Genomic DNA, 72089 nt, shown 5'->3' with positions numbered 1-72089 from the left:
GCCTGATAAACATGCATGCCCTTTGAATCAGCATGACAAAAGGACACACAGATGGATGTACAAGGATGAGGATCAAAGCATTGTTCGTAATAGGAAAAAATGTGAAAAATTTAATACCAAATAAGAAAGGATTTTTCTAAATTAATAGCACATAAAAATGTAATGAAATATGATAAAAATGCAATGGAATATGATGAGGCTACTGCAGATAATGATGTAGATGTAGATTTAAAGATGTTTATAATACATCACTGGGTTATAAAACTGTATTTAGAACATGATCCATTTCTGTACTGTAACCAAACATGCATAAAAAATAACTTGGAAGGATATACATTAAAAATTAACCATGCTTAGCTCTGGAATCATGGGTGGTTTTACTTCATTTGTACTTCTAGTTTTAATGTAATTTTTCTAGTGACCATAGGCTATTTGTGTCATGAAAATTTTTAAGCACAAAAAGTTTATATAGTTACAGTTTTAAGTATAGTCAACAGCTAAAAACCCAACAGACTTTTATGGTTTACATCCAAATTTGTCAAACTGAATGTATTAAAATGCAGTTTTATATATTAATTATCTTTAATAAAACTATTAAAAATTAATGTAACTTACCATATTAATAAAATAAAGGAAAACTTTTTAAAAGTAATGATCATTAAACTCTTTAGTCAGGAGTGAGTCAATGCTTCTAATGAAGAAGATGCTGTAGACCATCCATGACTTGACCAGAGACAGGCTATTTCAGATCATTAGCACATATGCCTTGATTGTTATGAAATATGAGGTAGGCTTTGAAATTTTAGCATATTTATAAACTCATTTCCATTAGTTCTCCAGATATTAACAAAGTTCATGAAGGACTCTCAAAAGTAATAGATGATAAGCACATTTATTTTAAAAATACACAATTTTTGCAATTGCCAACTAGTGTTCCTAAAGTGAACACTCGTCTACATCTTCAAGATATCAAGTTTCACTGACTGGAAAAACTATATAAAAGCAGTTACCCACACATTTCTCTGAGAATTAAAAGAAGAGAGCAAAAGCTTTCCTTGTAGGTGAGCTGGCAAGTACCCATCAGGCACCATTGCTGTCTGCAATCTGTTCCTTGGCCCAGCCCTGGGCCCAGGAACAAGCCTATTATCAGCCAAGTGGGTTTTAAAGAGCTCTGTATTAATGGACATGCAGACAATAAAAGAAAACAGATATTTGCTGAGTGGCAGCTCTAGCCAGACATGATTTTATTAGTTTATATCTGCTATTTCATTTAGTCCTTCTATATCCATGGAGTAAGTGGCCATTCCCTCATTCCACAGAGATGAAATCGAGTCTAGGATAAATTAAATAATATTCCCAAAGTGTCTCAAGTAATAAGCAGGAGAGGTGACATTCAAACCCATACCTGGCTTCAAGCTAGCATTATTCCAAAAGGCTGTAAAAACACATGATTTTATGTCACCTGTAAATAGTCACAGGTAGGATAGCTTAGAAGTTAAGCACAGAGTCTTTTGAAACACACTGTCTGGGATGAAATGCCCATGCTGCCATTTCTTAGGTCTATGGCTCTGTGCAACCTACTGCAACTCAGTTTTCCTCCCCTGTAAGGTGGGGTGCGAGTAAGTACCAGCCTCACAGGTTGCAAGAATTAATAGAATCGAGGTGTATAAAGGAGTCTGGACTTTCCTGGACTTAGAGTAATCATTAATAAGTGCTGGCTATCTTTGTTATTGTTGTTCATGGCCATTTTCATGGCTCCTTTGTGTTGTTTTCAACAGGTGGACTTTGTCTTATTCCCCTGGCTTCCTTCTCTCCCTGGTTTCTCAGGACTGCAATTCTGATCCCAGCTCAGAGGCTGGGTTCCCTACCTGCTGCCAGGCCTTCACAGAGCCACCTCCACACCTGCTTCCCTGAGTGCCACAGACTGCCCACCCTTGGGCCCTGTCTTGCTTTTCTCTGCCAGACTGTGGGGTGCCACTTGTGAGCCTTTGCAGGACCTTTCATGGTGACAGCTTGCCTAGCTGTGCCATCCACCACTTGTCACCACTCTCTCAATACCCTCTGCTTGCAAACTGGAAAACATCCTTTGTCTCCAGCATGGGGACCTGTCCCTCCTCCCTTGGTGCAGTCCCTGTTTTCACATTCTGGCACCACAACACCAGCCTGACCTGCTGTTTATCCATCAAACTCAAGATGGCATTTGGAGGGATACTAAAGAGAAAGCTCTTAAAGGTAGAGAATGTGGACCCCTCCCATCTCTAGGGTACCCTAAAAACCTAAAAAGGCAATACACGATACTAATCATAAATGCAGTTAATTTTAAAAATTAGATAAACTGCACAGAATTTATGTCACTGAGCTATCTCACCAAAATGTGGTATAAATCAGTCTAAGAAACCACATCCCAAGTATTTCTTCAGACAGTGTTGACCTCTGAATCCTCAGCTGAATTTCTCTGCTTCTTTTCTTTCTGCTAAAATACATTCACTGGCACTTCACCAGTCTCTCCTTGCCAAAAAAGAAGGATTTGCAGCATGATGCCTGATTTGAAATCACCTGAAGATTATTGGTAGTTTTATTTTGCCATCTCTAATCTTATGTTAATAAGTGCTCAACTGCCTCAAAGGTTCAAATCCTTCCGGATTATCTTTGATGCTACAGGCAACCCCCTCATGGAAACAGCAAAGTATCTTCAGTAGCACAGGGATAAACACACACACACACACACACAATATATATATATATATATATTTTTTTTTTTTTTTAAACTTCAAAGAACGTATTTCCCAGTCTTCCCTAAACTGCATTCAAAATGAAACAGTGAATTCTTTGGCCTCATCATACATCCAAAGTTTCTAGTGCTTTGTTCTGAACTTTCTTTCACATTTTTCATTTTGCTTTCTACAGATGAGTACTTTATACATACATACACCTCTCACCTAAAGTTCTCAAAAGTAATTTACACAAATATTTTACAATATGGATGCTGGTATTCAAATTTCAGAAATAACAAAATAGAAGCCAAATCTTCCAGAGACTGTCTGAAAATATGTTTACACACAAGATGCACAGAGACAATATTAGATTGCTGCTGAATAAACCACGTTTTATTTTCTGACATAAAATGATGTCACAGTTTCTAGCAAGGTTTGATAAAATTCAGGATGCAAGGCCAAGAATTTATTGAGCATCTCATATTGATACAACTTCTATGCCAGAAAATATTGTAGGAAGAAAACAAATGTAAGACATAAATGTCTCTAACACAATCTTGTTCAGATCTCAAGACTAATACTAGAAACAGTCACAGAACATACCAGTCTGTGATTAGAGCTTAATAAACTGAATGATAAATTCAAAAGTAATTAAGAAAAAGGAGTGAGGAGGCCAGGAACATGAAAAATAGAGAAAACGTGTAATTTTCAGGTGGTCCTTAAAAAATGGTTAAATGATGGATGGGCAGAAAAGAAAGGGAATGACACTCATTCTTTAAAGAAGCAGCATAAGAGGAATACACGTTAAGTTGCTGAAGCAGGTCAGAGATCAGTAAACAGGTGCATAGTGGGGGAAGGGTAGCAGAGCAGGAGAAGGAAGAGAAGAAAAAGAATAGTCTTCTACACCACAGCAAAGGATTTGTTGCAGGCAGTAGAGAGAAATAACCTAGGATCATTAAGTGGAAAGGAGACTATGTAGCTTTGAGTCCAGTTTTAGGAGCTTGAACTTGATCCAGTAGGAAGCCAATGCAGACACCTAACAGGACATCTGCATGGGCAGCCTCTGCTTTGAGAATACTCAGCCAAAGGAGGGTGAATAAAATGGGAGGTAACCTAATTCTTCAGTTTGTTGTTTTCTTACAGAGGTCTGCATTTCACAGCACAGCCTGGAAAGATCACAATATCCTCTCATTTTTTTTGAAACCTTGGATATTCCAAATGTATTCAGAATTTCTGTTCAAATAGGAATAATAATGTATTTGGTAAATTGTTTTATAGATTTATGTTAAATTGTGTACAGGAATTGACTGACATGTAGAAAGCCCTCAATAAACATCAGTTCTCTCCCCACTAAGCAATTGCAATTCCTACAAATATTCAAAGATGAGCTATAAATATAAGATTCTGAGGTTTAGGCCAATCTGCTGTGTGGAATTTCCAAAAACTTAAAGAACAATCAATTTTTTTTTATTTAATCAATCAATGAGCTGATGTTATTTCAGTGTGATCAATGTAAACCTAAGAGTTCTTGTTCATTTCAAATGATTTCACAAATGCATATACTGAGTTATTGCCCCCAATTTAAATGAAACACTACTTGTAATACTGCCGCTTCGTGTAGAATTAGATTAAGAAGTAAATGTCCCAAGTATGGGGCTCCCATCCACCTTCCTTTATCCTTTCAACAAATACTTACTGAGTACCTGCTAAGTGCTAAGCATTGCTCAATGTTTTGGGAATATAGCAATGAACAAAATGACAAAATCCCTATGCCTATTTACCTTACATGCTAGAGGAGGAAGACAGATACCATATTAATAAGTAAACACTAAACTAATAAGTAAAATAAATTTAATAGTTAATGAGTAAAATTTATGATGTGAGATGGTGATGTGTACAAGGATAAAAATAACAAGTGAGCAAGAGGAGGAACCTAAATTCGTAGTGAATGCAGTGGTCAGGAAGACATTCTCTAAAATGATAAGATGTGAATAAGAGTCTGAAGGAGGTGTGGGAGCCAGGCCTGCCAGGGTGCCCAAGTGCCCAGAGATGTCATGATAAATTTGAAGTACAGCTTGCAGATGGGGCTGAGTGATCAGGGGAGACAGGAGTAAAGAAGAGGTCTGAGAGGTCAGGTGTAACTGGGATCTTGCAAGACATATTTAGACACAGCCCCTTAGTGGAATAGAAACTGACCTTTCAAGGACACAGATGTCATGGGAGAGGCAGGAAGTAGCACCAAGTTCCAACCTGATGACACCCAGTTTTGCTCCCTCTAGAACCCAGACTCAGAACCTCCTCTCAATATATTCTTGCAGCAACAATGAAAATATAATAACGTTAAATATAAATATACATAAATAATGTAATATAATATAAATATGCATTCAACATCACTAATGAATCAAAGTGCAGTCCTCAGACTAACAAAGGTAGCAGGCTATCCTTTGAAAACCACTACCCAAGATGTGCCAGGACACTATCCAGCAGGCAGGAGTTGCCAAGAAGGGCAAGAGGTGCCAGCAAAGGCAGATGGTATCTGCAGGAAGCCTACCTCACTGGGACTGGGCAGCCAATGATTAGCACAAAAGGTGAAGGAAAAGGCAACTCAAAGCTTACAGATTAAAACTGGAAATCTGAGCTCTTCGCCATTTCATCCACAGATTTAATGGTTGGCAGGTTGGAGTTTTATTTTCAGTGATTACCTAGAAGAGAAATCTGTACTGGAAACCTCCACGTAGAGTCCGATAACACAGCCAGCAAGAACTTAGAAAGCCTGCTTCACCCAAAGAAATGATGATGATGATGATGATGATGATGATGATGATGTTGTTGTTGTTGTTGTTGTTAGTGATCTGGTCACCTGGATGGCTCCCTGTTTAGCACTAGGCACTTATATGAATTAATCAGGAAATTCCTGGTGATATATAGCTTCCCACTATCCAGAGGAAACCAAAGATAATCATATTATTGAAACATTAAACACATGGCTGTGCATTGTTTTCTCCCTGGCTAGTCATGGGGATTTAGGAAATGCTTCCTATTAGCAATTCTGGCATTCATCTAAAAACAAAAACAAAAAGCTAAAATTTTGGCAACATTTCAGCCCAATAAACTGCCTACTGTTGCACAGCGTTAACTAACACAGAGGAGAAACCAGGCATAATGTCACAGGATGGTGAAATGTCACCATTATCTTATAGCTATTTTCCCATCTAGTGTGGGATTTTCCCCTTGTTTGGGCATAGCATTCATCTCCTAAGGCACGTTCAGAGGTTACTAGCTTACACACTGGGAGATGAGACAGAGAACTGGGGTCAGGGTGGGGTCGAATCCTAAAGAAGGCATAAACTGCCTGTGTTTTTAATTATCTTGAGCCAAATGAAGTGTTTGCTTTAAGTTGTGAAATTCCCTGCAATAATTATCTTAGTGGAAAATTTAATAAAGCTACCATAACATGATCAGAAGCCTTGGTAAGCATGTAAATTGTTTATTTGTAAGTAATTACTTTCCTTCGGCAGCTCTAAGGTAAAATACACTTCATAGGAAATAAAACGCACAGCAGCTCTGTCTCCCCTAATGTGAATTGCAAAAGCACATTTTGCAGCACATTCCAACTTGGAATCCACCAATGTCAAACTAGTTCCTAAGTTTGGGATAAAAATAATATTGCCAGTTTCCTTTACTACCTAACAATCATGCCCAGTCTCATATTAACAACCACAACAAAAACCCACAGTGTTAGCAAAATTGTGACTGTGGCAATTTATAGTGATTTTCAGGGTTTTTAAAAATCCAGCAATGCTGACAAACAAAAACTGAGAATTAGAAAAAATTAAATATGAACATTCAAGTATGTGTTTCATATCTAAGAAGAGACGTCCCTTTTGTTAAACATACACATACAAACATACACACATATACACAGGCTTTTTAGACCTCATGATTTTAAAAACGAAATACAGCTGCATGAAATTATACAATCAAATTTTAATTTCAAAACAGCAAAGTAATGAAAGGCCTAACAACTACATCAGATTTGTAAAAAGAAACTGGATTTCATTAAGAAGTGAATTAAGCTTTTTTACACCAAATTCTCTATTTAGCACAAAATTTGTGGATTCTAAGTGAAGGCTTTCCCAACAACTAAGTGAAAACACCTCTGAGTTAAAAAGAGGTGTTTTCTTCAAAAAATAAAATAAAAGCGTAAAATAAAAAGAAAGGAAGGAAGGAAGAAAAACTTAATCTGGAAACTATTTGGGTATACAAAAACCTATTTCAAACTTCATGGTTTCTACTAGTCCATCATGGCACAGTACTATTTTTATAGTACTGTGTTTTGTGGTTGCTGTTGTTATTTTCTTTCTTTTATACAAAAACTAGAAGCTGAGTGTGTGCTAATGAGGGACTAGAACATCAGGGAGGTTGACCAGGCAGTCTTGGTGACCAAGACTGGTTTCACTTTGGTGCTTCTCTTTCTAATGGCTTTGTCCCTATCATACTGGCTGACGCTCCCCACAATTGGGAGGCCAGCAGGAGTCTGCAAGCTGTAGGCCAGGCCCTGCAGTGCTTTCCTCCACCTCAGCAGGGAAATCTGTTCCCCTCACTCTGCTAACAAGAAGGACTGCATTCAGGCATGGAAACACAAGGAATGGTAAACCAGTTGTTCCTGAAACACTGCTCCCAAAGCATTTCTCTGCACCCAGGAACCCATGTTGCAAAAGCTCATAGATATCATTTCTCTTCCATAGAAATGGAAGTAATTTGTGTGAACCCTAACCAGTTCTCAGGAGGCAAAGAGAAGATAAGTTAAGCACCTTCCATTATGAAGATAGGGGAGCTAATGACAGAGCACCCCTTCTTAGGGGCAGAGGTAGGTACAGAAGGCATTTCATAAGCCACACTCCCTTAAGCTATCCTCCAGAGAAAGCTACCTCTTTTAGAAATTTTGAAAATAAATACACATAAAATATCATTTCCTCATTTCATCATTTTCAGATTTGATGTCCACGTGTCAGATACATATACTAAAATGTAGAAAATAGAAAAGACAGAATTAGAAAAAGAAAAACTAAAATAACATATTGTGTATTGTATGTGCTTCCCCCAAGCCCATTTACATGGTCATTTTAGTCTAGTTTTTACATTAGCTATATGGGTGTTAGTAGTACCCACTTGTATGGTGAAATATCTACTAGTACTCCATATACTAAATGAAAATAAAACTTGTAACATTCCCTGAGAATTTCTATATTTAGTGATACTTGAAATTGTGCATAGACTACTTTTGAACTCCATGATCAACTTGACTTTAAGACGTGAAATCTGTGTTTTGGAAGTTTTAGAATGATTGAAAGAGGTTCACTAATCTGGAAGCTCCCAAGCATTACTTGTAGAAAAAAAGATATCAATTATGTAAATAATTTTAAAATGTAGTAGGCCGCTATGAATTTAAGAATTCATTTTTGAATGTCAGAATGTCACTAAATTCATAGTGACTCTTGCTGTGTGTGTGTCCACCCACCCCCCATCCCAAGCAACACAATCTAAATATATAACCATTCTCATGTGCAACTATCAAAAACTGATGCAACTATCAAAATTTGCCTTCCTGGCATCTTTTGTTCCTTTTCTGACTACATAAATTCCTATGATCATTATTGAAACTCCTTTCCATGTTTGGGGCATAACCCAATACATATATCCCCTCTCACAAGCAGGGGCAGGCATGTAATGCAGGCCTACCCAATCAGGGTACTCTGTCCTGTGATTGGTGCAGTGAAAGGTATGTGGCTCAAGATAGACCAATCAATCTCTAAGATTTGATTGGGGGGAGGGGTGGTCAGATACAGAAAGAGTTAAAGGGTTTGTTTTCTCTTTGGAGACCACTGGCTATAAATAATATGTAGGCTTAGTTTCCTGAGGCCTTGTTTTGTTTCCTAGCTTCAAAGAAACTGCCTCACATGATGCCAATACAGAGGGCAGGCAAGCAAAGCAAAAAAGGAAAATAAAAGAAAAGAAAAATAGCTCCATAATACCATTTAAGTTCCTGATGCTTAACTATTCCTGCTTGACCTAAAGTTATGTGAGTCAATAAAGTCATTTTTAATTTGGTTTATTTTATGAGAATCTTGACTAATACTAGGCATGAAAAAAACTTGTTTGTTACTAAAAGATTTCAAACTACAAAAATGGATGACCAATGCACTACTCTCTAAACTCTTATCTTTCCTTGGTTGTCACAATGGCACACTCTCCTAGTTCTTCCATTGAACTTGTGATCATTCCTTCTTTGTCTCCCCAGTTGTTCTTTGAAGGCTGATGTACTGTGTTCCTGGTTTCAGCTGCGTGCGTCCCTCTACATATTTCCTCATCTGATTTTATCTACCTACCTTATGTCTAGTACATGTGATGAATTGGTTCTTAGCATTGATTCCATTCTCCTTGTGGAGAGTCCACCTGTACTGTAGAGGCTGGAAAGATAAAAACTACATTTTGCAGGCTATCTTGCAGTAAGAGTTCTGAATACATATTAGGTGCCAAAGCCTGACATGATCCAGTGAAATATTTAGAAGACAGAAGTGGATCAGGGGCTATTTTCTTATAGTGTTTGGTTATTGTTGTTGTCAAATATGGATGTGGAAATGTTGGGTTTGGGGCAGCAGTTTCCCTATGTGGAATCCCTGTATGATGGCATGGTGTCTAGAGGATTATGACAGCCATGGTGGTAGCAGTCCCCTGTTCCCAAGATGCCAGTCATACTGTGTATTCTCAAACTGTAGAGGTTTGGTGGCAACCTTCTGGGACCATCTTCTTGGGACTAATTAGAAGGTCTTGTTCTGAGGGTCATCTCAGGAAGACTACTTCTTCAGCCTTCTGAATGATTTTGCAATTCTGTAAAATGCTGGGAGTGTTTGCCACCCAATTTATCTAGAACTCCACTCTCCACTATTGACAAGAGGATAAAATTTTAAAACTGTTCTATAGTCCATAAGGCCAAGCTTGATGGGCCTACCACTTCCCAGGCTAGCCTTGGCTCCTGCCAGTTTCCTCTACACCTTCACACAATGATAAGCCAAGTCCTCCTTTATGTCTCTGTTAGAGGCACATGTTACCCTATTTTCCTGGACCTTGCTCTCCCTCTTGATTCCCTGATAAATATCTATGCAGCCTTCACAAACTTTTACAGAGAGGTTAGTTGTCTGTAAGATAACAGTTCATATCAAACACTTTTAGAATAATCAGATTCATGTATTATAACTTTTGTTTTCATGGTTATCTTTTTACTATAATTAAAATTCACTGAAGGCATGGTACTGAATTTTTCTCAGTTTCCCCTGAGCCTATTATAGTATACAAAATTTAAGTGGACAGAAAAAAAACCTTCTCAATTTATGAAATGGTACAGAGGTTTAATTTCAATTCCTTTCAGTTCCATCTCCTGGGAGAGATGATAAAATGAGAAATAAAATGTTTCTACTTCGAGAAGACATTACCTACAAATGAAAACTTTATTAGCGTCACTTCTTTCAGAACTTCAAGAAAGTTTTCCATCACCAGGCTCCACTACATAGTCATCTAAAGTCAAGGAAACTTCAACTGTGTCCCTCCAATACACACAACCTCAATTCTTCCCCATAGATGTTCTGCCTTTCCAGTGTCTCCATCAAATTCATAGAAAGGAGATAGGCTACTTTAATAATCTTTCTCTGTTGTTATCCTCAAAGCTTTCTATTATGTGCACTTATAGAATTTATAGAATTTCTCTAAACTTGATTTAAATTAAGGTGTCTCACATTTGTTATCTAGGAATAAAGTGATAGACACTAACAGGAAATTGTTAGTAAACTTAATAAAAAAAAATATGTAGTGTAACTACCAGACCATTTTAGTAATCCTATCCTTCTCAATGCTTGAAGAAGGATTAAAGTTTACTTCTTTAAAAGGTAAAAGCATGAACCAGAAAGTATGAAATAATGATGTTAACAGGGATCCCCATGCATGATGGTGTGTTACGGTGCTCATTCCTTCAGCAACTCAATAGAAAGTAGTAGCCCTTATTGATCCTTCGTTTCTATTAGAAGGGAGAAAATGCCAAAGGCCATTCTAAATAGGAATTGGACGTAAGACATTTAAACCTCAAAGACTTCATGGAAGAAAACAAGCCTCCAAAGTGGGTTTCTAAGTCCCAGAGGGCCTCAGGTCCAGTCAGTACTTAAACTTCCATCCTTTGAGATGTGTCTGGTGGACATCATCATCATCTGGTGCAGTTATTATTGTAGAATCTCTACTTTTCCTTCCCCTCATGCCTCTCTCAACATGATCTCTTGTATGTTGATACCGAACCAACTTTCACACACACACACACACAAAAAATTCTTACTCTCAAATTTTAATTTCTAAGGTAGGCTAACTGAATCTCCTTGGCCATGATTGATGTAAAGGGAGCAATGTGATTCAGTCCTTTGCAGAAGTTCCTATGACTCATCTTCTGACCATGTCTGGAACTGGCTGACTTTAGTATTAGCCCTTTTAATCTGAGTTGGAAATTCTGTTTAGAGACAACCGATTGCTAGTACATGTACAACAAGAACACACAAAGAAAAGAAAAACAAACAAACAAAACAGAAAGTTCTATTAGGCTGGCTGAACATACAGGGGATATTAGAACAAAGATTAAGGTTATTTTCCATGGGAACAGGTAGAAAGCTATCCCAATGGGTTCAATAAGTTATTTACAAGGACATTTTTTTCTCTCATTCTGTAAGTCCTAAGATCTCCAAGAAATTGATTTGATCTGTAGATCTACCCTTCACCCCAACTCTCAAGCAAATCAGAATTGTAAATTCTAACTCAAGACTGCCCACAATCCTTCACTAGGATTATTATATACTGAAGTGAAAGAAACAGAAAGATACTTTCTCCTTCCTTTTGAAATTCTCAATAGCAGTATTGTAAGCCTAGACTTACTAGCTGCGGTATTTTCTTGCCTGATAAACCTATCTGTACTCAATGACAATGAGAACATCACAGAGAAAAGCAGACATAAGAGTGTGATTGGGCCCCTAAGGTCACAGAGGCACAGTAGTTTCTCCAGCTCTTCCTCTGATTTAGGATCTGCCCTTTTCCAGACACCCTTTTCTTACATGGGGTAACTTAGGTTTCTTCCACTTGCAACTGAAAGAGTCCTAACTAATAAATCATATTCTGAATCATCAAAACAATTAAAGAATTAAGTAAATTGCCCCAGTTACACATTTCATAATTGGAAAAGACAGAATACCTAGATCTTCATAGAGTCCAAAATATTTTCCCCAATGCCATAGTTAGTTATCATCTTTCAAAACAAGCTTCAGAAGAAAGGATCCTAGGAAGATGGCAGCGTAGAGAGCAACAAGAATCTCTCCCCGACCCAGACAACAATTTGGGGATAATGGAGTCTAATGAAGGCTTGGAACTTTTGGGAGAAGTCCTGGACAGTCAATTTCAGTTCTTTGTGCAGTAGCAGCTAGGCATCCCTGCCCCCCAGCCCATGGCAGACAGCTGTGCTTCTGTTTCTGGAGCAGCATACACACAGCTTACAGGAGCCAGAGTGGCCAAAAAGCACACTGTCCTCCAATTATTGCAAAACTCTGCTTTGGTTTCTGACTTTTTTTAAAAAAATATTTTTTAGTTGCAGATGGACACAATACCTTTATTTTATTTGTTTATTTTTATGTGATCCTAAGGATCAAACCCAGTGTCTCACACATGCTAAGCAAATAATGCCCTACCACTGAGCCACAACCCCAGCCATCTAACTGCTACTCTGATCACAGAGGTGAAGACAAAGAGGCATAAGGTCACTGTTGTTGCTCCTCCTCTCATTGTTCCACTTCCTCCCCCTCCAACTGAAGTGACTACCAAGAGACTAAAAGGGCAAAGACTTTCCTTTTGCCTTCCTTCATTTTTTGCTTTTTCCTCTTCTGGGAGCCAGACATTAAAGATTAGAACATTCAAAAGCAAGTGCATGTACTGGGAAAATTAGAAGTGACCACAGCTGCCCAGAGGGAGGCTCAGGTGCAGACTCAGAAAAATACCTGAGAAGACTTTGAATTTATGTTCTGATCCTGGGCAGAAAAATCACCTGCAACAATTTTTTTTAATAATAAAAATTCCCAAACCCCAAGGAAGGAAAAAAATCATAATTTCCATAGTTAACACAAAGGTCAACATATTTATACTCAAATGTCAGCTTAAAAATAACAACAAAATCTTAGGCATAAAAGAAACAAGTAAGTATGGCCAAAAGAAAAAAGTAAACCAACAGAAATTGTACCTGAAAAAACATCTGTCAGCATATCTACTAAACAAAGACTCTAAAATAACCATCTGAAAGATGTTCAAGAACTAAAGAAAGATGTGAAAAATGTGAAGAAAATAATGCATGAGCAAAATGAAAATATTAGTAAAGAGAGAAAACCTAACAAAAAAAAAAATCTAGTACTGGGTATTGAATTTAGGGGCACTTGACCACTGAGCCACATTCCCAGTCCTATTTTGTATTTTATTTAGAGAAAAGGTCTCACTGAGTTGCTAGTGCCTGGCAGTTGCGAGACTGGCTTTGAACTCGTGAACCTCCTGCCTCTGCCTCCCAAGCTGCTGGGATTACAGGCATGTGCCACCACACCCAGAAATAATTTTTAATGAAAAAAAATACCAAGAGGAATTCAAGAACAAATTGAGAAGATATAAGAATGAATCAGGAAATTTGAACATAGGAAAATGAAAATTGTCAAGTCTGAGGAAATTAAGACAAAAGATTGAAGAACAAAAGAACAAACAATTAATGAACAGATCTTAGAGGACCTGTAAGATACCATTCAGCCCACCAATATACCCATTGTGGGAGTGCTAGAGGAGAGAGAAGAACAGAGAGAATATTAGATGAAATAATAGTTGAAACCTTCCCATGTTTGATAAAAGACATAAATATGAATGTCTAATTAGCTCAACAAATTCCAAGTAATACAAACACAAATAGAACCACACTGGGACACATTAGAATCAAACTTTCCAAAATCAAAGGGAAAATCTTGAAAGTAACAAGAAAGAAGTGAGTTAACCCATCAAAGGTATATTCTTCAATAAGATTATCAGAGATGTTAGAGGCCAGAAGAGAATAGGCCAATGTAGTTAAAGTGCTAAAAGAGTAAAAAGACCAAAAAATGATCATCTAAGAATCCTGTGTCCAAAGTAAGGAAGAAATTAAGGCATTCCAGAGGTAATCTGGGAGAAAGGAACAAACAAAAAGCAGAGGGAATTTGTGACTACTACACCTACCCTGTACTTTTGTTCAGGCAATCCTGAAGGATGAATTGAAAGGACATTAGACAGTAACTCTAAAGTGGTATGAAGAAGATCTCAATGAAAGTAAATACATGGGCAATAATAAATGCTAGCATTGTTATTGTACATGATTCATGAGACTACTGTACTGTACTGTTGTATTGTTGGTTTGTTTTGTTCCATTTGGGAGGGTTACTAGGGATTGAACTCAAGAGGCTCTCTACCACTGAGCTCCATCCCGAGCCTTTTTAAAATTTTTTATTGTGAGACCAGTTCTCGATTACTTGCTTAGGGTCTTACTAAGTTGCTGTGGCTAGTCTTGAACTTTCGATCCTCTTGCCTCAGCCTCCTGAGTCACTGGGATTTTCAGCATATGCCAAGATGCATGACTAAATTGCTATACTTTTTTTTTTTTTAAAAAAAAGCAATTTGTCTAAAAACTCGTATTATTTTAATATTTTTTGTGACTCCATATTTTGTTTCTATTTAATTCAAGTGACTAACACTTTTTTTTTTAAGTGATTTATGTTTGGGGGCATGTAACATATAAAGATGTAATTTGTAATAACCAGTGAAAAGGGTTGAGATAGAGCTGCAAAGGAGCATACTTTGTATGTTGTTAAAGTTAAGACTGTATAAATTCAAATTAGTGTTTTATAATTAGGATTTTAAATGTAGTACCTATGGTAACCACAAAGAAAATAGCTATGGAATATGTGCCAAAGAAGTTGAGAAAGTGATTTAAATGTTTTACAACAACAAATTAGCTAAACACAAAAGAAGACAGCAGTATGGGAAGTAAGGGAAAAAATGCTATAAAACTAGGAAACAAATAGAATTTTTAAAATCCCCCCTTTTCAAGAACTACTTTAAATGGATTAAACTCTTCAATCAAAAGAGACATTGGCAGAATGGATTTTAAAAACCAAGATCCAATGTTGTCTGTTTAGACATATTCACTCTATGTTACTCAACCACACAAAGAATAAAATTATGGCATTTGCTGATAAATGGATGCAACTGAAATAAGTGAAATAAGCTAGTTCCCCCAAACCAAAAGCCAAATGTTTTCTCTAATATGTGGATGCTAACCCACCATAAGGGAGAGTAGGGAGGAGAATAGAAGTCCACTGGATTAGACAAAGGGAAATGAAAGGAGTGGGGAGGTTGAATAGGAAGGACAGTAGAATTAATCACACATAACTTTCCTAGCCTTGTATTTGAATACATGACCAGGGTTACTCCATATCATATACAACCACAAGAATAGGATCCTAATTGAATAAGTTATATTCCATGTATGTATAATATGTTAAAAAACATTCTACTGTCATATATAACTAAAAAGAACAAATTAAAATAAATTTTTTAAAATGTAGACCAGATAGGGCTGGGGTTGTGGTTCAGTGGTAGAGCGCTTGCTTAGCACGTGCGAGACCCTAGGTTCGATCCTCAGCACCACATAAAAATAAATAAGTGAAATAAAGGTATTGTGTCCAACTACAACTAAAAAAAATCTTGTGTCCACCTATAACTAAAAAATAAATTTTTAAAAAAATGTAGATCAGATAAGTTGAAAATGAAAGGATGGGAGAAGATATGTTACAACAATAGTAACAAAAAGAAAGCAGCGGTGGCTATGCTAACATCAGACAAAGCAGACATTGAATCAAAAATGTTTCCAAAGACAAAGAAGGATAATATATGTTAGTAAGTTTCAAAGAAGAAAGAAGATATAACAGTTTAAATGGGTAGTTATTGATCAATGAGTATAAAGTTTCAGTTTAATAAAATGAAGAGTTCTGGAGATAGGTGGTAGTGGTAGTGCTTGCACACTCTGCATGTCTTTAAAAACACTCAAGTGTACAATTAAAAATTATCTAGATGTAAATTATATGTATATGAATGCTATCACAATAAAAAAATGAGGGAAAAAAACAAGCCTACCATCTTTCAAACTGACTGCATTACAGGTGACCAGGTTTTCAAATCGCATATTAAAGCAGAACACTGAAAGCATGATCTATAGAAGAAAAACATGATATGTCAGATTTCATTAAAATTAAGAACTTTTAAGATGGTCATTAGGGTACACATCTATAATCCCACTATTCAGGGTGCCAAGGCAGGAGGATCACAATTTCAAGGCCAGCATGGGCAAATTCATGAGAGCCTGTCTCAAAAAATATAAAGGACTGACGATTGTAACTCAGTGGTAGAGGATCCCCAACTTTAGTTCCTAGTAACACACACACACACACACACACACACACACACACAGATAGAGACAGACAGACAGACAGACACAGCATTAGGGCTAGGGTTATAGCTCAATGGTAGAGTGGTTGCTTAGCCTGTATGAGGCTATGAGGTCATGGGTTCCATCCCCAGAACTACAAAAGGAATAAAGAAAATTAAAACGCCATTAATAAAGAAAAAGCAAGCCACAGATTGGGAAAAGATATTTGTTCTTTTGATTTGTTAAATTAGAATACATAGAATACAAACCAATAACAAAAGACAATTAGTTAAAGGATTTGAACAGAATTTCATAAATTAGTTTCCCAAAAGGCCAATAAGTATATATAAATGTGTTCAATATCATTATTAATTAGAGAAATAAAAAATCAAAACTGTAATGAGATACTACTACACATTCACTAGACCCACTAAAATTAAAAATACTGACAAACATCACATATGGGCACAAATGCAAAAGAACTAGGGTTTTCATACATCACTAGTAGGAATAAAAATTATTGGAAGACCCTTAGCATTTATTATTGCTAAATCATGTATGTCTGTTCTAGTTCTAGCTAGCTACTAAAATTAAAATGAGATGTATCTATCAAAAATCCCAATAGACATTTGTCATAACCGAAAAATTAAGCATCCATCAAGAGTAGAGAGATATATCCATACAGTGAAATACTCTAACCACAGTTAAAAATAAAGAATATACTATTATTTATCACAGGCAAGAATAAAGATGAATCTCAAAGGCATAACGACAATAATGTTGAGCATAAGAAACCAGATATGGTGCATGATTCCATCCTATAAAATGTAAAACCAAGCTATGATGACAAAAGTAAGGATGGCAGTCACCTCTAAATGGAGGACAAGAGGACAATTTAACTGGGAAGGCAAAATGTGGAAATTTTAAAATATCGTTTCGCATCTTGATTACATAGTTACACATAGGCAAAAATTCACTGATCTGTACACTTAAGATTTACATACTTTTCTGTTATATCTCATTGGAGGAAAATAAGAAAATACCAAAAACATGTCCTAATTTTCCATGTTTTATCATTTTAATGATTTATCTTTCAACATGCAAAAACAGTCACCCAAAGGGAATGAAATTGAGATAATTTTAAACGGAGTGTGTGCAGTACAAGTGTGAAGCCCAGATTTCTGCCTAAGTAAACGGGTGACACTGTTTACAAAGTAAGTATTTGAGAGTAGTTTGGGAACAAGATGTGACAAACCAATGAGCAGAAGTGATTTATCACCTTTCTTGACCCACAAAATCACAACAAGCTGAATTAACATGTTCTTTGCAAGTCGGGGAAAATATAAGTCATATCTCATCTAGCTTTAGAAATCCTCTCTAAGAACTATGTATTGTGCTGAACTCTGCCTTGAGAGTACTGTTATTACATTACTATTTAATTTTATAAATATATCCACCTCTTCCAAAAGCACCCTCAAATAATTATATTTTCTCTTATTTTCAAATTATCTTAGAAAGCCCCATAAATGACAGAGCATTAATAAAACAGAATGTACAACAGTATTATTGTTTCTAGCTAATCATTAAAGTACAATAAACATGACAAAAAGCATGTCTAGGCAAATACACATGCTCACAAATATTATTCAATCTCTTTTCAAGGCTCTTGCATGCTGACCTTATCAACCCAATTAGATGGTTACCCATTTCCAAAGCCAAGTTAAAAACAGGAAACATCATTAAGAAAAATGGGCAAAGGTTAGCTTCCTGGAGAATTATTCTTGCAAGAAGTGTCTGATTTTTGTCAATTTGTTTTGAGAAGTGACAATTGCTACTGGAATCGGCTGTTCTATGCTGTTTTACTGAGGAAATCTAGTGGCTATTGTTGAACACAACATTTTAGAACTGGAAGAGACCTTGGGTATAATATAATGCATCTTTCTTACCCTCATTCAAAGGGTAAGAAAATTGTGGGCCAGAAAGTTTTAATTACTTGCACCTGGTCAAATATTTGGGGCATGCCTAGGTATCCTTACAAATGTACTTTAAAACTAGCCTTGAAGCTATAAAACTTAAAGGAAAATATACATATTTCACAAAGGAAAGTTTAGTTTATAAATTGTGGGGAATCTGCCATTTCTAGTTAATTTCCACTGAAACATTGGCAAGGTCCTGACCTTACATCCAATATGCAGAACAATTGTTCTGAACCTCACAACAAATATGGGCCTAAAACTAAAGCAGAAGCCCTGAAAATGGCAAAAAGAAAAAAAAGGGGGAGGGGGACACTTTTTAAATATGAATAATAGAGGAGGATAAGTCCTGGGTTTCCTGGCTTGTGATATATTGCAATGGTCTTCAATCTTATTTTCTACCTAAATTCAATCTTTTGGGGGGTAATTCTCCAGAATAACCTGTACTATCTTCCTAAACTGCAGATTTTACCCTCCAATATAATCCTCATCACCTCTTTTTGTCAAAATTTTCACCACTGTGACCAGAAGACCTGACAAGAACAACATAGAGGAGGAAAAGTTTATTGGGGGCTCAGCTTCAGAGGTATCAGTCCTTAGGCTGCCAACTTCATTGATCTGGGCCCAAGGTGGGGCAGAACATCAAGGTAGAAGTGTGTGGCAGAGGAAAGCTGCTTAGGACATGGCCACCAGGAAGCAGAGAAAGAGAGAGAGAGCTCTGCTCACTAGGGACAAAATGTATACCCTAAAGTCATGTCCCCAGTGACCTACCTCCTAAGCCTATGACTACCACCCAATTACTCCATTCAAGTGGATTTAAGCACTGATTAGATCAATCACTTCACCACTAAACTGTTTTGCATTGTCTCACACATGAGATTTTTTGGGACACCTCATATCTAAATTATAACACTGCCTATCTTAATAGAGTTTCCTAGAAGCAGGTGCTGACACCAAAATGCATATCAAGGTCATCTATAACAGAATTACCAAGAAAAACAAGGAGCAGGAAGTGGAAAAGGGAAGGAAGAAGACTGGGCAATCATTCATCATTCAAGGTGAAAGTTGAACTCTGACTCACTGCTGCAGGCCACTCTTAACACAGTGTATTATTGTCGCCCCAAGTGCAATATGCAGATCCCTATGGCCTCTGAACCATGTGTTATCTATGGTCCATGGTGAGATACGTGGTTACAGCTAAATCACTGCGCCCACTATTTCCGCTGACATTTCTTTCACAGAACTATTTCTTTGTAAAGAAAGCAGTGTACAGATTTACATTTTGGCCCAAGCTAATCTTGTCCTGGATCTAATGAAATGTTTGCTTGTTGTTTACTTTGAATAACACTAGCAGAGATCAGACTTCTGAATTTTCCTAATCAGGAGAAAGGAAGCTAGATTATTTATATTCTATCATCATCAATTAGTGCTTAAGGATGGTGCCCTGGGGATATGGTATGAAAATTCCTAGATCTCCAGGCTTGGCAGGGTAGGGTTATCTGGTAGACATCCCTAAGGAGATACACATGCTAGCTATTTGTTGGGAATAATATAACATAGTTGTAAAAAAAGGTAAAGGACTCTGAGATGATAATGAAGACACACTACCCTAATGTCATTCACTGAATTCTCTAGAAAGTCCTTCCTTTGTATTGAAGCATGATGCCTTCCTACATCTGGTCTTCATCTGTCCAGTTTTATCTTTAATTATGCCCTACCCTATCCTATCTCAATCTATCCAAGTGGTTTTCAATTTTGCATACACTTTGGAATCACCCAGAGACTTAAAACCTACTGATGCCTGAGTTCTACATCCTATCATCCTGATTTTATTTGTCAGGTAAGGTCTAGACTTTTACATTCTCCCTCAGATAATTCTATTGTGCAGTCAAGATTGAGAAACACTACTATAAATTTTTATATTTAATTACTTACAATTCTATGCCTTTAAAATTCCTTTTATTTCCTCAGGGAAAATATGTCCATATTTACTTTTCTTATTAACTGGAGTTTTTCTTGCCTAGTGCATTAGACACTGTACTAAAATGCTTGCAAGATAGAAGGAGACAGTATTTCTCTTGAGCAGTACAAGGAGGCAACAGTGAAGTGCCTAGGACTAGTGCCTAGGTAATAAATTAGCAAAATCAACATATAATAAATGAAATCTGATATCTGAGGACAGCTTTTAAAGACTTCATGTTATGAAGATAAACAGAGGCCTTGAGTATATATAACAAATTAACAGTGTAATTGTATCTACAGATTAAATGTTTTTTTCCTGATGGAATGGTCATGTTAGAAAGAGTAAACTAATATCCAAGAACCAGACTTTGTTAAATTTACTTAGTATTTTTACCAACTAGATCAGAGTATAGTATAAGAACTCTAATCACTAATGAGCTCTACCCTATTGTAGGGCAGAGGACGTTACAAAAGAAACAATTCCCACTGTGAAAGAATAAGTGGATCCAGGAAGAGATGAGCTATTCAGATAACGCACATATTCTAATTGGCTTAGTTGTATTTCACATATTTCATTAATATGATAAATATTGATTTCACAAGCTATAAACTCAATTGTTTTTAAAAAAATAACTTCTCACTCTTCTATTACTGTACTTAATCCTTATCTCAAATCCCATTCTTCCCCAGTAGCAAATAACCTACTTGGTCACTTCAGGTATTTTTCAGTCAAATCATAGTTTCTTCTGTCATGTGAGATTTTCTAAGAGAAACCAAGGTTTCTCACCCTCCACTCTTTGTGGATAGTATCTAAAGCTTGGGAGGTGGTTGGTTGGCAAGGCCATCATACTGTATAACTCTAAGGACACACCAATCATGGCTTCTCCATCAACATTTGCCCATGCTAATGTTCACTCCTGATGAAAAAAAAAATGCATGTTAAAACATAGAAATAGAGAGTTCTCTCTGGTTCTTTCAAAGGTAAGAATTACATAGTTACAAAGTATAATCAATAGCATTGTTCCCAATTGTTTCCCTGAAAATCATCCTGTAAATTCCCCTCTGAGCAATAGCCTTCTTCTGGTTGAAGTTATACATCTCCTCTACCTACCTCAAGACTCGTGTGGGCATATGAAGAGTTGGGTCCTAGTTGTCTAGTGGTAAAGCAAACCATCAAAAACATAATGTCTTGCAATAATAATAATTTTATTATGTTCATGGCTCATGGGTCCAGTCTTCAAGGATGAAGCTAGGTGATCCTTCTGCTTCCCTTAGGGTCCTTTGGTGGTGAATAGGTTTGAAAGTTCAAGATGGCTCCATTCACATGCCTCCTGTCTTGGTGGGGATGGATGGGATTCTGGGTTTAGCTAGGCCCCTCTCTCTCTTCTCCAAGGAGTCTCAGGTCCTTCCTAAGTAAGCTTATAAAGCAAAGTGGTCACAGTCCTCTTACATGGCACCTGCATTTCCCCTGAGGGAACATTCTAAGAGATCCAGTGGAAGCCCCATAGCTTCTTGTTAGCTAGCTTTTGAAGTTAGAGATGCTCATTTCAGCTGAATTCTATTGGTCAAGCATGTCACCAGGCCAGCCTACCTTCAAGGAGAGGGGAATTAGATTCCATATCTCAAGGGGAAAGAGAAAAAGATTTGTGACCATTTTTTCATCTGGGTTAGAGAAGAAAATAGCAAGTTTTTGTTTGTTTGTTTGTTTGTTTTTTGTTGTTGTTGTTGTTTTCCAAGCCATTCTAGGATAATAAGAAACTGAACAAAGTTAGCTCAGATGGTCTTGTCCTCACATACCACCTCTTGTCATGCTGTACCATCATCCCCATTCAACTGGTGACATTGTCTCTCAGGATAGGATGAAATTCTGGCAGCATGATGCTTTCCTGAGCACTACCTGGGAAGCAAAGCACAGGAGAGAACCAACCTAGGGCCCCAAATGAATTGGGGTCTTTAAGCATTACCTCCTCGGGGCTCAGCTTTGGAGGGGTACAGGGAGGACAGAGAACTTCTTTCCAGGGACCAATATATCTGTCTTTATTCCCTATCAGTCTTCCTCAGCTCTTCTCCTCTGCCTATACCAGGAATGATTTCATCTTTACTTAGCAGCAAGACAATGAATTTCTTATATGCCTAGTATTTATTCTAGAGCTTTAGAATTCTAAGACAATTAATAAACACACACTCTGTCTTTGCCCGCGCACATGTGTGTGTGTGTGTGTGTGTGTGTGTGTGTGTGTCTGGTCTACTGAAAACTCCTTTCCATGACACATAAAGACTAAGATCTCTAAGGAAAGGCAAATAGGTAAAAGGAATTGCAAAATAAAAGAAATCACCTCAGTAATTGTTAAAAACTATTTTTCTGTCAGTTTTATAAATGGGGCTTTGACTTTACTTAAGTCATTTGTGAGCTCATATGTTCAATTCCTTCTCTGAAACACTGTGAACTGATTATATTTGGGAGCACTGACAAAACTCAACTGTATACCTGAAAAACTGAGAAATTAACTCCCCACTATGTGGAATTTTAACAAGAACATGTTCTGGGCTCTACTGCTAACTCAAAGCTACCTTTTATTTAATGGGTACCTAGCATTGTACTAAGTGTTGTACAGTACCTATGTTACCTTATTTAAACACAATGAAAACCCTGTAAAATATATTATGATTTCCATTTTACATATAGAGAAACCAAGATACACAGAGATGTAAGCAACCTACAGAAGTTCACACAATGACAGAATTTAAACCTTGGTAATATAGCTCTTGAGCTCATGCTCTAAACCACTGTGCTACCAACTCTTCAATATTTGTCTTAAAACTGCAGCAAGATTTAATTTTATAGTTGCAACTGCTTTCTGGTAAAAATTGTTTATTGATTAAAAATTTTATTACTCTAAATTTTGGCATATTGATTAAGGTTCTATTTTAAATACATATTTTCCCAGAGTTTTATACAACATGCCAACCAGGAATTTTAAATAATCAGTACCTGTTATAAAGATTGAATATAGTTAGAGTAGGAAAATTTTAATGATAGTAATTCTATAAAATGTAAAAGAATATAGAAAGGCAAATTAGTCTGAATCCTGTCCATTTTACTTATCATTTGAATACCCAACTTAAAACAAATTTTAAAGATACCAAAGTAGGTGAATACTTCTTAAAAAGGAAAACAACACTCTATGTATTGACTACTATTTGCTTTGTATTGACATGAAAAGTGTTCTTTAAAATGTCTATGCTAGCCAGGTGTGGTGGCGCACATCTGTAATCCCAGCAGCTCAGGAGGCTGAGACAAGAGGATCACGAGTTCAAAGTCAGCCTCAGAAAAGCAAGGTGCTAAGCAATTTAGTGAGACACTGTCTCTAAATAAAATACAAAATACAGTTGGGGATTTGGCTCAGTAGTTGAGTGTCCCTGAGTTCAATCCTTGGTACAAAAAAAAAAAAATTACTTCTTTATATCCATGCCACATCTGGTAACAACCAAGGTAAATTTGCTAATCCCCAGTTGTGGACTACCAAAGCAAAATATTAGACATCAAGAGATTAGAGGTATAATATTGAAGTAACAGTGATCATACATTTCAAATCACAGCTGCTCAAATAAGTTAAATATGGTGTCCAACCTACCCCCCCCCAAAAAAAAAACAAGAAAAGACCCTGTTGAAATCCATCTGCCCAATTATAATGTGATCCTTAATGCAATGTACCCTCACAGCAGATACTTACATAAATATAAAAAGAAAGATATTTGAAATCTAGTCATTTAATTGGAAAAATCTTTGTCTACTTTTTAAGTGCACTTTAAATAGTACTTTTTATGCCCCACTCCAAGAAAAAATTATAGACAGGAAAAAGCTACACGGATACCAAAAGCTAAAGGCAGGGTAGAATCAGAAGAAACAAGGCCCAAGGCTAACGAAAATGTGAATGTAGTTCCAGGAATAGGACTGAGTTGTGGTTCTGTTTTTATTTTTCTCAAAATTCTTTGTCATCAGTCATTTGGCACTCCTCAATCTTAAACCAGCCTCAATTCCAAACCATCCTTTGTCATTCAAATCTCCATTGCTTCACATGCAAGCACAAGCAGGCGCACACACACACACACACACACACACACACACATAAAGACACACAGAGATATCTAGGTTTCAAACTGTTTTAAACTGATTTCACTTCTACTTCACCACCCATGGCCATAATCTTAAAATGGAAATCTGTTACAATAATTTCCAATCATTCTTGGGACTACCTATTTTTTACACAGAAGCAGAAAATACACAAACATATAGAGAGATACACATACACCTGTGCATTGTCCATAAACACATCATTGCACTGATACACTTGAACTTTGTCAAAGTTTCCTTGGTCAATCAAAAAGACAAAATAGGTTTCTATGAAAGATTTAAAATGGGACAATTACAATCTATATTAAAAGGACATCATTATTAAATAAGTGGAAATGCTTAATTCATGATTGAAATTTGGCAAATGTCACTTTCCAAATTAAATTAAATAACTGTGTGTGTGTAAAAAAAAATTAAAGAACTCTTTGACACAACAAAGTGAGAAATCTTTGACACAACACCTAGAATATAAATTCATGAGGTTGGGTACTTTGTTTTATTCACTGATGGAACCTTAGCACTTAGATAAGTACCTGCCTATAATAGCATTCTAATACGCGCACACACACACACACACACACACACAGAGAGAGAGAGAGAGAGAGAGAGAGAGAAAGAGAGAGAGAGAGAGAGAGAGACAGATTAAATGGATAAATAATTGTATGATAGGGAAGGAGGCAATCAGTCTGGATGATAAACTGTGGCTCATTCCACAATTTTCTTTCACAAGACCAATGATTCCTATACAAGAACTACAAAATCACTTTTCCCCTAGAAATACCTAAAAATACAATGCAATCACTTCAGTCATATAGCAGAGTGGTAAACTCATGAATCAGGGAGTCAGAACTGGGGCTTAGTTCAAAATCCATCTCATCACATGGAACTGTATGATCCTATTAAAGTTCCTTATCCTTCCTAAGCCTCAGTTTTCTCACGAATAAAATAGTTGTAGTAAGTAATGAATATCCTTTAATATCTATTTGGAACTGTATTATGATCCCTGAAAAGTCACACATTGAAGCCTTAACCTTCAATATGGCTGCATTTGAAAATAGAGGGTGTTAGGAAGATAACTATGGCACAAAGAGGTTATAAGTGTGGTGTCCTAATCCAATAGGACTGGTGTTCTAGTAGAAAAGGAAGAGATATTGGGAGGGTATTTTCAAAGAGGAAAGACTGTTGACAAGACAGGAAGAGAGGCTTGTCAGAAACCTATCCTGCTGACACCTTGACCTTGGATTTACAGCCTCTGGAACTGCTAGAAAAAGATTCTGTTTAAGCCATCCAATCTGTGGCATTTTGTTATAACAGCTAGAACAGATTAATACAGTATCTCACAATGGAGTATGTTACTCAAGATAATGTGACATTTATGTGTGTAATAGTTATCTTAGTCCCAAAGCCCTATGAAGGAAAGTGGAACAGACACAATGGGTGCTGCACACACTGTGGGTTTGCTTCATAGCTGAGGAACTCTAAGCTCAGGGAACCTGAATCTTTTATAATAGGCTGCACAAAACCCAATCAGCATGATCTTTATTTTTTTTACACACACACAGTTATTTAATTTAATTTGGAAAGTGACATTTGCATAGCACCCATCAATAGGTAATGCCTATAAATTCTGGCTAATATCATTGTTGAGTCTCCCATGCTTCTACATATCTTCTTGGCAGAGTTTGGTCAGAATTATCTTTTCAAGGATGTATGTATAGCAAATAGTCTAAGAAGATAAAGAGGTAGAGTGTTTTCCCCTGGAGCAGAGAGGAGGTTTGTTTATTGTCTAGTGTAATAAATATAATGCCTCCCAGCCAGGCGAGGTAGCACATACCTGTAATTCCAGGGGTTTAGGAGGCTGAGGCAGGACGATTGCAAGTTCAAAGCCAGCCTCAGCAAAAACAAGGTGCTAAGCAACTCAATGAGAGTCTGTCTCTAAATAAAATACAAAATAGGGATAAGGATACGGCTCAGTGGTCAAGTGTCCCTGAGTTCAATCCTTGATACCCCAAAATAAAAATTAAAAAAAAAGAAAGAAGCAAACTTTAAAAAATAAAGATCATGCTGATTGGGTTTTGTGCAGCCTATTATAAAAGATTCAGGTTCCCTGAGCTTAGAGTTCCTCAGCTATGAAGCAAACCCACAGTGTGTGCAGCACCCATTGTGTCTGTTCCACTTTCCTTCATAGGGCTTTGGGACTAAGATAACTATTACACACATAAATGTCACATTATCTTGAGTAACATACTCCATTGTTTCTGACTCAGCATCCATGAAACTATGTCAAGCTAACACCTTAACTCACAAATAAGAAAAATCAAATCTTTCATAATTATTGATAATTATATGTATTATTACCTGTACTCCTACCCTTTAGAAAATAATAACACGAGGAAAATAATTTTAAAATATAATCTTATAGAAAGTAGCTATTTTTTAATTTAATACTTATGAGTAAGGAAGTTATTAAAGTATGCATCCTCAAAACTAATCCTTCCAGCTGTGCTCCCATAATCTCTATTCTCTCTATTAACCTCTTATCTCTAATGTCTCCAAAATTTCACTTCACCCTACGTATCTCTCTCCTTCTCACAGCTGGACTTCTATGAAGAGTCATATCCACTGTCTTATTTTTCTCACTGTTCCCCAACTCTTTAGTCCACCTCTATGTGGTTTGCCTCACCATTTCCACCTGACAGTTTTGGAGAGTTTACCATGGCCTTCTCTTTGTCAGCAATGGCATTTGCCACTGTTCCTCTTATTTCTTCTTCTGCATCGTTTACCATTGCTCTGCAACCCTTCCTTTTTGAAACTCTTCCTTTCTTTGCTGTCTGTAATATCATACCCTTCTGGATTTCCTCTAAATCCCTGAGCTGAGGATAATGAGCAGACAGAAGGCACTGAGAAGGTAGGAGATCTGATCCTATGGCCTCTCTCAGTCTCTTGTCTCTCCCTAAATGGTCTCCTTTATGCTCCCAGGTTCAATCATCACTGATCACAAATCAATCTCTAAAACAGACCTCTCTTCTGAAATCCAAATCATTGAAACCAATTCAAGGTCCCTTTCTGAATTTTGGGGGGAATGGGGGATGAGAATTGAACTCAGGGGAACTAGTCCAGTGTGCCACATCCTCAGCCCTATTTTGTATTTTATTTAGAGACAACAGGGTCTCACCAAGTTGCTTAGTGCCTTGCTTTTTCTGAGGCTGGCTTTGAACTCAAGATCCTCCTGCTTCAGCCTCCAGAGCCGCTGTGATTACTGGTGTGCGCCACCACACCTAGCCACTGGATTTCTCAAAAGCATCTTAATGTAAATATATATAAATCCAAATTGTTTTAATGTTATTTTATTTCCATTTTATGGGTTCTTTTAGTTATATGTAACACTGGGATTCATTTTGGTATGATTATAAAGACATAGAATATCATTTGCTCTAATTCAGTCCCCAATATTTCCCTTTTCTGTCCCCCAACATCCCTTCCCTCTACTCTACTGTAAATTCAAGTTTCCATTGCCTCTCTCCATATTGATATAACATTTGATGTTCCTGCAGATATAGACAGATACATATATGTTCATACATACATGCCATTCATGTAGTTCTGCAAACAAGAAGACAAGGAGACACCTCTCACTTTCCTTCCTCTTTGACCATACAAGGCATGTATGCTTCTAATTCCTATCCATTCTTCCTCCTAGACATCCCTTACATCTGCTTACTTATCTCCACATCTACTATACTATCACTGTATCTCATCTAAGTTTTGTAATAACCGCATAATTAGCCTTTCCACATTCTTTCTTGGCCTCATAAATTGATTCTCCACATAGAAACTAGATTTAATTTTATAAATTTGGCAATCTTATTATTTTTGATTCTTCTTACCTACCTCTTAAATTCTTCAGTGGTATTCTATTACTCTAATAAATTCTCATTATGACCAATAAGGCCCTCTGTGCTCTGGCTCCATTTTCCATTACAGCCTCATTTCACTTCTTGCCCAGGTTTTTTGCATTATACTCACTCACAGTGTCTGGTTTCATTTCCTCAAATTCTCAGTGTCTCTCAATCCATGGTCTCTCCTACCTCAAGTTCACCTCCTGGATTGCATCTTTTCCCTTCCCTGTTATTTTTCTACTTTGCTCTACTCATCCTACAAACCTTAATCCAAACATACATCACTTCCTCAGATAATATTATCCTGTCTTTTCTTCTTTGGTATTCATGTACACTCATGGCACTCTAGACCTTCCTTTTATCATATATAATATAGCTTATAATTATAAACACACATAGGTGTGTGTGTATATATATATATGTGTGTGTATGTGTGTGTGTTTAATAATTTAATCACATCCGTCTCTCCTCAAAAACTTGCCTCCATAAAATCAAGATCATATCCACTTTATTCGTCCAGACATTTTACAGAGACTAAGAAAGGTTATATAAAGTCCTACTAATAAGAATTAAGTCTAACTCAATCCATGTACCCAGAACACAACAGAGCATGTGTGGATGACCGGAAAATATGTATTTCTGATAATGAATATAGAAATGTTGCATGTCATTTGAATGAATCGGTAAATGCTAACGCAGGAGGTTATGACTTTGGTGGTCTCCAGTGGCCCATGCTTCCCAGTAGTCACATCCTTGTGCAGTCTTTCCCCCTTGAATCTGGGATGGTCCTGTTCCTTGACATAACCAACAGAATGTGGCAAGTGTGACATTGTACCACTTCTGGGTCTAAAAATTAACAAGACTTAGAAACTTACCTTTGTACTTTTAGGCACTTAGACTTGCTCTGCCAGCAGTTTAGCTACAAAAGAGGTCACACGGAAAGACAGTGTGAAATTAGAAAGGCCCAGAGACTACACACAGAGAGAGAGAAGACCAGTCACCCAGTGTTCCACTGGGCCTGGATCCATCCCACTGCCAATTTGCCAGAGAAATATCACCCCATAAATGAGCCCCAACAAGAACAGGTGAATACTTTTCCAACTGAGCCCAGTCCAGATTGAAGATATAGTAGAATTGGCTTCATAGAATGTATTCTATTGCTATGACAGAGTACTTGAGACTGGGGAACTTAGAAAGAAAAAGTTGGATTTGGCTTGCTGTTCTGGGGGTCCATGAACATGGCACTAGCATCTTCTCAGCTTCTGGTAGGGCCTCATATTGCTATGTGCATGGTGGAAAAGCAGAAGGCAGAAGCATGGACTTAAAGAAGAGATCATGTGCTGAGAAAGGAAGACAGAGAAAGCATAGGAAGCTGAACTCACTTTACAACAATCTGCTCTGACGGTTAACTGATCCTACCCATCAAAAGACAGCACTCACTCCTGCAAGAAAGGCATGCATTCCTCTTAATGACCTAACCATCTCTAAAAGTCCCCACTGCTCCAACTCTGTTACATTGGGGATCAAATTTTAGTGAATTTTGGAAAGGCACCATGTTTAAGCTATAGTGAATAGTTGCTGTTTTAAACCATGAAGTTTTAGAGTAGTTTGTTATTCAGAAATATATGTAATGGAATAGTTAAGAACCAAGAATCATTAAGAATTCCCACATCCTTTCACTGATGAATCCAGGTTTTTTTGAATGTTAACATGTCAATATTTTTCTGTATAGAATAAGAATCCAAACAATTGTAAAGTTGAGAATTTTGAGACACCATAGTAGAAATATATAAGTACTCGTAAATAATAAATATTCTGGCACTCAGATATAGTTACTTCAGAATGCCAGTCCTCTTTAGTACCAATTCTTATCCGGTATTTTTTAAAAAATTTATGACATATCATTTGCCTTTGGAAATAAAAACTATAAAATCTAATCATTCCTCTCACAAGAACAACATATCTACCTTTCTTGTACAAAGTACTATTTTTGACTATCACAATGTTTTCTTCTGAAAGTGGGACATTCAATTTGTTTTCAAAGTTCTCAGAGATTGGTATAGTTATTTTACAGATGAACAGAAAAATATTTAGCCCTTGAGCTGAAGTTTTCAGAACATTTCAGAGAAGTTAAGGAGATATAAGTATCATCATCCTTAATTTATAAATGATCTTCTGAGTTTTAAAAGATGTCATTATTTGCCAGAGACTGATGGAGAAATCCATGTCATCAGACAGATCTCCTTCAACAAAAGTCATAACATCGAAAATGCTCACATTCTGGATTCTGGACCACTCAATATCATCAACAGTAAATTCTTGCACAACCAATTTCTTTGAATAACCACTTGAGTTTGACTTTTAGAACTCTTAATTTTAAGGTAGTTGATCAAGTGGCAAGAATCAACACTTGATTTTGAAGCTGCCGGCATAACAGTTATTCAGCAAGGTTTCACTAGAGAAATTTGGAGTTCAGCCCAATCACTTTGGACAAAAACACAGTCTTACATAACTCTTCTTCATTTTAACAGCAGTCTAGCCTCCTCCCAGAAGAAGCTATTTCTGCTGAAGGGGGATTTTCACTCAATTACATTAATTGTTTGAAGAGTGCTGACCACATTACACCCAAGCTCTTCAAAGAACACATCAGAATAGTCAGGCAACAAGCATCATGGGAGGCTGTGCTGGACTGGAATTTATATTTTATGCTTATTGTTGATCTTGTTTTTAATTAGCAAGAAATTATGAAAGGCCAAAACCTAACAAAAAGTCCCAATGGCTCTGAAGTGAAAAACCAAATGTGAATTGAGAAACTTTTAAAAACTTACCAAGACCTTTAATGGTGTCCTAATAAGTTTCTAATTATTTTGAAATAGTGGGTGGGGGGGATATATTTAGAAAGTATTCAACAAAATTACTGAAATAGAGGTTCTAAAATAAAAACAAGCCCCTATTTCTGAATACTGCAGTCTAAATAAAAATAGAATGTATAATGTCCTTTGCAATGTAGACATTTTTTCTACTTTATATTTCTATCTTCTTGACAACTATTCACATCCTAAGTAGATAAATCATTCTAGATTTTTTCTCTAGAAGAAGGACTCACACTAACAATGTAATAATCATTCTTATTTTGGCAAAAACGACCGTGTGGACAATTGATTTTAGTGTAGGTTGATAAAACACTTTTAGAAAAGGAGGAATTGAGTTTTCAATATTACAGAAGTATTACCTGATCTTTGTAGTGATGTTAGCTAAAGAGATGAACTTTGGTTCAAGGGTGAGAAAAACTATTAAGCAAAATGAGTAGACTATCTTAAGAATAGGTCTCAACCTCTATTATGTTTACAAAATCTTTACTGAGGAGTCTCTGAAAATAACTTGACAGGCAAAATAAACTGGATCTTGGAAAACCATCCATCAGAGGGAGGTAGGCTTTGGCACATACTCCAGAAGATTTTATTTTGGCATGAATAGTAGTTAAGGTTTGTTCTTTTTCTGATCTCTCATTACTCCTATCTCTTTCCATGCAGAATTCAGTGATGACCTAGAATATTCTAAAAGTAAGTTTATTTCAGGGAAAATATTATGTAGAAAGGGAAACAGGTATATATAATGTGTAATACTTTACATCATAAGAAACAAACTATGTATTTTTTGTGTATTCAGGAGGAACAGATTCATTTTCCCATTTTTTGATAATTACACAATGAGTTTCCTTGAGGAAATCATACTTGCCTATCTCAGAGGGTCTTGGTACATGACCTTCTGCTGGTCACAGTGAATGAGTGGTTCAGTGATGATCTGGGCGGCCTCTGTTAGTCCAATAAAGTTAAATCCTGAGAGTTTTATTAAAACTATTAGAACAGAGAAGCTATAATTCTGTTAAGGTTGCTGAAACAACAGAATATATGTAAACTTTGTGGCATAGTATGTAAGTTTAGGTGACAGGATTATAATAAAAACAGTCTGCTTGAATTATGCCAATACAGAGAAAAACTGAGCTGTTCAATGGAGATATGATCCTAATAATATCTCTGAGGTCCTGAGTCCAGACCCACCCCCTAGGATTTTTCAATTATTTGATCCATTTAAGTTGAATTGTGATCACTTGCAACAAGTATCTCCAGAAAAACACATAACTTCAAAAATACATGGTTGACAATGCAGAGACAAAGTAACCAAACTTTATATAATAAAACACACACTCATGTGACAGAAAGCCAGCCAATGGAATGTGAGCAAAAGCAGTATCTGCAATTTTCAGGTCTTGTTCTTGAGGACTCAGGACAGCCAGGGACTGTGCTATATTTTCCCCCTTCAGCTTTATTGAGGTGTAATTGATGAATAAAAAATTTATATATGAAAAAAAATAAAAATAAAAAAAAATAAAACACACACTCAAGTGGCCACAGCAAATTATTTAAATGAGACAAGAATAATTCTATATAATCATTCTTTGCTGTGACTTTGCTGGTCTCTCACAGTGACCCCAAATCCTTCTGTCTTGAGCACCTATGATTTTGATAGCTCTGTCCTTGACATCATGAGGACCTGTATGAAATCAGTATCATAATTCAACTGTGAAGATGAAATATTTGAAACAATTGCATACAAGTTTAAGTGATTATGTGTCAAAAATGAATTACTCAGACAGCAAAGGTTAGAGACCATGAATTGACATAGTATGAAGGAAGGACTTCCCAAGTCTATCATTTAATAAATTCCATCTAATCATTTTCATTAACCCTGTTCAAGGCTGATTTTTCACAAATAGGATGTAGAACCAACTGTTCAAACTTTGTGATCTATAATAAAGAGCCACTATCACATTGTAGTGCTTCATGAACAAAGTGGTATAGTGGGATATGTAAATTAAAATTGCCTCAATTAGAACAGTTCTAAGCAATTGCAATATAAAGTTTGGTAACATTAAGACACAATGAAAGACTATGGGAAATGCTTTTTTAAAATAGCAGCAGATATTAAGCAATACTCTGGTTATCGTTGTGGTACTGTTCTCTTAAGACAATAATTTAGGGTGCAAGCAGGTTATACTAAGCCTTTTGAATCAATGAATAATCCTACTTTCTTGCAACTTTAAATCCTTTAAGTCTCTGGTCAATTCTTCTTGGATTACCAAGAGCATCAGAAATAATTTTCCTGTCATTGATGTTTTACATTAGTTGCACATGAAAACACAAAACACTACAGTTTTATGCTTTAGTCTCATGTGTTGGCAAATCCAGACTTGGGAAACAAAATCAAAGGTGTGTTCTCAGGGAGACATGATAGTCCCCAAACCACTGTCCTATACTGCCTCCTCCTACACTACAAAGGAAGACAAACTTCCCACACACACATGTTGAGTCAAGCAGTTTATTTCACAAAGGTCTCAGAAGCATAATTATTTCTAAGCACTTTCATAGTAGTCAGCATGGTTCAAACTGTTCTCAACAAATGAAGAATTGCTACCTATACCCAACCAACAGAATATAAAAGGTAAATGGAAACCTCTTCTATGGAGTTGATATATTTTCCATTTTCTCTTCAAAAATATTAAAAGTGTCAGACACTTGAATTTCTGGGTAAAGCCAACTAAGTAAGATAATTTAAGGGGCCTTCAGACACCAAGAAGAAACATGAAAATTATAATTCAAAAGAGAGAATACTTGCAAACCCCACAGCAGCCATATCACTAATAGAAAACATTGCTGAAAATTGGGGGTAGGGGTAAGAACAACTAATTATCCATTAACACATCTGGAAGAGGGGTTCTGAAATTCAACTGAAGGATTGGAATCCATATAAATACTTTGAATAAAGTTAGCAGAAATATGCACACTTGAACATATGAGATACAATTATATGCCACTGAGCAGCATTAAAAGGCCACATCTATACACACACATAAACACACACTCTAAGGATACTCATAATACACACCACCCTTGCCATTCATTCCAGTGTGCATTCCTTAACACCTACTGTGTGATAAGCATTCTGCAAGGTAGTTGGCTTTCTATTTATATTACCCTTCTATGCTAAAACTTTAATGATGTTTTTCTAAAGTCATTATTGGTCCAAGGGTCACTGAACAAAGGACATGGTTCTTAAACCAGTGGTTCCCTGATTGAGGATTTCGGGGATCAGCATGATTTCAAAAAGCATTAAGAAAATACTTATAGACTGATACAAGAGTACCAACTTTTCCTTTTGCAAATTAATACCATTATGAAATAACTGCCTTCTGCTCTATCATTTCCTTTATTTGACCAAAGGAAATCTCTCTCTCTCTCTCTCTCTCTCTCTCTCTCTCTCTCTCTCTCTCTCTCTCTCTCTTTTTGTACTAGGGATTTAACCGAGGGGCACTCTACCATTGAGCCACATCCTCAGCCCTTTTTATTTTTAATTTTGAGAGAGAGTCTCACTAATTTCTTAAGGTCTTACTAAGTTTCTGAGGCTGGCCTTGGATTTGCCATCCTCCTGCCTCAGCATCCCAGGTCACTGGTATTACAAGTGCGTACCACTGCACCTGGACCAAAGGAAATTTTAACAATATAGAAATGAAGATCAAACTCTCAGAATAAAAGATAATTTCCCAAGAACAAATATTAGATTGTTCCCACACCATAGTTACTTATTTACCAAACACATGGTGATTATATTCTACCAGGCATTATTTTAAAGATATTTTTTCATTTAATATTTATAATAATACTATGATACATATACAAATATTATGCTTACAGGTGAGAAAATTGAGACACAGAGAAATTAACAAATTTGCAAGGATACTCAGCTCTTATGATGAGTTTGGTCCTGGGCTCCAGGTGGTAACCTTAACCACAACCTTATATGACTCCTGCATACCATGCTGCCTCTTCATACATATTTTCTTTACTTCTTAGAAACATTTTCCTTGAGGTAGCATTCACATACCATTTGAAGCAAACAAGGATTTCTAGTATATTCAGAGTGATGCAATCATTATCACTATTTTATAACACTTCAACACCATACCCACTAGCAATTATTTCCCACTTGCCCCAAATCTCCTAGCCCTAGGCAGCCACTAATCAGCTTTCTATAGATTTGTCTACTTTGAATACTTCATATAAATGGAATTATACAACAGGTGCTCTTTTGTGACTTGCTTCTTTCACTAACCATAACATTTTCAAGGGTCTATGTTGTAGCATGTATCAATATTTTTATTTCTAATTTTCTACTTTATAGATACACTATGTTTTGTTAATCAACTCATTGGTTGATGGACTCTTAGGTTGCTTCCACTTTTCAGCTGTTATTAATAATGCCATCATTTAGGTAAAAGTTTCTATATAGACATATGTTGTCATTTCTCTTGTCTTATAAAATTGGTAAGTACAGAGTTAACTTAGGTGATGTATTAATTCTTATGTGTGTCATTTTTCAGGACCTACCAAGCTATTTTCCAAAGAGGATGAACCATTTTATATCCCCACCAGCAATCAAGATGGTTTTAATTTCTTTCTTTATGGTAAGAATTTTTGAACAGTTAAGTGTTAATTCTTGTTTATATATTTGTCAGAATTTATCAGTGAAAGTATCGGGGCCTGAGAATTTCTTTGGGGAAAATTACTAATTCAATCACTTTACCAGTTTTAAGTCTGTTCAGAATTTTTATTTCTTCCTGCATCAATTTTGGTACTTAGGGATTTTCTAGGAATTTAGCCATTTCATCTAAGTTACCTAATTTGTTCCCTTCAAATGAAGAACTTCCATAAATATTTCTTACAGAAGAAAGTTCTGCTAGCAACATAATCTCTCAATTTTTGTTTGCCTAACAATGTCTTTCTTTTACCTTCATTTTAAAAATAATTTTGTTGAATGTAAGAATCTTGGTTGACTTTTTATGAAAGAAAAATTTAATTTGTTCTGTTTAGATATACATGACAATAGAATGTAGTTTGACATAGTATATATACATGGAGTATATGAAGTAGAATTTATTCTAATTAGGATCCCATTCTTGTGGTTGTACATGATATGGAGTTACACTGGTCATGTATTCATATATGAACATGGGAAAGTTACGTTTGATTAATTATACTATCCTTTCAATTCCCCTCCTTTTCCCTTCTCTTCAGCCTCCTTTGTCTAATCTAATGAACTTCTATTCTTCCCCTTTACACTCTCCCTTGTGGAACTGGAAAATATTATGCTAAGTGAAATAAGCCAGTCCCCAAAAACCAAAGTCTGAATGTTATCTCCTATGTAGACATTTTTTTTTCTTTCAGCTCTATCAATATTTAGCCATGCCTCTGGCCTCCATTGTTTTTCATGAGAAGTCAGCTATTGCTATTATTGGGTACTTTTCTATATGATTTTTTAAATTATTTTTTTCCATTGCTGTTCTCTAGGTTTTCTCTCAGTATTTGTCTTTCAATGTTTCCACTACAACGAGCCTGGTATGGATCACACAAGTTGACTCTACTTGGAATTCACGAGTTTCTTAGATGTGTAAATGGGGAAATTTTCATCTATTATTTCTTCAACTATTTTTTTTTTGCTCCATTTTCTTTATTTTCTGATATTCCAATGATACATATGTTACTACATTTAATGGTTCCCACTTTCTTTGAAGGTCTGTTCGTATTTTGTAATTTTTTTTTTCTCTTGGTTCCCTAGATTGCATAATCTCTATCAATATATCTTTATTGATTCTTTCTCACTTCTAGGTAAATCTCTTGTTAAACCTCTGAAGTGAATTTTTTATTCAGGGTATTTTAATTTTCAACTCTAGTAGATTTCCATTTGATTCACTTTTATGGTCTCTACCCCTCACTGGCCTTCATTATTTGTTGAGATATTGCCATTACACCTTTCTTTACTTTTTTTAAAGCATAGTGTCCTTCAATTTTTTGAAAATATTTATAATTGTCGCTTTGACATCTTTGTTTGCCATGTCTGAATTCTGGGTTTTCTCAGATGTAGTTCCTCTTGCCTCATTTTTTCTCATTGTGTACGCGATCACACTTCTCATGCTTCTTAATTTTTTGATGAAAACTATTTTTTGTTGAAAGCAAATATTTTGTTATAGCAACTGTGAATGCTGATTCCTGTGTCCTGGGAACTGTCATTGTAATTATCTTGTTTCATTGTTTCACAACTTGGCCAGAATATTTCTGTGAGTCCAATTTCTCCTGGAATTCGCAACCTCTGATGTCACCCAACAGAAGACAGAACCTTAAGCACGTCCACAGTCACACAGAGATGACAGTGGTTTTAGCACTGCTCTTTTTGACCACATGTTTCCCTCACCTCTGTTAAGCTGTCTGCCTCTGTTGGCATCACTCTTGACTGTTAACTTCACTAACTACTGGCTGATTGATCTATAGTTTTCAACAATGCCTTGTTCCTGTCTCATCCAGGGGTAGTATGGGTTTGAGACTTGTTATGACCCCAGAAGGACTTTTCTTAGCTCTCTCTTTTTCTGGTCATCGGTGTTAAATTTCTAGTTGGCCTATAGTTTACCTTTTTGCTACCATGGAGTTAGTAGCCCCTTGTTAAGTACTTACTACTAAGACCTCAATTATTTTCAACAATGCTTTAGGCTTTAACTTCATCACATCCTGTTCCAAATAAAATAAGTTCATTTGGAGAGAAATATGGAATTCTTTGTCTTGTAGCCTGCCTCTCCCCCTGGGAGAGGTACCACCACTCCAGATTTGGGTGCAAAGATTCTTCTCAGATTCACTTCTGCTTTACAAGCAGATAGCTCACCAGGGCCAGTACTCTCTGTTCTTCTGTTTGCCTGTCCTGGTGTGGAACTTCTGTCCTATAAGCCAGTTATCCTGACCAATTATCCTGAGGTTAGGCTTTTACCCTAAGATGTGTGGATAACAGGAGTTGGGAGCCTGACCTTTTACCTAGAATACAGCTTCTCTAACATAGAACTGGGGATAAGAATCAGAAATGTTTGTGGGCTGTCTCTCCTGGGGAGATGTATAGAAGTGGACTGGAAGTTTGGAAAAGAGGGAGCCCCATGTTTTGGCTAGAACCACCCAGAATGCAATTTCTTTTATGCTGAGCTGGTAAGTCTGAGAGAGGCCTGGGTTATGACTTAAAAACCATCAACTCTCACTTTGTAACCCATATTTAATAGAGTTTTTGAATACATTTTTCTTCACTTACTTTATATCTTTAGGATAATTTCTAGAGATTTAAATGATTAGATTTTAAATCATTTAAATGATTTTCACCAGATATAGCTATTTCATTAGGCTGATCCACAGAGCTCCTCATCCTGCTTTTTCAGAAGTTGAACACAAATTTTTTCCTCATCCTACTATTGGCTAGCAAAAATGTTATCATAATTCTATGTCAGACCATAGACTGGGGTCTATGAACCAAAGCCTAATAAGTTCTACTACATTTTCCAAAGAAAGGCAACTTTTTAAAGAGAACTCTAAACTAGGATTCTTACATTTTAGTACACATGAGAATTGCCAGGAAATATTGTTTAAAAATTTAGAATATAATTACCACACCCTGAAATTCTGATTTAAGAGTTCTGGCATAGATCCAGAGAAACTATATTTTTAAAGAGTATCCTAGCAGTGCCTCTCAAAATTTAATGTGCAAATGAATCATCAGATCACCTGAGAATCTTTTAAATAAAATTTTTATTTTGGAATAATCTAAACTCGACAGAAAAGTTGCAAAGAAAGTACAGAGGATTCCTAGATACCCTTCACACAGCTCCCTTAACATTACCATCTTACACAGACAGTTGCACTGTCAAAACTAAGTAGCATAGCTAAATTTGTATTAACTAAACTACTTTGTCAGGATTTCACCAGCTTTTCCACTGATGTCCTTTCTCTATTTCGGGATACCATGTTGCACTTAGTCTGGAATGTTTTCTAAATGCAGATTCTGCCTCAGCAAGTCTGGGATTCAGCATTAGATCCTACACTTCTAAAAATGTCCTTGATGCTGCTGCTAGTGCTGGTCCACACACACACACCTTTAATACAAATCATCCTTGAACAAAAATGTTTTTTAGGAATTATCTGATTCTTCCTTGCTGGGGGTTAAAAGCCACTCTGTAGAAAGAGTATCTATCACTATGACTTTCTTTTTAAAAAAGTAAAGACAATAGCACACAATTTGTGAACTTTGTTGTTCTTTATTAGTTTACCAGTAGCAAATTTCTAGAAAGCAAAAATCTTGCTTTTGTCAAAAGAAGCAAGGGGAGATGAGGAAATTGATCTCCTTTGGTTAATTTCTTTCTTTAGTCCTCCTCAAATAGCTCTTCAGGCAAGATGAAGCCAAAAAATATAAAATGTGCTCTAGATGATAGGTTGAAAGTCAGAGCAGGTAGAAATCTTTTTTCCTGCTTAAAAAGCAAGTGTTTTAATTAAAATGTATATAATAAATATTCTCACATAATCAATTTATAATGTTTCTACTTATAAGAATATAAATGCTCAATAGAGGGTTAAACTCATATTGGGAATTTTGTTGAACAAACCCCTAGGACTTTCATAGATTATATTTTGATGAGTTATATTTCAGACTTGTTTATTAGGTGTCAATTGAATCTAAAGAAGCACACCATGTAGTAACCCACTACAAAATTCAGAAGTGTGTAAGGCTTTTGTAAGATGATAAATCTTCTACATTATTATGATTAGTTAGAGGTATAATGAAAACTTTCAAGGTACTTCAAAACAGGGCTTCTCCCACTCCATGAACCTCTAATAATGCCCAGGCAGCCTCCACCTGGATCCTCTCCTCATCTCCCACTCTCAACTCACTATTGAGCCTTCTCACACACTCTCTCAACATTAACAGGGCAAAAGCTCTAAGGGTCATCTAGGCCAGCCTTTTTGGCTCTTAGGAGGTAAAACTGAAGCCCAGAGAGGGAAGTGATTTTGACCAAAGTCAGCTAGCTCTAAGTCTTCAGTCCACTGTAATTCTCATCTCACTACATCACCACCTATTGTTCAAATAGCTTTAGACTTTAAGGGCCTAGTCTTTTGAGGACTCTCCAAATTAATTTCCATAGTTGTTGAACTAATTTACAGTCCTACCAACAATGTAAAATGGATCCTTTTTTCCACTTTCCGCTCCTGCATTTATTATTGTTTGTATTCTTGATGACTGTCATTCCAAATGGCATGACATAAAATGTCAGGGAAGTTTTGATATGCATTTCCCTAAATGCTGATGATATTGAACAGTTTTCCATATATTTGGTCAAAAAAATTGGGGGGAGGGTCAATTGATTTTTGGCAAAGGTAAAAAAGTAATTTTATGGAGAGAGGTCAATCTTTTCAACAAGGTGTGTTAGAGCAGTCCATGTGGATATCCATGGACAAAATAAAATAAACTTCAATTCACGCCTCATCATTTTCACAAAAATTAAATCAAAATGGGAGTGAAGTTAGATGGAAAAGGCAAAAATATATAACTAGCTAGATAGGGGAATATTTTCAGTACGTAAGGCTTGGTATAATTCATAAAAGAAAGAAATCAATAAACTGGACTTTAACAAAATAAAAACCTTTCGTTTCATGAATGACCCTGCTAAAGAGATGAAAAGACAAACTATAACTGAGAAAATATTTATAAACCAAATATTAGAGGACTCACTTTTACAACAAAAACTACATAAAGAAAAAACTCTCAAAATTCAATAGTACTAAAGCAAACAATCCAATTAGAAAATGGTCAAAAGACAAAGACATTTCACTGAAGAAGAAACACAGATGGCAAAATAGCACATGAAAAGATACTCAACTTTTCTAGTTATGAGAGGCAAATAGTGGCACCTTAAAAATAGCTTCTTCAGATCCCCACAACCAGTAAAGTTGTTACATTATATAGTAAATGAGAACTACATTGGCAGATGGAATTAAGTTATCCGTCAGCTAACTTTAAAACAATCTATCCTAAACTATCCACGTGGGTCCAGTTGAATCACCAGGGCCCTTGAAATTGGAACACCAATACAGAGGAAGTCAGAATGGTTAGGAAACTACAGTTGCTAGATTTGAAGACAGAAGAAGGGGAGCCATGAGCCAAGTAATGTGCTGGAAAAGGCAAGGAAATGGGTTCCCTCTTAGAATCTGCAGAAAGGAACATACCTACCAATGCTTTAATTTCAGCCAGCAAGATAATAAGTTATATTACTTTACAACTTAAAGTATCCATTAAAGAAATACAAATATAAACTATAATAAGATACCATTATACATCCACTAAATTAACTAAAATAAAAAAATAGTAATAATACTTGTAAAGATGCAGAGAATTATTTCTCATTGTTAAGGGGACATAAAATGATTTAGTCATGCTGGAAAATGGCTTGGAATTTTGTTTAAAAACTAAATATGTAGGGGTTGAGATATAACTCAGTGGCAGAATGCTTGCCTACCATATGCAAGGCCCGGGGTTTAATCTTCAGTACTACGAAACAAACAAGCTATAAAAAACTAAACATGCATTTACCACATAAGCCAATAATTCACTGGAGAGCATTTATTCCAGAGAAAAATAAATTCACTTTTATACAAAAAATTATGCACAATTGTTACTAGCAGCTTATTTATAATAGCAAAAAAATTTAAAAGACCAAAATGTCCCTTAATAGATAAATTATTAAAAATTTGTTACATGTGCACCACAGAATTCTACTCAGCAAAATAAATGAACTACTGATAAATAAAATAACTTGTAAGATTGTGAAAATAAAAACATAACACAAGGGAGATTTGTGTAATGATGTAACTGTTACAAATCTTGATTAACCAGATGATTATACAAATCTATACATGTGATAAAAAGGACAAAGAAGTATATGCACATATTGGACCAATATCAAACTCAATATCAAATATCCAACTTAATATCAAATATCAAACTTTGACATTTGTACTTTAGCTAAGCAAGATGTAATCATTGGCGGAAACTGGGTAAAAGGTACACAGAACATCTCTGTACTACTTTCCTGAGAATCTCAAACTAATATCTAATAAATAGCTGGGAAAAAACAAGCAATTCAGACAGACTTGAAGATCCCAGTGTACCCTCCCTCCCTGATGCTATTTCCCTGCTTCCCTATGTCCCTTCACATAAGCCTACTAAACACTGGTATTTAGGATTTCTATTCTTTTTTTTAGTTCTGTTGATCTATGAATACAGAATATGGATTTGCTTGTTATTAAACTGTATAAATGGTACTCTAACATTAACCCTTCTACAGGTTGTTTTTGTTCAACTTTATGTTGTTGACCTCTATCTGTGTTAATACATCTCATGGAATTTATGCATTTTATCTGCTGTACTATATGGTCCACTGTCTAAATATACCATTTTTTAATTGTACTTTCTTCTACTGATGGAAACACCGAATTTTCCCAGGATTATGCTCTTACAAAATCATAACAAAATAAACATCTTTATGCACATCTCCTGGCAAACACATACAAGCATGTTTCTAGAATATATGCCATTTTTAACTTTACTAAGTAACTTCAAATTGTTGTACCAATTTGTATTTAGTTGTACTGAGTTATTCTTCCACATCATTGCCAGTATTTGGTATTTTCAGACTTTAATTTTTACCAAACTGATGAGCATGAAATGGAATTTTCATTTATTAATTTGTATGAACCAAATCACCAGTATAGCAGAGCAAATATTATGTAATTATCAGTCATTCTTGTTTCCTCTTCTGTGAATTGTTAATCCACTTATCATTTGTATCATTCATCTTTCTGTTGGGTAGGATTTTAAAATATTTTTTGTAGGACTCCTCCATACAAAGTGTCTGCTCATTTTTTGGTGGCTACATGCATTATTCATATCCTTTTATAGTCTGAAGCTTTTCTTTTTAATATTTTTGTGTCTTTCGCTATACATTAATTTTCTTCATTATTTTTATTCATAGCTGGTATTTTAATGTCTTATGATATTCTTTCTTCCCCAGTGGCCTTAAGCTATTCCATACATTTTCTTTTTCTCTAAAAATGTAAATTCTTTACTTTTAGTTTCACCTTTAAGCCTGTATTTCACCAGGGATTTAATTTGTTTTTGTTTTGAGGAAGATATCATTATTTTTATCCTCTCATGTGAATATTCTATCTCCTAGAAACATTCATTTTAAAATTTCCATACAGATTTGTAATTCCTCCTCAGACATATATGGGCATATTTCTAAACTGGGTATAGTTTTCTTTTGCTGCTCCAATATCCAATGTCTTAATTACCATAGCTTTATAGTAGTTCTTGCTATGTGGAGGACTAACCTTGCCAACGTCTTAAAAATTTATATTGGTTATTCTTGTCCCTTAGGTATTTATATATACTTGAGAATCAACTTATCAAATTCCTTTAAGGAATCCTTAAAATAAACAAGCAAAAACACCCCATATAAGCTTTCATTGGAACTTACAAATTCATAAAAGGAGATCTGGAATCATTATGATATGTATCATATTTGAAGTATGGTATCTCTCTCCATTTACTTAATCTTCTTGAAGACTGCCTAAAATTTTTGTAACTTCACCTGAAATAGACTTTGAATCTTTTTTTAGATTTATTAATATATGTTTCTAGTTTTTATTGATAATGTTCATATTATCTGCTCCTAAACTGATCTTTCTGATTAATTTTATTTTTTGCTGAGCATAAAAAATTGGTTTGTTTTATATCTGCTAATTTTCCTGAACTTTTTGTGTTGTTTCTAGTATTTTTCCTGCAAAGTTTATTTATTATCTTTAATTGGTGGCAATTTTGCTTTATCCTTTTTCTTTCCTTCTACCTTTTGCTTATTTCTTTCCTTCACTTACATCACTGGCTCTGATAACCAGTTAGATATAAAGAGCTAGCGGCCATTATTCTCTTGTGCTAGAGGTAAAAATATAATTTGTAATATATTACTACTACCTGTAATGTTTCCAGTCTCTTTTAGATTACTTTTTTCCTTGCTCAAATATGCTATAAGTTATCCTATTTACAAGTCTTTTCAGAGAACCAGTTTTTGTGTTTTCTCTTTTTATCAGTATATATTGTGCATTCATTACACTTTTTATGATCCTTGCTTTCTAAATTGGTATATTGAATGTTGAGTTATTAAATCTTATTTCTTTTTTTTCTTTTCTGATACTGGCATTTAAGGCTATAACTCTCAATCTTCCACTTTTGTGCTGCCTATGAGTTTTGCTTCCTATTATTTTTACTAACGTTAACATTCAGTTTTATGTATTTTTTAATTTTCATTATGTTTCTTGGTTAACTCATAAGTTGTTTACAAGTGTGACTTTTTTCCTTTTTTATTTGTTATTTTTAGTATACATGACATTAGAGTGTATTTTGACATTACACATACATGGAGTATGACTTACTCTAATTAGAATCCCATTCTTGCAGTTGTACATGATGTGGAGTTTCATGAGTCATGTATTCATATATGGATACAAGTGTGGTTATTAATTTTCAAATCCATTCAGGATTTGGGGGGGGGGTATTTGCTTAAATTATTAATTTAATTATATTATAGTCAGATATTGCTTTCTAGAATGCCTGTTAAAGACTCACTAAGTTCTCTCAATCTCTCCAAAATGTCTCTCTTATATTTTCTTTTTCTTTTTGTGATAATGGGGATTGAACCCAGGGGTGCTTTACCACAGAATTATAACTCCAGTCCTTTTTATTGAGACAAGGTTCCTCTAAGTTGTTGAGGCTGCCCTTGAATTTGAAATCCTCCTGCCTCAGCCTTTCTAGTTGCTGGGATTACAAGCATGCACCACTATGCCCAATCCTCTCTCATATTTTCTCTCACTGCCTTCTGGTTGTCCTTTCAAATTACACTGCATTTCACTATCTCTCTTCAACTGCATCTAATTTGTTATCCTACCTACAATAATTTTTTTAAGTTTTTTAAAACATTTTTCAGTTGTAGATGGATGCATTACCTTTATTTTATTTATTTATTTCTGCATGGTGCTGAGGATTGAACCCAGTGCCTTACACATGCTAGGAAAGCGCTGTACCACCGAGCTACAACCACTGCCCCTACAATAAATTTTTAATTTCAATTATTGTGTGTTTTTACTTTCAGAATTCCTGCTCATGTCTTTACAAACCTCAGTTTATCTTATATTATAAGCAAATTATTATATCTCATTTTGGTGTTCTTATGCAATAGTTTCATCATTTGAAGGTCTTAGATTCTGACTCTGCTCTTTGCTATGTTTGCTTGCATGGAAGATTTTTTTCTCATGTTTTATAATTTGAGACTGTGGATTAATCTTTCAGGAGTATTTATCTGAGGGAAACTTATGAAACTTCCCTTAATGGTACCTGCTTCTAAGAAGTTTGCAATTAATTCTGCCAGGTGCTTCTGGGTTAATTTCTCAAGCTGTGATTTTCCCATAATATATAAATAACACAAATTCAAATCTCAAGCCCCAAAGAGATGCACATATACACCATAATACGTCTTTGGAAGAGATGGTATTTTCTAAGAAATCACTTCCTTGTCTCAACTGTGCTGCTGATGAAATTATTTTAGTCCCTTTTATTCATAGGTCACAATTTTGTGCTAAAGATCTCTGCTCCAATCCATAGTCTCAGTTTTCAATTTTATATCTCCACATCTTTGTCAAGACCAAGCCCTTGGTTACTGAGATTATTAACAGCCTCCAAAGGACAGCCACAGCTGTTTAAATGTTCACCCCTGAGGTTTTACATTCCATCTTTATTTTTAATCCATGGATATAGGTTTTTTTCCTTTCTGTTTCAGATATACAAGAAAGAGATTGCTTATATTAATCTACCTAATGTTTGTAAGTATGTTAGTAGAGATGGTATTAAGATTAGTAACCAAATTTCCAGAACTACAAGTAAAAAAGTAATTTCTTTTTCCTAGTCAAAATCAACTTATGTCACATTTGAAAAGCTAATTCTATAACTTACCAATTGCAAAACTTTAAAATTTCAGAATTATATTATCCAAAATCTGTATTATCTCTCTTATCTGTTTTATAAAACAAGGTGAAAACAAATATATAATTGAAGTCTACAGATAGCCCACAGTTTAAATTAGAAACTTTATACTTTAACATGGATCCAAATTTATCCTTCAGTTTTTCTGGACTCACTCAGAAGCCTTTCCAATCAACATTTTTAGAATTCCTTTCAAATTACACACACACAAAGATGAATTCCCATATAAAATTTCTCTGCCTATTACCGACAAATTCCAACAATTTTCTTCTTCATTTCCATTTTTTAAAACACTTTTCTAAGTGCCTACTATATTCTACATACTGCAGATTTAAATAGTAGTAATAATAATAATAAATAGCTGAACTCTTAGAGTTTAAATGGTAGCAGAAGGAAAGGAATAAAAATAATAGAGAAGTTAATAAATATGTATTTAGGTTGGACCACACAAAATGACCAATCAGCTATTCCTGATCCAACAACAGGAAATTTTATATGATTCAACTAAATAGAATGTGACAGGTGGTAGGTAGTAAGCACTATGAGAAAGAAGATGGCAGGGTGAGATGGAAGAGGCAGGGCCTATGTGCAGTGTGCTATTCCAGATAGCATGGCCAAAAAACCCTCTCTTCCAAAGTGTCATTTGAATAAAGACAGGAGGGACAAGAGGAAGTGAGTAATGTGGACATCTCCAAGAAGAACATTCTAATCAGAGGGAAACATAGGTAAAAAGCCTGAGGAGGAAATGTGTAGCTCACACTTCAAGGAACATCTAGGAAAGCAGAGGGACCTAAACGGAATGAGTCAGAAAACAAGTTAGGCAAGATGAAAAAAAAGAGGGTCAGAGTCAGGTCCAGGAATGCCAAGTTGGCCATGGTAAGTCCTTGGGCAGAGGAATGACAAAATTGATTGCTTTTCATATGTGAAAGCCAACCTCCGTGGGCAGAATGGACATAGGACCTTAGTGAGAAGAATCCTGCATTTGCCCAGCACAGTGACTTCAACTCAGGTGGTAGCAAAGGAAATAGGAGAGAATGGATTGGCACAATTCTTCAATGATCTTTCTAATCTATCTTCTTTAAAGCATATCTGTCTCATCAATGTCTTCTCCCCACATGAATATATTTTCAAACTCCCATTTCTCCACCTTGGTTGATCCTGGTATCAGAGTCATTTTGCATGCCTATTTTTAATTCCAACAGGAAATATCCAGATTGTCCTAAATTAAGCATTCATAAAATCTATATCTACATGTCCCACAGCCTGACAAATGTCCTTGCCACTTTTGTCTCAAATCACCCTCAAAACAATGGCAGCATACCTGATCGAGGAGCAAGCAGGCGTTCACATTGCAGGGAGCACCACCAAAGAATGAACATGTGGCCCCAACAGCCACAAGTGTAACTCTTTCTGCTTCTTCCCAAAGACTGTAAATGGTTGGGGGAGCAGGTCTGAGTCACAACCGGAAAAGGCCCTCCATTCATGGCCTACTGCCATGCAAGGTGGCTCTTCTGATGAAGAAAACTCCTAATCTGATCCCTGCAGCTGGGCCCCTTCCTCAAAAGTTTCTACACTTTGCAACTCCCCAAAGAGGAAGTTGTCTAAGGGAGTTACAACGCTTTAGGGAGAAGCTGACTATAGCTCAATGGCATGTGAATGCAACTTCTGCAACATTTGGCCCTATTTCCTTCTTACACTCACTCAGGTTCAGGTATATTCTGTTAAGCATTCGAGTCAAACTAGTGCAGCAAGGTAAACACCAAGTCATCTTGGCATGACAGAGACTCAGTTAACTCTCTCACAGTGCAATGGGTCATTCAAGAATAAAACAGTAAAATAGATTATAGTTGGTCCAAAAGAGCAAGAAGTCATGTCAAAATCATTTACCAATGTATCTTATGTTTTAAAAATTCCTGAAGTTTAGTCTGCATGCAATATGCAAACAGGCTAAGGAGAAGATATGACATTAAAATGTCACTAAAATTACCACTCAGCTATAACAACTCATACACTTTAGATTTAACAGCACAGAGCCGACAAAAGGTCACAAGAAATAAGATTAAAATGAATATTCAAAACCTATTTTCTGAAAAGGCATATTGTAAAGATATAACCAGGCATACCTTTTTCTGAAAAAAAATTCATTTGCCTTATACAATAGAATGAAAAAAAAAAACAGAAATCAAAATATACTCATCTTGCTTGTCTTTTCTCTACTTAAAAATGGAGCACACACCATACATCTTAATACTCTAGAAAATTAAGCTAGATCTGAAGTGATGTTAAGGACTATTAAAGCTAAAAATAACAGCCCTGATTCAATGAGCTATTACAAGAATTTTTTTTAATGCCAGACAGCATTAAAAAGAAATATAAAGTGACTATTAAAATATCCACTTACGTGTCCATTCCTTGAATTACATTTTGAAAAGTTTTCTTCTGCTAAAATTTCAAGGTTTTTCACAGTGCTTCTACATACACTGTGATGCCACTAACTGACAAAAAAAAAAAAAAAATTCTGCAGACACTAACTCTACCATCAGACACATTATTCTGTGGAGTCAATGCTAAGAGTTCTTTGCAGCATGGATATTTTTTTCACATATAAGTTATCATTCATTTTTCCAAAGACTTCAAATATTATGACAACAACAATATTGAAGCAAAAAAATACTTCAATCTGGAAGTTCACTACACATAAATGCAGGCTCTATTTATGTGTCTTAATTCATAACCAATGAGGATATAGATCTAGAGGCAACAAGGAAGTGTCACCAACCAAGAAACAGTCTGCATCTGGCTTGGTTCAAAGAGGCATAGGCTGACATAGACATTTCCCTGTGTCCCTAGGCATAGTTAATCTCTTAACTTTGATTATTTTAAAATATTTAAATTGCATGGTATACTATTTAGCTTTGCATCACTATAATAAAATACCCAATGTGGGCTACTTATTAAATAGAAAAGGTCTATGTAGATCACAGTTTTAGAGAAGAGTGTCAAAGTTCAAGATTGTACTGCCCCATTTGCTTAGGATCTGGTAAAGTCAGTGAATGGCAGTATATCATGGCAGAAACCCATGTAGGACCAAGAAATCACATCTTGTGCAGGAGCAGAGAGAAAGAGTACAGGAGGGGCCAGGCTTGTTCCTTTTCTAACAACCCTCTTGCAAGAACTCAAGGGGTCATATGAGAACAACTGAGTGGTTACATTCTGCCGCAGTCTGGCTGCAGCAAACTAACCGGGGGGTGACGAACAACTTGTGTACATTGATACAGCAGGAGTGGGAGCCGTTTATTGTAGGACAGGAGGGGTATATATACATTCCACACAGCTTATCTTAATTAACATAAACTAGATACAGCAGTCAACCAATAAGGAATCTCCACACTTAATGGCTCGCTGGCATTACTTCACAAACCACTCCCTCTGGCAAAATGCCAGGCACCATCTTGACTTGTTTACAGACCCTAACAACATTCAAAACTCCAACCACCTAACACCCGCAATGAACTAAGAACTTCCTGCTAGGGTGCAGCTCCCAAAGGATCCACCACTTCCCAACAGCACCACCCTGAGCACTAAGACTTTAGTCACAATGGACTCTTGAGGAACACAAAACATATTCAAACCATAGGAGCTGACCATCATGGCTAAAATTAAATGGAAAATTGGTGGAGAACACAACATTAACAATACTTTTAACAAAGAAATATGAACAAAGAAAATTTCCCACCTATAAGCAAAATACTTCCCTTAAAGAAAATCCCATTCCAACTTGCACAATCAATACTCACAATTTTCAACACACTGTTCACTTTTCTGTTCAAACACTAATTCATTCCACTTTGCTGAAAGAAAGTGATTTCAAGAGTACAAGGCATTCCCCCCTGGAGACTTGCTCCAGTTCATCTAGTTCAGACTGTCTAAAGATGATTCAATATTTCTCAAGTTCTACTAAAAGAGATAAGCCTTTCAAGTGGTCATTAGGCTTTGGAAGAGAGTTGAAAGATGCTTAAAAATAAGGTACTAGCAATGGCAGGGGTATGGACTGCTAAAGAAATATACAGAAATGTAAAATGCTACTGCATTCAGCCTTTTAAGAAATTTACTCATATAGAAGAGAACGGGGGCAAAAAAAAAAAAAAAAAAAAACAAGAGCACAGGAATCAATTAGAAGAAACAGTCTGCAAAATTCTTTTGGCTTACTTTTCCCTCTTTGTGGGCACCATCTCCATCAGTACATCAGTACGTTTCGAACAGTGCTTATACCCTGCCTAGACTTGATTTTCCATTCCATGCTACATTTCAGGGAAGAGCTCACAGAGTAGTATATGTGGACTATGGTGGGTTTTGGATTCCTAACCACTTGAGACCTGACTAGATTGTTAACTGATCAGACCCCATTTTGACGGCTGCACACACTGGTGGAGGAAGGAAAGGGGCAACGGTCACTGAACTGTGAAGAAACAACTCACCAGCAAATGGGTCACTAGGAATTATGAACAGCAACAGAAAAGACCAAAGGACATTAGTACTGAAAGCCAATTTATCGAAACTAATCAGATGACACAAAGTTAACCAGAAAGAGCCCACGGTTCTGCTGATGGCAGTTGCTCTGCAGATTTCAACCATTTAATTTTTAATCTTGGCTCCCACAATACAGGCTCTTTGCACCTTGCCCCAGAGGTTCTGAGTAAATGCATTTTATTTTTAGATGTTTTCCTCTCTTGACACAGGGTTCCACAAATATGAAAGAACAAGTCATCCCCCAGGCATGCTGAGGGTTGTTGCTACTCTTCTCTTACTCAGTAGTCTCCTGGAAGCATTTAAAATAACAATGGGCCAACAATGTTTTCCTGCAGAGCAGACCATTTTCCTTAGCTGGAACTAAAATGCTTGTGCTAAAAGAATTGAGCTTGCCTGGGAATATTAGCTTGTCCCTTTTTGATAAATTGGAAGGTATTATAGATTTGAAAGGTTATCTCACTATTATAGTGAAAAAAATCTCTATTATGAGAAAGGACAAAAAAAAAAAAAAATCCCAGGTGATGTTTTTATTGAAAACACTGTTGTTACCATTCTAGCAAAAGAATCAACTGTGAGGAGAAAAAGCACAGCCATCTTAACTAATATTATTCACTATCTTTACAGGTGCTCAGGGAACACCAGTTACCTGATATGCCTGGAGTTAACACTGAAGTCAAGGACATCAAATGAAAAAAGAGATAAGTGTGATGGCTTCTAGAATAATAAGTCACAATGAGTTTGTCAATGTTTTAGAAACTATAGTTACCAGATAACCTGCAATAATGAAACAGAGAGAAGAACTTGATTCAATGATAAATTACCCATGGAACTATGTGCTAAATTACCCAGGGAACTATGTGCTATGGTAAACTGCTAATTGAGCAAAGCTATGGGCATATTATAAGAATATTTCTTGTTTCTGAAAAGAATTATCCATCAAACTTGATTTTAAAACACACACACACACACACCTCTTCTATCTATACCTTTCTAAAATTATTTTTAGTTAGGAGATAACAAGCAAATAGATACTGTACCATTTTCAAAGTGAAGACACACGTTTCTCATTGGAGGGACACTAGTACATGAAAGACAAATGACCATCCCTTTTAGTTGGGTTATGATGCCTTGATGGTGCAGATGCCATGCTTCAATAGAAATGTTAACATATTTTCAGAGAAAAGAACATTTTTTTCCCAGAATGCCTTCATGATACCACTTAAGATGCTCAAGTCATGCTCTTTTCACATACATGTTCGCTATCTTCCAGAGAACACAACTAGAGATGTCCTGTCCCACAGATATTTAGTCAAAGTTGTCATCTTGTCTACCCCTGCCTTCAGGCAAGTAAAACACTATTCATTCCACTTTGCTGAAAAAAATTGATTTCAAGAGTACATCTGCTGCCAGAATTCACTTGTGCTGATGCCTAATTCAATGTGTCTTTCACTGAAGCAAAATTTTAGTGCTAATTTGCTAATTAATAGCAATTAATTATAGTTGAGCCTCCATATAATCTTAGAGCCAAATTTGGGGCTTCAAAATCATCTAGGTAAACCATGCACAAAACTTAATGTACAAGAAGCAAGAGGTAACTATTAATATCATAAACCATGTCAGCATGATATTTAGATGTAGTTGGCCCAGTGTATCCTTGGGTTCTGCAGCTGCAAACTCAAACAACTCTAGATCAAAATATTTAATTTTTAAATTTGGGAGGGGGGCTGTTTGTTTGTTTGTTTGTTTTTTGTACTTAAGTTTGAACCCAAGGGAGCTTTACCAATAAGCCACATCCCCAGCTCTTTTTATTCTTTATTTTGAGACAGGGTTTCACCAAATTGTTTAGAACATTGATAAATTGCTAAGGCTGGCCTTGAACTTGCCATCCTTCTGCATTTGCTTCCTAAGTTTCTAGGGTTACAGTTGTGCACCACTGGGCCTGGCCAGATTAAAAATATTTTTTAAAAATTGCATCTGTACTGAATATGTATAGAATGTTCTCCTTGTCTTTATTCCCTAAAGAGTACAGTATAACAGCAATTTGTTTAGAAGTTACATTGTATGAGATATTCTATGTAATCTAGAAGTAATGTGAAGGATGCAGAAGAATATGAACAACTATATGTAAGTGCTATGCCATTGTATATAAAGTACTTGAGTAGTTACAGATTTTGTTATCCATATGGGTCCTAGAACCAACGCCTTGTGGATGGATACCAGGGATGACTATAATCAGACTTAGCCAGCAATAAGTTAAGTGATCTGGTAAGTTATAAACCTTTGTTAGCCTCAGTTTCCTAACCTATGAAGTAATAATATTAATAGCAACTACATTCAATAGTCATTAAAAAGATTAAATGAGAAAATATACTTTAAGTACTTAATGTAGTACCTGGCATATAGAAATGAACAATTTGTATAGCTATTAATATACAGAAAATGTACTGCAAATGGCAGTGTGGTTTCAGCACTTCCAGAAGAAATGGATGTGCATCATAGGGCCTGGCTTATTAAACAGTCTCTAAAATCAACTTTCTGATTACACTCCAGGACATTTGCACATACATACATTCTCCCCACAAAGCAAACCTACTCCAGTCTCTGTCAATATGGGTTTTACTCCTTCAGAGAATCTGAATTTAATCCTATAAGTAATGAGGAGGCATTATAGACCCTTAAGAAGAAAAAATACAGCATGAAAAAAAATTGCAATAGGAAAAGACTCTTTTATCCTCAAGTCATTTCCACTTATTTTTAACCCATTCTGCCCAAAACTATTGCTATTCAGGTGAAAAAGCTTTTGTTTTCTTTGCTACAGGACAATTTTTGTGTTACTGGTCATACCTGAACTACTCGTGAATGTTTCATGCAAGATAAAAAAAAATAGTATTGAAAAAATACAACCTGTATGTTTTGATGTTGATTTTAAATTTTCCATATTGTAAAGGGAGCTCACCACTTCCGATGTGACTGAATGCATTTAGCATTTAGCTCCCTGATGAAATGACAAGGGACTAAAAGAGACTGCAGAGATCTTACATTAACTTCTGTCACATCCAGAGGTTTGGGGCAGGAAGTCGTGCTAAAAAAAAATGTTACTGCCAGATGCTGACAGACCCCACAGCTCCTCAGACAAAATGGACATTTCCCTGTAATATGGGCCCTACCACTCCATGGAGTGTCTAGAGCAATCCCAGCTGCAGTGGAACGTGGGTTGCCAAGTACAGACACAATCTGTCCCCTCTCCTAAAATGAGGTTCTCATTATTTTTAAGGAGTCACACACAAGCTGTTGGTAATTTGCTCAAGTGAAGAGCCAACCATATTGAGTAGTTGCGACACTTCATATCTCAGAGAGCAATATGAACCCAATGTGCCCACAGTCCCAACTTAGCAGCAATTTCTGGATGTACCTAAGAATAGTTGAGACAAAGGGAAGAATGAAGCCTGTCACACACCCCTCGCTGGCCAAGCCTCGCTTTTGCAATACTGAACTGACAGAAAATTATTTAGTAACTCAGCTCCCTCCTGGTGGCTGCATTACAACACAGAATAATAGCCTGCTCTGGCCACCTACTGCTGGTGGCTTCTAGCCTCACACACTATCCTTGGGCATCGCTAATGCAGTGGTGTGTGAACATACCTTCAGGAAAGAACACACTTTATGCATGAAAGCATTCATCTAGTTCAGTAAGAAAAATAAACAGAAAGACATGAATCCACCAAAGAATAAAAATAATCAATATGAGAAAAGATTTGACCTCAGTAATGAAACTAAAACACATGCTTAAAAATTCAACAAATTAAAGAAGCAATTTTTTTCTGTTAAAATAATTCAGTATTTTAAAAAGTAAAAAAAAAAAAAAAAATTGTTGCTGGTGAATTTGGAACAAATTTGGAATGTTTGTGGATTGTTAAAATAGTAAATGTTGACACAAACTTCTGAAAAAGTAATTTACCAGTAAGTACTTGATGCTTTGCAAATATATTCAAAAGAAAAAGCAGGAAAATTTTCACTTCCATAATTGTGTATTTCACCCTTTTAATGGCAAAATAAAGAGTTAAGTAAAATGAGGAAAAATCCTACTAAGAAATACAATAAAAGCACAAATGAATAAGAAAAACCATGTGGGTACATTTAAAAACTATATTTGTGAGTCGGGCACTGACTGTACTCCCAACATATACCGCTACCTGTATTCCCAATGACTTGGAGGCTGAGGCAGGAGGATTGCAAGTTTGAAGTCAACTTGGACAATTTAGAGAGACCTTGTCTCAAAAATATAAAAGTAAAATGGGTTAGGGATGTAGCTCAGTGGTAAAGTGCCCATGGGTTCAATTCCTGGTACTGCAAATAAATAAATAAACAAACAAATAAATAAATATTTTGCTTCTGCAACTTTTTTGCTCAGGACTTCTACAATTTTCAAAATTTTATTGTAAAAATATTTCCTACCTAAAAAAGAGTATATATATGATATTTTTAAATACTTCATACAATTTCAAGTGAGATAAAAATCAGGAAAAATTATATATATACTATGATTACAATGATAAATCAAAGGGGATTCCTTTGCATAAAATACATCTAGAGGAAAATAATCTGAAATCTAGAGGAAGATAATCTGTGGTTATCTGTAAGTGCTTTTATTCTTTTATATCTTTATTAATATCTTTATAAATAATCTGGTGGGAGTGGAATAATAGGTAAATGCCCCCTTATTTTCCCTACTTTCAGAACTTAAAAACTTTTGCCAAATATAAACTATCTATCTTAAGATGCAAATTGAAAACATCTCTGAGCCACCATATTCATTTTTATTTTTTCAGTAATTATTTGTCAAGTTCTTCCTATGATCACAAAACAACAGGTATCAAGGGAGAGATAATTGCTTGTGAGACAAATTTCATGCTTTCCAGAAGCATCTAAGAAATAGAACAGTGTAATAGAATAGCAAAGGAGAAAATTAACTCATCACAAATGCAATAAATTGAATTCATAAGTACACAGTGACATTGTAAAAGGTGAAAGATAAATGTCATGGGACTGTGTCCCTTACTTACATATTGGTAATCTGGGTGAATTTCCTTAAGTAATCATTCTATATTGTTAGACAGAATCTGGACTCAAGACAATAGGAAAATTCATCCAGACCTAAGAAGGATGCCAGGAAAAGCTGCCTGTAAAACTGTACTCTGCCCTTCTCTAAACTGCCTGTGGTTATCTGTAAGTGCTTTTATTCTTTTATTATCTTTATAACCTCAGGAAACTCCTATAGATTCCTGATCAATCATCTTTACTACAAATTTCACCCATTTCAAAAAATTCAGTCTATAAGAACATTTTATGTGACAGGAAGTTCAAACATTTTCAAGGTAGTTCCTTCCATTTATGGACAGCTTGACTCACTCAACATACTTATTAAATATTTTCCAAATACAAGCATTGGATTAGACCCTCTTTACATAGAGAAATAAGGAAAGGCCCTGCCCTCAAAAAGCTCATGATGCAAAAGAATGCACAATCTATTGTCCAGTCTAAAGTCCTGAGTTGTCCTGTGTTTCTGGGAAGAGCACCAAGGAAAGAGTAACTGCTTTGCAGACAAGCCTGGTCACAGAAAGTGGCATTGAGGTTGCATTAAAAATAAAGGGGGAAAAATCATAGTTAGATACCTTTAGAACACCTCTCTTGAAGACTTGAAGATTTATGCTGTGCATTTTTTATTATCTGAAACGTAAAGAAATCTGTTTAGGTTCATTTAATCTTTGCCCACCCCCACCAGCTATTTTAAAATGGAACCATTTTAAAATATGTCTCACATGTGTTGAGACCTCATGGGAAGCACCTTGGGGAAAGCTGCTATCTGATGGTGATGAACTGAGTGAGGCTCAGACGTTTACTAAGTTACCCACCAAAAGTCATACCAGTAGCTGTGACAGAAACATAGTGGAGCCCAAGGTTCTGAGTCACTCCAGTGCTGAAAATGTCCTATTAACTAAAAACGCAGTCATTTTTTGTTTGAAAAAAATCACATAACATTGACTATTAATTGACAGACCAGTGTGATTTTAGCACATAGAAGAAAATACTAGCAATATATACAGTGGGCAAAAGACGGGAAGGTCTAAAGAAAACATAAGTCAATGATGCAACATGAGTTTGAGAAAACCCTCAAATCTCAACCTGGAGAAGAGAAGACTTGAACTAGTCACAATGAAGGGACTGAACTAGTTGTTACCTAGGGTAGTTGTGTTCTCTAAAGATCTGTCAATCTGTCCAAGAACCATGTAGAATGACTTGACTTAATAGTTAACTTAATGGTGGCAACCCTGTTTTATATCCCTGGGAAGGAGATGAACAATAAAAAGAGACAACAGACTCCATCTAACTTCACAATGAGTTCCCTGGGGAGCTTGTGTCCTCTGCAAGGAAGTTTCATTAAAATACAGGACAGATTATCATCTACTGGGAAAGGTGTAAGAACAGTCCTGCCTAAAGGAAAAGAGATGGACTCGATAAAATTTCAAAGTCATTGCCAACCTTTAGAAACAGCCTGTGAGTCAGAGGCTGACTGTCCTGTCGGCGTGCCATCCAGAGACTGCCTCTCCTTCTACTTCTTTGCCTCACCTTTTGATGGTTTTATTGTTTATTGGAATCTCTGTCTATCCTATGGGGAGACATGAAAATGAAAGAAGACTGAAAACAAAATATTATATTGAATTCCTTGCTTGAGAGATTCATTTTCTTGAACAGAACATACAATTGGAGAAGATATACATGCTGGCTGAAATATGATTTGGATTATATATACATTTTAACATCTATTTCTTGATCAAACAGAAACAGCCCTATTTTGGGATGGTAATAATTGACCAGACTGCATTTGATAGGAGTTGATCTAGTTAATGCTACAAACTTAGATTTTCAGAAACAATTTCTACTCAAATCAAACTCCATGAAGATTAGAACTGGTTCCCTTTCTCTATTGTCTGCCCCCCCACCCCCCACACACATACACCTGTTTTTATAATCTGCTACTTAAAGGAAATAACTCTGACAAGGTTTTCGAGGAGTTGCAACATGAAACTAAATTGACTGCTTTCACAAAACAACCTCAACTCTAAAATCCCTCTTATTTAAGATGTATGCTTTTGGCTTATCTGACTTAATTATCACTGATGGTCTCTAGATTAATTTTGCTCATCCTGAAACAAAAAGGTAGACTGAATTTAGCACTTACAATCTAAGGATAATGTCCAGGGTTTAAAGACTACAATGATTTTTTTTTTTTAAATCAATTTGCATTGATCAGGCTTAAATCCTCCTGTAAGTATTGCTCAAAACAGAAGACTTTTAAATTAAGTATAATCAAAGAAATTGCCAATTTCCTGGGCCCCAAGTGTGCATGAAATGGATAAAAATGATGGTTCTGCTTTTTGTTACTCTCTTGACTTCCTGATACATGTATCCTACATCACACACTGACCTGTGTCCTCTGGCACTAATCATATTCCATAATCGGGTGACTCACAGACTGCAGCTCAGTGTGTGTGTAATTCTAGAGAGAAAACTTTTCCCCAAGTCTCTAAGACTCCTATCCAATTTTCTACCTCAGTGCAAAAAGAACCAGGAAAAGTTGCAAACAAGCTAAAGTCTATCTAGTTCCCCCTATCACCCACAAAGTTTCTTATCACCTGGATTCAGCAACAATGTCAATTGGATTATGCCCTGGCATGTATCACATGAAATAGCCAAATGGTAGTATGTTGAGCCAACTACACTTGGATGGTCTCCAGCCTTCAAATGCTACAAAGAATCCCTGGTCAGATGACTGATTCAAATTATATTTTTATGTTGGACAAAAATAAAAAGGGCAGCACAGCAGTTAAGAGCACGGTATTTTGGAATCAGATAAACCAAGATCAAATCCTGACATTGACGTTTGCTCAGGATCTTAGTGATTACTATCATTATCATCGTAACAGAAGATTCCTGGGACCACAGAAAGCCTGTCTTCATCTTATGTCCAATATCCTATAAACATCTCTTGTACTGTGATTTAACCTTAAAATACAATGGTATAATGAAAGTATGATAGCATAAGACTCCATCTCCAGTTTTCACCAGAGTAGAGTTAAAGCCACATTATAGAAACCAGAGTTACCTTCTACAATGCATTGACAATGTGTGTTTATTTCTTAATACTACTTTCCAGCTTTGTCAGCTAAACCTTACAGGAGGTCCTCTGGCATGGTAAGCAGTGGTCTCACACTCATTTGGGAATGGGAGAAGGGCAGGGGAGAATGAAAAACGGAGAAATACCATTGCAATCCACATAAGAAGTGCCTGGCCTTTCTAATTAACTATACTTTGGGAACAACCATTTATTTTTGCAAGAAGGGGAGGCAGTTTGGATGGGGGTAAAGAAAGAGTGCCAGAGGAGAAGTCACTACAAATTATAAACAAAAATCTCAGTCTTTGCAACTGACAGCTACTCTTGGGACTTCCCAGGGGAGCCAATTAGTGCCAGTTGCTGAGGTGGGTTTGGTCATATAAACCTCTGTGCTACACCCACCTGCATCACACCTACCTCCAACAGAGCTACAAAGTTTCTGTTAATGAGGCTTAGGACCAATCATCCCATCCAGAATCCTGCCAAGGACTCCAAAGGAGATGTCTTAGGGTAATCAGCAGGGAAACTCCCTTAAATTCTACTGTCATATTGGAAACCAAGATGTTTAAAAGTAATGATTTGGTTTATTCTTTCTGCACCTCTGGTTTTTTCTTTTTCTTTTTTTTTTTTTTTTTTTTTTGCTTTTTATCATCTGAGGCAACAGTAACTACATGCTCTGTTACATACATTCTTATTGATTGTCCCTCTAGCTACTGAGTTCAGTATTTTCATAAGTGAGCTCATAAATTCCAGGTTATAAATCCATGCAAAAAAAAAAAAAAAAGAATAACAACAATTAGTTACATCTTCTGCATCATCTTCTCCTGTAGCAGTAGGAGACTCAGTTAACACAAGCTCTACAAAATAATTAAAGCAGAGTTTAAGAACATCTGGGAATCTGCCTGGCCAAATTGCTCTTGCATTAAAATTATTCATGGTGTTTCCACTGCTTCAGTATAAAGAGCTCAGGATGCGTTGTGAAACCATTTAGAATGACCTCAGACAAATTGACATGGGTTTTCTTTCTTCTCTCCTTATAAAACAACACTCACCCTTCTAGAGGCTCAGCTACCTGGGTTACAACTATCAAACAATCAAGTAGAAAACATTGATTAAAAAGCTATTGTAAACAGAACAAGAAAAAAAATTCCTCAAGGTCCTGGGCTTTGTAAAGCAAATATGAATAAAATTAACACAGTGATACTACAGGTGAAAAACAATAAACTTTAAAAAATCTTAGGTATTTCTGAAAAGGAAACAAAAAAGTAAATGCAGGATTAGCTCTGCAGAAGAAATCATATAGTTTAATTTTTTTTAAATAGTGAGCCTTAGACTAGAGGGGTGGATAAATATATGAAAGTAAAGTTTTAGAAGTGGGAACGCACAGAACGTGAAGCCCTAAGCTATAAGCCCAGGAGATCCAAAAGATACTTAGATTCTCCTCAAGCTCATATTTTCATGTAAACAATCAAAGGGAAATAAAGAGTTTGTAAGTTTTATATAGGCCATATTCTCCCTGACATGATTCTATCTTTGTGACTCAGACAAGTGGCAGCTTTAATTTGATTTTGGTGCAAATAGAATATGATGGTACCTTGGCCTAGTAGTAGCTAATATAGTCTCAAAAGCACTAAAACTAAGGTTCCTTCTTCTACCTGCCCCCATCCTTTCTCTGTGGCAGGCAGAGTTTTCTCCAGGAAGAAATTAGAATTGATTAAAAAGCTATTGTAAACAGAACAAGAAAAAAAATTCCTCAAGGTCCTGGGCTTTGTAAAGCAAATATGAATAAAATTAACACAGTGATACAAAATAAGAGAGGTGGGGCAGGAGACACTTAAAATTCTTTTGAGTTTTTTGGTGAAGGGACTAGGATGTCTTAGAAGGTACACAGTATAGTTGTCAATTTCAGCAACACCTGGCAATGTTTGCATCAACAAAAGGACATCAATCTCAATCTAAGCTGACCCTCACCTGAAGAGGTAAGTTGTGTCTTCAGGATCCATTTCCCCCTTCAGTTTGCCTGAGTCCCCTCGTCTCAGATTGAAATAACTTGAAGAAGTTAGAGAAGAATTGTGCTCCATTCACACATCCCATTCCATTCCAGAGAGTGAAGTGATAATTTTTTTTTTTACAGCTGAGAACAGAACATTTAGTTTAATCCTTATGGAAAGGGCCCTTGGGTTTCACTCGTTCATTTAGTCAACACCTGCTTATCCAGTGCTCTCTATCAGGTGTCACAGCGCTGGACACTATGAATAGAGTGATGGAAAGCATAGGTGTGCTTCTTTCTCTGTGTAGTTTACAGGAGAGAGGACCATAATTTAAAAATGTAAATAGAGTTGAAACATGCTATGATTGTAGAAAATAGTATGTTTTGGTTACCTCTTCTACATCCTGTTGGTGGGGAAGATTCCCATCCTAGAGAGGTGGAAATGGCTGACACATGGTACCCAACACTGCACAGATGAAATTCATAGACACACACAGCCCAGGGGAGGACTCTGCACACCACACAGGTCACATGGAGGTTACTTGGGAGCAGTATAACAGGATGGACTGTGTAAGGCAGGTTTTACAGTAACAGGAGGCTGAGGTGCCCCCAAGTCCCATCAGAGGATGTGACTAGCTTATTTGAATAATTCTCCAGACTGACAGGGAACTGAAGCCCACAACTCAGGGACAAGCAGACACTGTGCCTGGCCCCATGACAAGGAAGATTGTTTGGCCAGGGGATCTTATCCAGAGGAGCATGAAGGGGAGAACTTACAGTTTGGGTTTTGGCAAAAGTCAAGACAGCAAGTAACACTAAACTTTCATCTCAAGCCTTGCCTTGCACAGTGGCGTGGAATGATTCAGAGGCTCACTCAAGGTCCACACCTGGGATTTTCTATGGATTCATCAGGATGCCTTAACTGGTAGGACCATATCCCAGAAAAACTCCATTTTCTGTCCCAATTCTCCTCTCTACATGGCCAAAGAGCTCAGGCACACAAAGCATACCAAGGGGCAGGTCACCCACTTGTGTCTCACATCTGACACCAACACCCTGATTCTCAGAAAAAAGCCACACTTATTCTGGGATGCCCTGCCTACTTCACAGTTTGAGGCGGGGCTGAGCAGTGAGGGCGAAGTGCTTCTCTGAAGCAGGCTCTCACTGTGTTCAAAACAACAGTAGTAAAGAGACAAAGCCCTATTTACGTCAGTGAACATAAGTTCGCTAGAACAGAACGGAAGTTGCAGAAGTTCAGAGCATTGGTCCCTCCTGAGAGAGCAGACAGCTTGGGAGAAGCAGCTGTCCACAGACACAGGAGGCAGGGTGCTCTGCTTAGCAGGGCCTGCTGAGAAGCAGCAGAATGCAGGAAGTGGGAAGCAACAGGAAGAACAAGCAGATGTTGACAAGGGTCGGGTCTACTGTAGTCACTCGTCACTTGAGCAGGAGGCCAAATTCCTACCCTAAACACAATCATATCATCAGTAAAAGTAAGAGGGAAAGAGGGGGGTAGGCAATGATTAGAGAAGTTAAATCTCTTGCAAAGAGCACAAACAGCTTGCCACAGCAGGAGACTGGAAAGGCCCATAGAAGCAGGCACTTGAGAAACATAAAGTGGAATCAGAGTGCTTTTTTATGGAATTTTATAAAGAAAGAAAACTTGAACTTCAAGAGTCTGGCAATCTAAAATTTTTTTTGCAGAAAGAAAAGGTCAGTTTCTGAATAGAACAGTGCTCACTCGTGTCTTTCTAATTTGCTCGCTTTTCTTTTGCGGCATCCTGCAGCATGGGCAGCTTCTCCAGGATGGTGTGGCTTGACCATGATCAGCATGTGCCTTGCAGGGTGCATTCAGGCCATATGGGAAGGGCAGGAGGCTTGGCAACCCCCAGACTCCTGATTCCTGAACTCTGACAGGGTCCACCTGGGGGTGTGCACACTGTAGACATCAGTCCTCACTTTCTCACCCCGGCCCAAATCTAGGTGGATGCACATTCTGACTCAATAAGCTCCTAGAGTTTGTCTCTAAGCTGATAGAAGTAAGACATCTGAAAGTCACACCCATCTTACTGATTTCTTGGGGCTATCAGTGAAATGGAAATAAAAGTCAATGAACAGACATTTATGCTGAGTCAAAACATATAACTATGCTCTCCTTTGCTGCAGACCAAGTGACCACGTGCCAACCATTTCCATCTAGAGCTGAACTCAAGGATAAAACCAAAGCCTGTGGGTGTCATTATAACCCTATGTGGTTTCTACTCAGACTGCTCAGAAATTATTTGCTCTTTTTACTTCTCTCATCAGGCAAACCTTATTAAAATGACAGCTGAAGAGCAGTAAACTCTGTGACACAATGAAGGTCTGTTCCAACAATAATAAAGCAATAATGTGGAGTTAAACCTGTATGTATATTTTGATCACAGTCATATTAGGAATGTGCCAGGGAAGAAAAGGACTATGAAAAAGTACTGTAGATAAGCAAAGAGAAAGAGAGAAGAGAGGAAATTTATATCAGGGCTACTCAGGTTCTACAAATAGTTGTGGTTGGGATAGAACTGTTTCATGTGTGTGTGCATGCACATATGTATTTATATTGTTCTTATTTTCTAATTTCATGAATGATATATAAATATTTTAAAAATTTATATACACATATAAAATGTTCATGTATTAATAAATAATACTTAAGACACATATACACAGTTACAAAATAATTAGAGTACTTCAAGACAATAGACCACCTTATAACCTATTTATTATAGAAGAGAAAGAGACCCAACTGGAAGCAGATCTAGCCAGCTTTGTCTCTTGCTAATTGTGTCTCCTTGTGCAAAATAGGTACCCTATGGGCTTCAGTTTCCTCACCTGTAAAAACAACAACACTACCTACTCCAAGGATTTTTCTAAGATTAAACACAGATTTAACATCTGTGAAAGCAACTCCCCCATCACTGCCACTTGGAAGCATTCAAAGATGCACATTACCTTACCTTTTGCCCAACACTTCAGTTCAACACAGGGATCCAATCCTCTGCTTTGATTCAGGGCTCTCTGCAGAGATTAGACTGTGGAAGGTTTAGCAACTTGCGAAAAAAAAAAAAAATTACCAGATAGCTATTTCTAGATGGATGTTTGCTAGCTTTATTGCACCTAAGAGAACACTCCTCCTTTATCTATAAGATCTGCTGTCTGTGGCAAGATTTATCAGGGCCCTGTAAGACCTTCTGACTAAGCAAGGGCATCCCTCATTTACACCCAAAGGCTGGTTCTTGTATGTGTGCTGCTTTGTTGCTGGTATCTTTTCCTCACTTCTAACTTAATGCAGTGAATGATCAGGATCACCTAAAACCAGGGAAAAGAAGGCTTTTGCAGCTCTGAGTTTTGCAGGCCATAAGTGAACCACTACCACACCCAGCTGAATGAACAATTTAAGAACAGACAGAGAAGAAGCCTCTGTTCCTGCCATCATCATCACAATCGAGGGCACATAAAGGAAACCACCAGATAATATGAGAAAACTAACATTCTCACAGCAAATGTCTTCATCATCTCTGCACACAATAAAATCAGAAAGTATGGGAAGAAATGTTTGAGAAAGTAAGAGATACAACATTCAGGACTCTGACATATATTTGCTTATTTATAGGAGCCACTGCTGACAGAAGTCATTCCTCTGGGTCTTTCCAAAAGAAGCCAATCTTTACTGAAAAGAGGAACCTTCCCAAGAACAGCAGCAGCAATTATAGTGGGTGAGGTTCTTTGACACAGTCAAAGAGGAACCTCTTCGGGCATGGTGGGACCTCACAGGCTTAGCAACTTACCAAAGGTACATAAGTACTGCAGGACTAAAGGGACACTTGCAAAATAATCCCAAGTCTCCTAAACAGCCAAGTTTCAGGACAAAAGCTAAAATCCCTAAGATCTAGTTCTTCTTCAGTTTCCAGACTACTGTGAGAGGGCAGGCCCATCTCCTGGGTCCTGAGTGTTGCACTTCCTGGATGTCTAAAAACCTGCCAAAATTATATGACAATTTTTGTGTCTATGAACAGGTGTTCATTTTTCTGAGGAAAGTTCCACACCATATCAGTGCTTCAAAGATGCCCTATAATCCAAAGATGCATTAAGGACAACTAAACCAAGTAATTCTTAAGTTCCTTTCCAGATCCCAACCATTACAGCAAGTTTTTCTGGTTATAAAAATAATGTACATTCATTGTAGAAAATTTGAAAATGTGGCCAAAAAGAAAAAAAAAGCCATCTTTAAAAATATACCACAGTTTTTATCTTTATCTCTGCTGTTTTACTTTTCTTTTTATAGATTGTGTTAATTCTATTTAAGGTAAGTGAAGTAAGTCCTAGGAGAAAAAAAAAAAAAAGTCCCAAAATCACTGTCACTAACATAAAAGGAGAAAGTCAGCTAAGAATCTAACTTAGTGAAGATGTATTGTACTCTGCTATTGTGTAGTAAAGCCGTTAGAAATGAGAAGTAGAGATTTTCTCAATGGGATCTCTGCTGATCATGCAGGTTCTTTCATAAAGCTCTAAAACATAACTCTGTACTTAGATTTAAAATGTGACCTTTATTTAAATACTTACCATGTAAAAATTTCTGTACCATTCTTTATTGTTAGAATATGTTCTTTTCCAAAACTTCAGCTTGCCAAGGTAGAATATAGAAGAATTTCTTATTAGATTCTTTAAAATGCCATTCTGTAACGTCAATATTACAGAATATTGAAGGGACTCAAAGATGTGGATTGTGATCAATTAACAGTGAGACTGCTAATATCATTACAATTTTGGTACAAGATTACTACTTTTTTAATATCCAGGTGTGACAAGTCTATTCCATAGATGTTTACTAAAAGATCTGTTCATGTTCCAGGCACTGTGCTAGGTGCTACTAGTCTAACTGAGATCATATACTTGATCTAATTCTTCCCTTGAAACTAGGAGTTAAAGTAAAAAAGAAACTAGCCAGTTTCTTCTAATCTCCAGTCCTATGATTCATCTTCTGATTCTTTGCTTCATAGTCCCATACTTGGTGTTTACACGAGAGCAAGAGAAACATAACCCCCACAAAATTCCTTATATCATCTTTTTGAGAACCAGTGAAAATATCAGGAGAATGTTGTAATAGCCCAGAGCACTCCTTGTGCTAACCTGGCTATTGGATAAGACAAGGAGAAATGTGACAGGAACAGCTCTGTGTCATTTCACATGAAGCACAACATTTAATGGCCTCACAATGAATGATATGCTGCACTAGGCCATGTAAAGTAAAAGATATGCACTCTGTTCTAAAAAAACAGGAAATAATTTGAAAGAACAGCGCACACAGCATTAAGAAAGATGAAGCACCTGCAGACCATGATGTTTGCCTTAACTGCAGAAAATGAAACCGAACTACAAAATAAGATTTAGGGAAGCATGGAAGATGGGGAGTAAAGAAATCGTTTTGTGAGCAATCCCTGGGTGGAACTGCATAAGGAAAGGCACAAAAGCAAGAATAAACCATATAGTTTCCAAACTGGGAAATAGCAGCCCCAGGAATCACCCCACTGGTATTCTGTGGGCCAGGCGCCCCCTACAGGAAAAATAATGACATTAATTTGCACAGGAATGTGGTCTACAAAAGGAGTTTCAACTCTCCACCTGGAAGTCTGCATCAGAGTTGTGCTCTGTAGATCGTCAAAGGGGATGACTCAGTAACATGGAAATCAGGAGGAGATGGTGACACTCAGATGGACACCAGGGGATAGAATTTTAGGGAAACACTGATAAATTCTCTGGAGATGTTAGGCTGGAATGTTTGTCACCAACACATACATTTACGCGTACATTTACTGTTTATTTACTAGATTTCTAAATTTGGGTTTGCAATCCAAAATCTCTCTAGGGAAACATGTGTATAGGAAATGAACTGCAATCTTGTAAACCTGACTTTTCCCTGAAAGTTTATAAATACAGCCTCCTAAAAGGAATCCCTCAAATCTGCAGATCACAACACATGGCACAAGTTCATCATTCACTAAGACAGAGGCCAGCTTCTTCTCAGACCTTGTACTGACCAGGTTGATGATTCACCATCATAATCCAGGAACTGAAGCAAAATAAGGGTGAAAACCCAGAACCTTGAATTGTGTCACTTAAACCAGAATACCTATCTGGTTCTAGAAAAAACCTGTGACCTAGAAAAAATGAACACTGCAAGTATATGAAGAATATAATAGTTAACTAGCATCCTTTAAAAATTGTATTATGATACCTCAACAGGAGAAAATATGCCATTCAACCTAATTAGAATACTTCTTTTCTACTTATTTTATGTTCACCTTTTCTAGATACCCTGCTATAAAAAGCTGAGTACTGTAATAAAATGAGAGGGTTTGTAATACCTATAATGCTGTCTCCATTTCTAATCATTTGGCCTCTCTCTGGCTGACTTGCTGTGGTAGACTCCTTCATTCACACTACTGGGAATTTTGTTTATTAATATTCATTGAGCACAGACGATAATATAGATACTGGGCTTGACAATAAGGACACAATGAACAAACTCATGCCTATTGGTAAGGAGCTGTTGAGGAAGATAAATAAGCAAAGAGGGAACTAAAGTTCAGTATGATAATTGTCACCATCAGGATGAGAAGAGGGTATGAACCTCAGCCTTGAGGGAGGTGGGATCAAGGAGGGCATCTACTCAGAGGTAGCATCTCAGTAAAAAGAAAAGGGATTAGGCACACAGGAGAATGGAAAGAGTCTAAGCAGAAGCATCCTCTCTTCAAAAACTTGGAACCAGTGAGAAAATGGTGCATACAAAAAACATATCTAGCTCCAGATAAAGAGAAGATCCTGGAAAGGTAACCAAACTACTGATGATTCTTAAGTTCTATTAAGGAGTTTCAACCCAATTCTGAGAGCAGTCAAGAGTGACTGAAGGGTTTTAAAGATGAGAAGGGTTTTGTCACCTGCAGGAAAATGGAAAGGACTTAAGAACATTATGTTAAGCAAAATAAGCCAGACTCACAAAGTCAAAAGTTGTATGTTTTCTGTCCTATGTGGAGACTAGAGAGAAAAAAATGGAAAAAAAAAAAAAACATAGCGGGTAGAATCTCATGAAAATAGAAGGGAAGCCAACAGAATAAAGGAAAAGGTTCAAGGGGAGGGAAGAGAGGAGAAAAAGGAGAAGTACTCCCTAGTACCTTGGAATTGACCAAATTATGTTATATCCTGTGCAAATATGTAACAATGAACCCCACTAACATATGTAATAATAATGAACCAATAAATAGAAAATAAAGATGAAAAGGGGCAAAAACCAAGACTCTAGTGCTGTATGGGAAATGGATAAGAGAAAGCCTGACCAAGAGCAGAGAAATAAGCGAGAACATTGTAGCAGCAACTTTGGCAAGAAATATGAAGACCCAGGTCTTCAGGCACAATGGTGAAATGTGGAGGGACAGAATCCACCAATCCATCTGGAGTGGAAGTCTGGGGCATAATTCAAGATGACTCCCGAGTTACCTTCACTGAGATGCAGGAGGAAAAGCAGATATGAAATGAAAAGACGAGCTCTCTTCTGGGATTACTGAGTTTAACCTTAAACTTGACTCTAAGAAATCTAAGGCTGTCCACTAAATGACTGATTGAAAAAAGATCTGGACTGGCCATGAAATTATCTGTATATGGGTGTTTCTTGATAGCGCCGGAGTCAGCAAGCCTGCAGTTAGAGTGTGTGAAATGAGAAATGAAGCTCTAGAGACATTAGTCTATTAGCATTTTCTAAAAGAGATGGAGAAAAGATCCCATCACCTTAAAGAAGGAGTCTAACCTCTCCCAGGACACTGGAATGAGTAATCCATTTCCTCAGCTGACTTTTAGCTCAGAATGAAAAGCAAGACCTTGGAAGCTGGTGAGTCAAGCAAATGCTGATGGCAGGGGCAGAAAGAAACAAGACAAAGATAGAAAGCAGGGTGTCCCACATTGGTTCTAGAAAATAAAGGATAAAACCAGTACAACTGGGATTCTTGAGCAGTCAAGCAACGACTGAAGGTCATGGACGTCACTTTACAGAAAATAAGGATGTGCTTTGTATGACTCCACAACTCCATGCACAGACCATTCTAGTCTCACAGGCTATTGGCTATCTGACCAAAAAAACCAAAAAACTAACAGAACTATCCAGCAGACTCTTTATTCTCAACCTTGGCTAAGTTCCCACTGGAAAGTTTTTAAAAATGCCAGTGTCCAGATGTCTTGTGGACCCTTGTTATTCAAATTCTGGTCCACTACCAGCAGCATTAGCATCTGTGGGAGTTTGTTAATGATCTCAGGTCCCATAACAGACCTTGAATCAAAATCTGCACTTTTGTAAATTCCCCCGGAGATTTACATACCCATTAAAATTTGAGTCACATTGCCTTAGAGTCACTGGAAGGATTTGTTTAAACACAGATTTTTTTTTTTTAGGTCAGGGGCGGAGCTTGTGAATTTGCATTTCTAACAAATTCCCCAGTGCTACCAAGGCTGCTGCAGATCTGAGACTGTGTTTTGAGAATTTCTGCCATAAATCAATTAAATTGGAATCTCCCTGGATAGGAACCAGGCACCAGTGTATTTTAAAGCTCTCTAAGTGGTTCTAATTTGCAGCCACAGTCGAGAACCGCCGGTAAAGGTACTTTTATGCCCCTGATTACATAAATAAGAAAATGAATATCAGAAGCAATTTTGCTATCCTCTGAACACCAGCTTAAACTTATGACTAAACTGTTCTTTAACATAAGATGAATTTTGAATAATCAAAGGAGGAAAAAAAATGCTGCTTCATCTTTAGAAATTCATTCCCACAGAAATGTTCAGTTGTGGTTGGAAAAAAGGTCAATTTAAGTAACCACTATCTTAATCATCACAAAACCATCAACTGAATTTATTAACTTCATTTTCTGGTGATGGGTCTTGGCATTTTAAGGATCACACTATGTTTTTTAAAATCATGACTTTTTAAACGGAAAGAATGCAGTGTAATAATGTTTTCCTATCAGCCTGCAAAACCAAATCTTTTCTTTCTTCTGCTTTAAGTTTATTTTTACTGGGTGTTTTTTTGTTTTGTTTTGTTTTGGGAGGGGGGTTTCCTTCCTTTCCTAGGTTCTTGAGGTGGGAGTTTAGGTTACTAATAGACACTTTTCTTCTTGTTTAATGTATGCATTTAATGGTTTAAACTTTCTTTTCCACACTGTTTTACTTGGTGTCCCACTGTTTATACTTCCTTTTCTCCTTTATTCAGTTCAATTTCTTTATTTCCCTTGAGATTTTCTCTTTGACCCCTGGATTATTTAGAGGTAGGTTTGCTTAGTTTCTGAGTGTTTGGAGATTTTCCTGTTGTCTTTCTCTTATTGATTTATATTTTGGGTTCGTTGTACTTAGAGAATAAATGCTTTGTATGACTTCAATTATTTTAAGATGGGTTGAGGTTTCTGAATTGCTTAGGATCCAGCTTCTATTAGCATCAGTCCTATAGCCACTTTAAGAAAATGAGTATTTTGCTATTACTGGAAGGAGTGTTCCCTGTTATTAGATGAAGTTGGTTGATGATGTCATGGAGTTCTCTTATATTCTTTTTGTGTGAATTTGCTTTTCTTTTTTTTTTTTTTTTTTAGTTATACATGACAGTAGAGTCAATTCTGACATAATTATACAAGCATGAAATATATCTTGTTCTAACTCAAACCTGAGTACTTCTCTTTTCCTTTCCCTTTCCCCTCCCCTGTTGTCTTTCCTCTACTGATCTTTCTGGTATTCACATAGTTATTTTTTAATTAATTTTTTGTGGATATACATAGTGACGAGATTAACTGTGGTAAATTCACATATGCATACAGGAAAGTTAGGTTAGATTCATTCTACTGTCTTTCTTTTTCCCATCCCCACTCCCTTTCCTTCATTCCCCTTTGTCTACTCCACTGAACATTTATTCACTGAACAAAAACTCCACCACACACACACTTATTGTGGATTAGCTTCCACATCTCTGAGAGAACATTCACCCTTTGTGTTTGGGGGATTGGCTTATTTCATTTAACATGATAGTTTCTAGAGCCATCCATTCACCAGCAAATTTTATAAAGTCATTCTTCTTTATGGCTGAGTAATACTCCATTGTGTGTGTGTGTGTGTGTGTGTATGAGTGAACCCTTTCCCCACATCCTTACCAACTTTTATTGTTACTAGTATTCTTGGTAATTGCTATTCTGACTGGAGTAAGATGGAATCTCAGTTTAGTTTTAATTTGCATTTCTCCATTTCCTAGAGATGGTGGACACTTTTTCATATATTTGTTAACCATTAATATTTCTTCTTTTGAGAAGTATCCATTTAGTTTCTTTGCCCATTTATTGGTTGGGTTATTTGGTAGGTTTTTGTTTGTTTGTCTGCGTGTGTGTGTGTGTGTGTGTTTAATCTTTTTTTTTTTTTAGTTCTTTGTGTATTCTGGATATTAACACCCTATCTGAGGTGCAAGTGACAAAGATTTTCTCCAATTAGGGATGCATCACAATACCAGATCTTAAATTATAACACAGAGCTATAGTAACAAAACAGCATGGTATCGACACCAAACAGGCATGAAGATCAATGGAATAGAAGACAGAGACAAACCGACATAAATAGAGTTATCGCATACTAGACAAAGTCACCAGAAACATACACTGGAGAAAAGATAGCCTGTTCAACAAATGATGCTAGGAAAACTGGAAATCCGTATGTAGTAGAATGAAAGTTAACCCCTATCTCTCACCGTGCACAAAACTCAACTCAGAGTGGGTCAAAGACCTAGGAATCCCTGAACCTGCTAGAAGAAAATATAGGCCCAACACTTAAACATATGAGCTTAGGAATTAACTTCCTTAACAAGACTCCAAAACCACAAGAAGAAAAATAAAAAATCAATAAATGGGATGGCATCAAATTAAAAAGCTTTTTCAGAACAAAGGAAATAATCAAGAGTTCTTTTATATTCTTGATGACTTACTGTCCAGTTGTTCCAGCAATTGTTGAAGGGTAGGTGTCAAAGTCTGCAACTGTAATTGTGGATTTGTCTGTTTCTCCTTGCAGCTTCATCTGTTTCTCCTTCCACATCTTCAGC

The sequence above is a fragment of the Marmota flaviventris genome, chromosome 5 (assembly GCF_047511675.1).
Source record: "Marmota flaviventris isolate mMarFla1 chromosome 5, mMarFla1.hap1, whole genome shotgun sequence".
In the NCBI taxonomy this organism is placed as follows: Eukaryota; Metazoa; Chordata; class Mammalia; order Rodentia; family Sciuridae; genus Marmota; species Marmota flaviventris.
The sequence above is the reverse complement of the archived record's forward strand: the minus strand, read 5'-3'. Positions refer to the sequence as shown.